The sequence below is a fragment of the Pyrus communis genome, chromosome 15 (genome assembly GCF_963583255.1).
Source record: "Pyrus communis chromosome 15, drPyrComm1.1, whole genome shotgun sequence".
Lineage (NCBI taxonomy): Eukaryota > Viridiplantae > Streptophyta > Magnoliopsida > Rosales > Rosaceae > Pyrus > Pyrus communis.
Genome location: NC_084817.1, coordinates 9138662 through 9206574, shown reverse-complemented (window position 1 = coordinate 9206574; position 67913 = coordinate 9138662). Strand labels below are relative to the sequence as shown.

The following is a 67913-nucleotide window of genomic DNA, read 5'->3' as shown; positions in this document are numbered from 1 at the left end:
ATGCTCTTCCATCTACAAGGGACTTTTTTCAATCACACACTCCTTTTTATCATTGAATTAATTTATGTAGTGGAGCAAAAATTGAGTTTATCATTTAACTTATTTAAATGACGAAAAAAAAAGTAATTCAAACAAAAGAGTGGACAAAATCATGGAGCATCCCAAATTTTCAAGAGACGAAAAAAGTAATTCAAGCGATACGTTTTATGGGCTCCATCACTTCCTAGTATTTCCTGCCAACTTTCCCTTCCTCAAGTGCATTCTCAATAACTAGTAACTAATTTTTCCACATGCACTCTCTCATCTGCAAGTGCACTCTCAATAGCTAATAACTAGTTTCTCCACACGCACTTCTTCATCTACAAGTGGCCTTTTCGATGACTTGCTTTTAACGTTGAAATTCGTAACATAATTTCAGTAGTGGAGCAATAATGGTGTCTATTATTTAACTTAGGGAAGTGTTATTGGCACTCCAAAAATCTCATTCTACACTCCTCACAAGTGTATTTTTCTTTCCTAATATAGAAAGTTTTGAGTGTAGAATGAGATTTTTGGAATGCTAATAACAATTCCCTTAACTTATTGTATCAGTGATTGCACCGTGGAAGTCATGTGATTGAGTTTACAAGCATTCTAGCCGGATCCAATCTAGTGATCGCATTGTGGAAGTTTCAAGTCGAAGAAAAGTTTTAAATTTTCAGGATTCTTTTTCTCTTTCTTTTGTCTAGTATAGAAATTAAATGAAGTTTCTTAAGAAATAAATCTGCAAATCGGAAAAGAACGAAAAATGAAATGAAGAGGAGATTGCTTCACTTGAAATTTATTGAGAACTCCTATCAATTCTATTAATGGTGTATCATTTAAATTTTGCCCGGGGCCTTAGGACCGGCCTTGTTCAGTAGTTCATGAGAATTAGACGGGCCGGTGGTGAGAAGGCAAGGATATTATGGAGAGGACGGAAGTGAATTAGGATGTACGAAGCTATCAAAGTCTAAAATGGCCTTGATTAAAATGATTGTATAATTCAGATAGATCAAGACAGCAAGATACAGATTTCCAATGGTAATCAGCAGGTAAAACTCAAACATACAAATTGCCGAAACTGAATCTATTCCTATTGTACTCTAGTCCTAAACAACTAGAGCTATCCCTGCACCACCTTTGGCAATGGCTTTGTGCAAACCCAGATGTTCCGAATGGTGTAGCATTACAAAGAGTTCCCCTCGCATATTTCCCCATGAGTTTGGGGAAATTCAACACTATTTCTGCATATGCTACACTAAATCAATGTAACAATCAATAGGATTACATGAACTGTTCACTGTTCAGTAAACTGTACGATCCATAAATCTTGTTCATAACTTTCCATATAACATTAGCATTAAAGTTGCAACTGGTTGGTTTTGTTATATCTCAAACATAATCCTAGACCAAAATGTTTTATCAGAATTCTCCAAGAATCATCAGTAAATAGTGTTGAGGGAAGTTCATCAAAATTTTAAGGGAATTGTTATTGGCACTACAAAAATCTCATTCTACACTCCAAACTTTCTATATTTGGAAAGAAAAATACACTTGTGAGGAGTGTAGAATGAGATTTTTGGAGTGCCAATAACACTTCCCAATTTTAAATATCATTTATATTGGCAGCAGTAAGCAAGTAAAAAGTCACCAATCAGAAAGAATACCTTCGGGTGAGCTCATAGTTCGCAAGGCATCCTCTGCATAGAATGTTGAAGTTGTTGAGTTTTCTAGCCGTTAACTGATAAGGTTTACTGCTAGGGTTCTTAGTTTTTAGGGTTGTTAATCACGTAGGAGTCCAATAATCCCTATACTTGAGGGACAAGCTGCATTTTCTTGTTTTGACGTAGTCTTTACCACGATTATAGGACCTGTAAAATCGTGGGCTGTTATTTCTTGTTTCTGTTCAAGTGTAAGGCTATTTAATAGCCATGATAATTGCTTTCATGAATAAGATAATTCTCCCTAGTTTCTGTAAGCTTTCGAACTTTGCATTATAGTAATTCTTTGCAAGTTTCTGGTTCTAACATTTGGTATCAGAGCCCCACTACGGGGCCTGATCGAAAGCTTGCAACCCAGGGGATTGAGTGAAGAAACAAAACCATGGCGTCTGAGAATAGTTTCGTGCAACCAGCTATTCCAAGGCTTGATGGACACGACGACCATTGGAGTACGCTAATGGAGAATTTCCTTCGTTCCAAAGAATATTGGAATTTGGTGGAGGTTGGAGGCACTGCTGCAGTAGGAGGATCGGATTCCGGTGAAGCATAGAAGAAGATTTTAGATGAACTGAAGCTGAAGGATTTGAAGGCCAAGAACTATCTGTTCTAATCCATAGATCGGTCAATACTGGAGACCATTCTGAAAAAGGACACGGCGAAGGACATATAGGACTCCTTGAAATAGAAATATCAAGGAATTGCATGTGTAAAACGTGCTCAATTGCAGGCTCTTCGCAAGGAGTTCGAGGTGCTGCACATGAAGAATGGAGAAACAGTTGATGACTATTTAGGAAGAACACTTGTCATAGCTAACAAGATAAGAACTCACGGAGAAAAGATGGATGATGTGGTGATCATCGAGAAAATTTTGAGGTCCATGACTTCGAAATACGACTATGTTGTCTGTTCGATTAAGGAGATATCATATCTATAGACGAACTCCAGAGTAGTCTTTTGGTGCACGAGCAAAGGATATGTGATATCCCATCCCCAAAATTATTATTTTATTTTATTCTTGACGTATTTCGAAGATTTGATTGGAACTAGTTCTTTATTTCTCCAAATTTAAGAAAAACAAAGTGAGAGGTACTTTAGTCATTTCTAATTTTCTCGACCTTTTTGATCAACTCTTGAATTGGTTAGGTAGAGTTCGATTCCATAAGCACGTAGGCGTAAACAGATCTTATTTCCGAGTCCAAACGGAGAAGTTAGAGTCGTTTGAAGTTGGTGGCATTTTGGTAATTTTACCAAAATGCTATAATTGGAGTGAGACCTCCAGAAAAGGGGGGAGGTTTCAGAAAATGGGAGAGGGGAGCTGCCTCACCCGTTTTAGGGAGAATTGGACCCATAAACCCACCAAACTTGACCCGCTTGTATCTTCTTCATCCGAGCTCCGTTTTGGGTGGTCTTGGTGTCCATGGAAAGCTCTTGACGAGCCCTACATCTCTGTGATATTGGATTTCCCCATTTCTTTTCCATCTTTGCAGGTCAAGGTCGCAAAGCCCACGACTTTTTCGGCGGTTTTATCATTTTTTCGACGATTCCGGCAACGATTTCCTTCAAGTGAGGTATGAAACTTCATCTAATCTTCATAATCTTCAAGTGGGTATGCTTAGTTTGCGCTTTCGTATTCATTTTAGAGTTGGGTGTTTAGAACCCTAGAAATCCGGTTTTCTCCGATGAAATTGGACCGTTTCCGGTTAGAATTTATCGTCGGCCTAGTTGTGAAAAGTGTTTCCCTTGTTGAGCTCTAGCTACCACGTAAATTTGAGCTCATCTAGTTAATGTTGAAAATTCGGGGTTTCTAAACCCTCCATCTTGACTTCCACCGCGTGTGGCGGTGCGTGGGATCATTCACGAGCGTTGTCTAGGTTTCAAATACCTTCTAGTGACCATGTGAACCTATGTCTAGCTCGGTTTCCAAAGATTCAATTGTTTGGTGTGGTGATCAATTTGGACCGCCATTTGTTTGTGTGATTGACGACAATCCGACCATTGGATCATAATGAAACTTTAGTATGTTATTCTCGAAGCATAATGTGGACTTTGGGAAGTTATGGATCATAAATCTGATTGCGGATCGTTGTGGACCCCATCGTTGACCGAGAGTTGAATTATGGTCAACATGTCTCGGAACGTTCTAAATAATAAAATTAGTACTATGGGAGACTTAAGTGAAGTCTAGTGGGCCTACATTGGTTAGAGAGTGACTTGAACATATGTGATATGGTTATTACCTTGATTTCTTATATTGGTATCATCTGTGAATTTGACTTGGTCTTATAATGTGATTCTATTGAAATGTGATTATATATATATATATATATATATATATATATATATATATATATTTAGCCATAGACCTATGTTTATTAAACATGATTTGGCTTGTGTACTGATGATGATCAGGATATGTGATTTGACATGCATATTGGAAATATGGTTTGTTTTGTATGAGTGGCTTGATTTGATGAAGGTGAGGGCTAGTGGTGGACCGTTAACCCATTGTCATGGGGTTTGTTGCTTTGAAACATGTGTCAATGCTCATTTCCTTATTTCATTTCTTGTTTCGTTGAGCCTTTATAACTTGAGTAACTTGATTCATGTGTTGTTTCATTGATTGGTGGTTATGCAATGTACTCCGCAATTCCGTTGAGTGATGGTCCGGAATCGTATGCTGGTTTGGATTCCGTTGAGTGATGGTTCGGAATCCTTCCTACTCCACTCCGCGATTCCGTTGAGTGATAGTCAGGAATCGTATCTTGGTTTGGGTTCCGTTGAGTGATGGTCCGGAATCCCTCTTACTACGCGATCCCGTTGAGTGATGGTCCGGGATTGTATCCACCTTAGTTCATTGAGTTTAGTTTGAGATGGTTGCAAAGGTGTAGGCTTTGGATGAACTGTGTCGCCCTAATTCTACTTTCATTGTGTGTATGTGAATATGGGTGTGAGATGTTATGGTTGTTTGAAATGAACTTTTGGATGTCTGGGTGACTCCCTCGGAGTTTTCAAAAGTTTGGTATTGATTTCTTATGAAAGATTTGTATTCAAGGTTTATAAATTATGATGGATGGTTGGTTTTATTATTGTATCACATGCTTATTTTATTGTCCCTCACCCGAGCCTTTCAGCTTATCTGAGTGCCTAATTTGCCAGTGCACCAATTCCATAATATTGGCATTGACTTTACATATGACAGGTCTGGGTAGATTATGAGAAACCGCTTGATATTTTGGTTCCATTGAGTGGTCCGGAACCCAATGTTGTTGGATTCCTTTGAGTGGTCCGGAATCCTTGCTTTCATTCCGTAAGGTGATCTTAGAATCCTAAATTCAAGTAGATGGGAATTACCCACAATATATATTGTGAAAATAAATCAGAATTACCATGTTATTATTCATAACCCAAGTTGGGAATTATGTAGAGTTCTTTAATTAAATTCGTGAAATGATATGTTATCTCACTGATTGATTAACGTAATTAAATATTAATATTGTGCTTCGTGATTCCTTGATATGTTACAAGCTATGTATTGAGATATAATGTTAGAAGTATAGTGATTGCTATGATGAAGTGACATGTGATTTGACTTGTGTATTGGAAATGGTTGTGACATGTGATTGAAATGCATAGTGAATTGCTTGGGAGATGTGAGGTCTAGTAATTGAACGATAACCCATTGTGATGTGGATTTGTGCTCGATATTGCTTCGTTTCGTTGAGTTTTCGTGAATTGGGTAACTTGAATCATGTCTTGTTCCTTCGAGCCGTTGTTATGCTTCTTGGACTTCCGTTCAATTCAGTTGGGTGGTCTGGAACTGAGTTCTGTTTGGATTCCATTGAGTGATGGTCCGGAATCCCCTTTGGTGCCTTGGTCCGTTGGGTGGTCCAAAATTCCCTTTTCCAAAGATGTAGTCTTCAACCGAATTGTGTTGCTCTAGCCTTGCATTTCGACATGTTGTATGTGTTATTGATGATGTGATGGTTGACATTATTGATTGATGTGATTATGGAATGACGTTGGATATGAGTGTGGTTATCATGAGTATTTTAGTTGATTAATATTTCTAGAGAATAATGTGTACTTTGTTAATTCTTAACTATGTTACACACTATGAAATGCGATTTTATGTGGGAAACGTGATGAATTATGTGATGGATGAAATGGAAATGTTAATCATCATGTGGGATTGTTATGTTGGATATCATGGTTATTGTTATGATTAGACTTGTTGATAAATGTGGCTAGAGAATGGTATTGTGCTTCGTTGGTTCTAGAAATGATATATGTGGTGAATTGCGGTATCATGTTGCGACATAATGATTTATATTTAGATGGAGGGGAAATCATGATTTTCAGGTGGGTTTGTTATGTAAACCTGAGTCGAGTAATTTCATGCTTGTCAAGTTCTATTGATTGATTGAGAAATGTTATGTCTTTCGACTTAATCGGACTGTGTTATATGTCAATTATTGTGCATGACGAACTACGAATGGCTTGATCCCTATCTAGAGTACATAGGCAGTCTAACAGGGAGGTTAGATGCAGCCATAATGCATACAAAAAAATAACTATGCGATTCGATTATTGAGTTGTGCTTGCTCATATCCTAGAGGTGGGGTATGATAGATACGGATTTTTGGTGACGTCACGTGTCAATTCTGGACCTCTGTCGGGATTGGGGTGTGACAGGATAAGCCGACATGTGGAGGCTGAACAAGCACTCCAAGTTAATCATGGAGTCCAGCAAGGAGGACGAGGTCGAGGAAGTTATCGAGGAAGAGGAAGAGGACAAGGAAGGCTAGGGTTCGATAAGTCAACCCTATAATGCTATAATTGTCATGAATTAGGGCATTTTCAGTGGGAGTGCCCTAAGAAATCTAGGAAGAGAAGGCGAATTATGCGGAGGCAAAGGAAGAGATGATGTTAATGTCACTTGTGGAATTTAAGAAGGCAACAATGGAACACACATGGTTTCTAGACTCTGGGTGCATCAATCATATGTGGGGCAAGAAGGAACTATTTAGTGAGTTTGATAGCAGTTTCAAAGAATCAGTGAAGCTTGGAAATAATTCCAGCTTGGTTGTGCAAGGCAAGGGAAACGTGCGAATGGAGGTGAATGGCATTATACATATGATCACATGTGTGTTCTACGTGCCAGATTTGAAGAATAATTTGTTGAGTATCGGTCAGTTGCAAGAGAATGGACTTACAATACTTATCTAACATGGAAGGTGCAAGATCTTTCACTCTGAGAGAGGTCTAATCATGGAGACCAAAATGAGTTATAATAGAATGTTTACAGTATTGGCTTGATGTCCACCAAAGGAACAAAAATGTCTTTCCTCTCAAACAACTGATCAAGCACGATTTTGGCATTGTCGCTATGGGCATCTTAGTTGGAATGGGCTTAAAGTACTTCAACAGAAGCAAATGGTGGAGGGATTGCCTCAGGTGTGAAGATTGTTTGGTAGGCAGACAACATCGAGATCCATTTCCCAAAGAAAGTCTATAGAGAGCCTCCAAGGTACTTCAATTAGTGCATATTGATATATGCGGACCAATTAACCTTATCTCGAACAACAATAAAGGTATCTTATCACCATTATAGACGATTTCAGCAGAAAAACATGGGTTTACTTCTTGGTGGAGAAGTCAGAAGCATTAGGTACGTTCAAATCCTACAAAGCGTGGGCAGAGAAAGAAACTGGGGTATTTATAAAAAGCCTGAGGATAGATCGAGGAGGAGAATTTACCTCGCATAAGTTTGCAAATTTCTATCAAGAGAATGAGATTCATAGGCAATTAACTGCAGCCTATTCCCCTCAACAGAACGGTGTGGCAAAAAGGAAGAATCGCACCATCATGAACATGGTGCGAAGTATGTTGTCAGCCAAGCAAATCTCCAAAACTTTTTGGCTTAAAGCAGTAAATTGGGCAGTACATGTGTTAAACCTATGCCCTACTCTTGCCGTGAAGAACAAGACACCTTAGGAGGCATGGAACAGACGCAAACCATATGTGGATCATTTCAGAATTTTTGGCTGCATTGCTCATGCTCATGTACCTAATAACAAAAGGGTGAAGCTCGATGCCAAAAGCTGTTAATGCATATTTCTTGGGGTAAGTGAGGAATCTAAGGCTTATCGATTGTTTGATCCTGTTTTACAGAAAATAATTATAAGCCAAGATGTTGTGTTTGAAGAAGATCAACAATGGAGTTGGGATGGCAGTCACAAGGAAGTTATAGTGGCAGATCTCGAGTGGGATACTGATGAAGAAAATAGCACTCTAAGGGTGGTAAGTGATCTCGAGTCTGAAAGTAATGAAGTCATGGAAGAAACTGAAACTGAGTCAGATCACGGTGACTCGATGGTTGAAGAGGACAGTCAAATTGATGAAATCTCATCTCGCATGGGACGAACTCGAAGACCACCAATTTGGATAAGGGATTATGAAATAGGTCAGGGTTTATCTGATGAAGAAAATGATGGCATGGCTCACTTGGCATTATTCATTGATCAAGATCCCACAACCTTCAAAGATGCGATGAAGTCTGAGAAATGGAGACAAGTTATGGATTAGGAGATTCAAGCCATTGAGAAGGACAATACGATGAAGCTGCCACCAGAAGGCTAAACTATTGGAGTAAAGTGGGTGTTCAAGACGAAGTTTAATAAGAATGGAGAAGTGGATAAGTATAAAGCTCGACTAGTTGCTAAAGGTTACTGTCAACAATATGGGATCAACTATGCAGAGGTATTTGCACCAGTTGCTCGTCTAGACACCATTCGAATGGTAATTTCTCTTGTTGCGCAAAAGAACTGGGTAATCTATCAGCTTGACGTCAAGTCCGTATTTTTGCATGGGGAGATAGATGAAGAAGTGTTTGTTGATTAGCCACCCGGATATGAACAAAAAGGGTAGGAGTCAAAGGTGTATCGACTCAAAAAGGCTTTATATGGACTTAAGCAGGCCCCCCGAGCCTGGTATAGTCGTATATAGTCATATTTCATCAAGGAAGGATTCAACAAATGCCCTTATGAGCATACTTTGTTCATCAAGACAGCGGAGGGAGGTAAGGTCTTGATAGTGTGCCTTCATGTCGATGAACTTATTTTCACTGATAATGATGAAATAATGTTTGAACAATTTAAGAAGTCTATGATGTTTGAGTTCGACATGATTGACCTTGGGAAAATGAGATATTTCCTTGGTATTGAAGTAATACAAGGTTCTGATGGGATCTTTATCGGTCAAAGAAAATATGCTCAAGAGGTCTTGGAGAGGTTCAACATGGATCAATGTAACCCAGTACTAAATCCTGCAGTTCCTGGTTTCAAACTCACAAATAATGAAGGAGGAATAGAAATTGATAGCACTGTTTACAAACAGATGGTGGGAAGCCTCATGTATCTAACTGCTACACATTCTGATTTAATGTTTATTGTGAGTTTGATCAGTCAATACATGGAGCGTCTAACTGAGGCTCACTTATAGGCAGCAAAAAGAGCTCTAAGGTATGTTAAAGGGACTGTTGATTTGGGGAAACTCTACAAGAATGGAGGAAATGAGGAACTTATTAGGTACACCGATAGTGACTACGCAGGTGATCAAGATGATAGGAAGAGCACCTCAGGTTATGTATTTATGATGAGTTCGGGTGTTGTTTATTGGTCCTCAAAGAAGCAGCCAGTAGTTACGTTATCCACAACTGAAGCGGAGTTCATAGCAGCAGCATCGAGTTCATGCCAAGTTGTTTGGTTAAGAAGGATCGTGAAGAGCATTAATCAGGAGCAATATAGTCCTACCTTGGTGTATTGCGATAATGTTTCGACTATCAAACTTTCAAGGAATCCTGTGATGCATGGTAGAAGCAAACATATTGATGTAAGGTTTCATTTCCTTCGAGACTTGGTCAAGAATGGAGTTTTAGAGCTGGTGCAATGTTCATCTCAGGAACAAGTTGCTGATGTCTTAACAAAACCACCGAAGGTCAATATGTCCCTGAAGATGTGAGATTTGCTGGGTGTTTGCAAGCTTCCAGGAGTAAACTGAATATCTGTGGTTCAATTTAGAGGAGGATGTTGAAGTTGTTGAGTTTTCTAGCCGTTAACTAATAAGGTTTACTGCTAGGGTTCCTAGTTTTTAGGGTTGTTAATCATGTAGGAGTCCAATAATCCCCATACTTGAGGGACAAGCTGCATTTTCTTGTTTTGACGTAGTCTTTACCACGATTATACGACCTGTAAAATCGTGGGCTGTTATTTCTTGTTTCTATTCAAGTGTAAGGCTATTTAATAGCCATGATAATTGCTTTCATGAATAAGATAATTCTCCCTGGTTTCTGTAGGCTTTCGAACTTTGCATTACAGTAATTCTTTGCAAGTTTCTGGTTCTAACATAGAAGAGGGTAGTTGGACCTTCCCGTTTTCCTTTTTGTTCATGGATGATATATTTGGACTGGTTTTTCTGGGTTGGCACACTGGTTATGCTATCACTGACATGAGTTGGAAGCACGGAAACAAGCTCTGCATGTTTAAGCTTCACAACAACCTTGATGCAAAAGGAAAATCACGTTCTTCAGGATGATGGAAATACATTTACTTTTGAGGATATAGAATCATGCATGCTACCAAGATAACACTCAACCACACGAACTCATACAAGAACTCTAAAAGGGACTGGCAGGGAATATACGCTGACATATAATTACAAATATGTTTAGCAACCCTCAAATAGTATTATCAAAATATTATTCCACTGATACATAAATACCCAAAAACACAGTATATGCAGGGGAACAAAAGCACCAACTGTTTGAAAGAGACGATTAAGCTGTAGGGAAGGATAAAACGAATTTCTTTGATCTGACTCCCATATAACTCCTTGGCAAGCCTAACCTACATGACAATCAGTGAAGTTGGTACCAATTAAATAAATAAGTGTAATGGAACAATGCTATAGTATCCACCCACCCCCATTCCCGTGTCTCTAATTTGCACATCTCATCGAGCATATGTTTAGCTCTTCAACATTTGGTAACAAGGCGGCTAACCCACCCTTCACCCATTTTCAATTTTTGTATGGGAATTGTTACTAACACTCCAAATTTTCTATAATTAGAAAGAAAAATACATTTGTGAGGAGTGCATAATGAGATTTTTAGAGTGCTAATAATAGTTCCCTTTATGTATTTCTAGTAAATACAACTTCAGTTTCGTTTACACGAGAAAATAAGCCCGCGCGTTGCGGTGGGAACCAACTGTTTTAGGCGTAGTTACATGAATAAAACACATTTAACCTAAATAAATTCAACACAATCATGAATGAACCTGAGACACTTGAGTTAATGAGGTCGATAAGATAAGCAGCTGACCTTTTATATACATTCAACTGAGCTAACATGTAAAGACATTGCACAATTAGTAGGAAGAAACTGAACATTCTTGATCACAAAGACATGGTTGCCAAAAAAGTTCAGTTTCTAGAAGAAACAGAAGCAACATGCAGTTCACACATATTTTTCCCTTGTAGTTAAGATGGCAAAATATGTGTCATGCAGGGTAGACACCTATTTCAGCAATTAATAAAAAACATAGAAAGTGCTCAGTACTTGTTCAAGTAGCTAATTTTCGAAGCACAAATATATCAAATTAGTGATTAATCAACCAGATAGTTAGTCTCAATGATCTCGCAATACTAGGGACATCATATAGAAATTCAAGTATACCCCGTTAACTCTTAACTCCTCAACTCCATCACTCTTCCCTCCATTGTTTCTAATTCACCTCTCCTTCGAACTCTTCGACTACTAATTTATATATAGCAAATTGAACAGTCCATTTCAAATCATATATACATAGGCAGAAAAGCAAAAACTAAACTCCTGCCACATAAATTAACCAATAACCAAAGAAGGAAAAATTCTTGGAGACCAGAACAAATCCAATTGAACTTTCATGCTGAGTGATTGCAATTGAAAAAGAAAACATATATTTAAGTGCCCAAAATTTAAGCTTTACATCATGTTCTGTTCTTCTAACACAAACAGTTTTTCGGCCATTAGGTATTTTATGTGGTTTTTGATCAATAGTTGTACTTATATACCAAAAAAGTAAAATAGTCGAACACAAATGAAAGAAATTAATAAGAAATTTAAGTTAGAGTTGTTAAAGTTCACTTTCATCTGTACAATTCAAACTTCCACACATATATTCATACACTTCACCAGTTGTCAGACACTGCTAATTGCCAGGATAGCAAGATAATGAATTTCGTGAACGAAAAAAAAAATGATATACAACTTCAACTTACCGTGCCAAAGAAGCTCCATAAGAGTAGTAGCATCCACTTCATTGCATGCATCAAAAGCATTGCAACCGTAGATCCTAGAAATTATAAAAATTCATCCAATCAAGAAACAATGTAATAGTTGTGGGAAGGTGACTATGCAACCAATAATCTAGGATATACTTCACAAATTTGCGATTTCATCATAATTTCACACAAAAAAAAGATAAAATTTTGATTCAAACATCTAACAAAACAATCCCATCTGTTACAGATCAGACCAACCAAATAATCTAAGATATACTTCACAAATTTGCGATTTCATCGTAATTTCACACAAAAAAAAGATCAAAATTTGATTCAAACATCAAACAAAACAATCCCATCTGTTACATATCAGACCAACCAAATAAAGAATCTATTAATATGATTTTCAACCTAACTAATAAAAAGGAGCTTTATAACGGCACAATCAATATCATTTCAGCCCAACTGAAAGGAAACAGATTGTATGTCATAAATTCCATGGGTTATTTGATTTTGCAGATTAAAAAGAATAAGAATACTGAAAATTACTAAACCCCATCACAACATACCATCAGTGAAGAATTAAGTCCAAATGTAAACTGCAGTTTCTTATGGTGCATATCCAACAGTAAATTGCAGTTTCCTATCTCTCCAAGCATCTAAACAGAAACTGTAATTCAATACTCTGATTTCAATAACCCAAAAAGTTCAAATTGCTTACCTTGAGTACAAAACTGTATTTCATAGTCTTAACTGTGGTTTTTTTCCTGCCAAATTTCAATCATTTAAGGAATTTCCTTTAGAAAATTACAGAACTTTCTAAGTGAACGAACAAAGAAAGAAGCAAAATTTCTATGAACGACTTGCATCCTAATCAAAATTAGCTAAATCATTTTAAACAAAAAATTAGCCAAAAGCGGTAGAGGATTACATCCTAATCAATAATTGTCAATGAATGCTAACCTGCAGTCTTGAGTATGAAAAACCCTCTTATGTTGAATTGAGTGACAACATACAAAATATTTTAAAATAATGACATGAAAAAAATATAATAAAAAAGACGAAAAATAGAAACAAAAATACCACTCAAGCATCCAATGACATTGGGATTCTTCTCTTGAAATGAAATGGGTTGAGAGCCAATTGCTAACATGCACGTCACATACCCCCTTCAAACGCAAACAATAGAAAACACCAGCTTCAAACCCAAACACTAAAAAAGTCAAATGACATATATAGTGTTTTTGACAAATTCCAATTAAACTTTTGGCACTCAAACTATAGTGTAGAAATTAAAATATGAATGAAACACACTACAAATTGTATCTTTTGTGTCTTTAAAATGCAATTCAAATCCGAAAGTAATAAATTGTATCAACCAGTGTTGGTGTATCTTCTCCTCTATTATCATTATCCAGATCATGTAGTTGAAACGACCTATTTATACTACAACAGAGTTAGTGAGAACATGCCATAATGGCTAGATTCAAATGACAAAGAATATATGAAAAACAGTACTGAATTTAAGTGAGAAGCATGTACTTTTCTTCTTTCGTCTCATTTTTCTTCGACTTTACTCTCGCAACTGTTTCCAATACCGCCTGATCAACATAGATAGATAGGTAAACAATGAAATTAGAAAGAATTACAACATATCGCATATGAGACCTAATCAAGTATGCATCGAAACGTTAGATTGCACTATATTTGAGCTAGCAACCCATGAATTACAATAAGAAATGGTTCAATGTAAAGGTTTCAAATTCCTTGAATAAAACCGAATCAGATCTTAAGAAATGGTTCAATGCTAGATAAATTTGCGTAAAATTCACCTGCTGGCGAGCTATGCTGTTATTGAAACTTCCAGGATCAGTAGCTGCAAGTATAAGCAAGCAAGAGAAACAATAAATTTAATTTAAGACTAAAAACATGAATTAGCTAACAACTGCATTTAACAATTTAAGCATGATCTGATGGATTTTAAAGAATGAAATTTCACCACAACCAACTTTTCTTAACAAATTTCTCATCTTTTCCTCTCATCCAAACGCAAAATCCGAAGATCCTTAAAATTTTATTCTCTCTTCATTTCGGGTTTCAACCTAAAACCCTAATTTGAACCAAAATGCATAGAAAGAGGAAGCACATCGGATCTAATACGAACCTTCATTCTGATCATTCTCTTTGTACTCGTTATATTAAACTACATATAGGGAGAGGGAAAATATAGCACTATCAGCTTATTGTAAGCCCATTAAGCCTATAAGTTCACCGGTTTCCACTATACATGCCATAACGATCATATACGGCAGTTAGCAATTCAGAAACTTTATGAAATATTATGCATAAAATCTTTAATTTAATGGTAATTGAAACTGAAAAAACATTACTCATATCTGTGCTAGATATATTTCCTAACAAACAATTGGTTTTATGTTTTTCCTAATATCTGCTGAAATTTGGAAAGACAAATCTACAACTTGTGCAAAGTTCAAAATCTGTATTTAGAAGGTAAACCAGAATCCAATATCAATGAGAGCGGAATGGTAGATAAGAGCTTACTTGTTTCGTCTGGATATGCAACACACGTTGATATGTCACCGTGGTTTCCAATTGAACCATAAATTCCAGAATGTAAATCATACCATGAGTATAAGAAACCCCAGAAAAAAGAAAATTAAATCCCTCACAAACAGTGCAAGAAAATATGCGAAACCTATATTAGTCCCATCTGTGAGAGTTTTCATCAAAGAAGTAGACAATCCACACGCTAAATCACCAATCGAATACGAAGATGATCACTAAGAAGAAATCCCTAAAACCCAATATTTTATTAGAGTTGAAAATCGAAATTAAGCCGAAACGGAACCTACACGACCTAAATTAAGCTAATAATTCACTAACCCAACAAAAACGCAAAGAAAAATCACCTCTAGATGACTGCCATTGATTCAATGCAAAGAGAGCTCGAGCTTATTCATGTTGTTCTGAAATTAGAGAGAGGGCCGGTGTGAGAGATCATGAGAGGACGGAGAGGCGAATGACGGAGTGAGATTCAGCGTCTCTTCTCTGCATATAAAAGATGCTGCACAATTCTGAAACTGATATAAATTGAATAGACAATACACAAAGCATAAACAAATTCAGCATATGAACACCAAAACTTACCAAACTCATGTGCTAGCTTGAAGCTGTTTTTAGTAATTTTTCTACAATCTACTGCATAAAAAGGACCAAACTAGGCAAACTATAAATATAATTTGCTATAATACCCAAAAAAATTAAATTAAATTAACATTTGAGTGGAAGCCATGACCAAAGCTGTAAAATTCAAGAAAACATCAAAACCCCAGAAAACAAAAAAAACAAAAAAAAAAAAAAAAACAAATTATTTCAAAAAAAATCAAAGAAATTCAATCAGGTAATCAATCAATTAAGTACCTAATTCCCCTGGATGTCTTGAATAAATATAACAGTCCAACATAAATTAATTAATTTTTCCTGTTTCTTTCTTCTTATTCTCAGAAAAGAAACAAACCCAAAAACAAATAATTGAAGAAAACATACAGAAAATGCACTACATAAACACCACCATTGAGCATTACAATTTTCTTTTCCTTTTCCCCCATTTTCCTCAGCCACCAACCAAGGGGTAAGCCTCAAAATGTCAATTTTCATTTCCTTTCCTACACCTGCCCTAAGCATCCCTAAAATGACATATATAAACTCAAGCTTTGATAGTTAAATGTTAAGGATCAGCAATGATAATATTGACCCTTTTTAAATAAGTTTATAATACCTCAACCATAAACTGGGACATCATTAAATAAATGCATTAAAACCTTTATCTATTATCTGCCAAACCACTCGTCGAGCACCAAAATAAATGGTGATATTAATATAGACGATAAGGATTAAAAAATTTTAGTGAGTAATGACATGCCAATTACATGTCCAGACACCTCCCCCCCATGCGAAAGCAAGTAAAAGTGAAACTATAATATAGGTTTCTTTGTGAAGAGAACTTGTATAAAGAAAGGTAATCACTTCAAAATCACCAATCAACATAGGCATCTTCAATTAATTTAAATAAGCAAGAGATGGGTGAACTGGGCTGGTAGGATCAGCAGCTTAGTTTTCATTTACATTCAATTCAGCTGACATTAAGACCCATTGTACAATTAACTGGATGAACTTAAACGTTTCTGATCACAAAAGTTGTGATCGCATAAAAATACTGTGTTTGTATAAGAGACAGAAGCAGCAATCGATATGCAGATCTTCAAAAGAATACTAAAAAGTAAAGGAATAACAAACAACATTTGAGTTTCCATATCCCATTTGACCAAAAATCTAAAGACGTGCTTAATGTAAAAGAGACTTTTCAAACCAACTTACAAATACTTGGATGAACTAATAAATCCCAGTTTTGGGAGTAAAAGATATGAATTCACATATAACAATTGTACATATATTGCATGTACCAGAAATCATTTTAATTAATTTCCAGAGAGGCTTTAGGGAATGTAGAAATGGAAACAGTTGTCAAAAAACACTGTAGCTTCAAAAGAATACCAAAAAAATAAGGGAATAACAAACAGCATTCGAGATACATCACAAATGAAACTGGCCTCTCACCGTGAGACTTCTTTTTCTCTCAACCGACTCTTCTCTTTTGGCCTCACTGAAAATACCAAAAACAAAAAAAAAAAACAAAAAGAAGAGTTATTAGAAATATTTCGAATCCAACACCCACTAAACTTTGATAACGATATACCTTATGTTGATTTTCAAGGAATGAATTGTATCTCATTCATTCATCATTTCTAGTTACAAGAACAACAAAACATATATAGAGGAACCTATAGAAAACTAAGAGGAAAGCTACGGAAACAATGGAGAGTTAAGACCCCTCCATGACACCTCCACCTAACTTAAACCACTAATTAATCCTTACAATGATGATGAGGTCTCCACTCTACCTAACTAAACATCATCAAGGCTTGCATTATGCCCAAAGTAGATATTAAACTAAGATGCACTAAAGCATCACTTAAGTTTTAGCCGAAAGTTTGAATCCATGCATTAGCTAGCTTTCCATTATTCTATTCTTCCATGATACTCCATGATGCTTCCAACTCTTAGGAACCCTACTTCCAACCCTACTTCAAATAAACAACCATCCAATACTCCCCCTCAAGCTGGATCCAGAAGGTTGATGGATCCAAGCTTGGAGAGGAGTCTTTGAAACTGATGAGAGGCCAGAGGTTTGGTGAATATATCGGCCAGCTAATCGGAGCTTTTTACATAATGTGTCTGAATCAACTGCGACTGTACTTGTTCATGAACATAGTGACAGTCGACTTCAATGTGCTTCGTCCTCTCATGAAAGACTGGATTTGATGCTATGTGCATAGCAGCCTGGTTGTCACAAAATAAGGTCATTGGTTGAGTCGTGAACACACCTAAGTCACATAGAAGTCCTTTTAGCCATATCAGCTCACACGTGGTTGAGGCCATTGCACGATATTCAGCTTCGGCACTTGATCTTGCGATGAGAGTTTGTTTTTTGCTCTTCCATGTGACCAAATTTCCACCGACAAATGTACAGTAACCAGTGGTGGACTTGCGATCGATGGCATTTCCTGCCCAATCTGCATCGCAGTACCCCATGATTTGAGTGTTGTCATTCTTCGTCATGAGGATGCCACGACCAACGGACCCTTTTAAGTAACGTAAGATCCTTTTTACAAGGTTCAAATGCTCGATGGTGGGGGAATGCATGAATTGACTGGCTATACTCACTGAATATGAGATGTCAGGTCTGGTGATCGTTAGGTAAATTAGCTTACCGATATGCCTCTGATAGGAGCTGATATCCGAGAGTGGTGTGCCTCCCAAGTCAAGTTTGAGCTTGCTATCGAAAGGAGTAAGTGCAGGCTTAGCATCGCTCATATTAGCATCCTTGAGTAGGTCTATGACGTATTTTCGTTGATTAAGAAATAGTCCCTTGTGAGAAGATGCCATTTCAATTCCAAGAAAATACTTCAGCACCCCAAGATCTTTAATCGCAAATCTTTGTTGAAGTGACTTTTTGAGTGTGGAGATCTCTGCAGCATTATCACCTGTAATTATTAAGTCATCCACATATATCAACACAACTAATTTGCTCGCAGCTCCCGTGCGAACAAATAATGATGAATCTGCATTACTCCTTTTGAAACCAACACTATGAAGAACTGAACTTAGTTTTGCATACCAAGCACGAGGCGATTGCTTCATTCCATAAATCGACTTATGCAACTTACACACCAAATCAGGCTCCTGGCTTTGAGGGTGTCCTGGTGGCAATCTCATATAGACCTCTTCTTCAAGATCACCATGTAGAAAGGCGTTCTTTACGTCCATTTGGTACATGGACCAACCCTTATTGACGGCAACAGACAATAGGACCCTAACTGAGTTCATTTTTGCAACAAGAGCAAATGTTTCTTTGTAATCTACCTCAAATGTTTGAGTGAATCCTCGAGCCACCAGCCTGGCTTTATGTTTTTCAATTGAACCATCAGAATTAAACTTGATCTTATAGATCCATTTGCAGCCCACTGCCCTTTTTCCTTTTGGAAGTTTGGTGATGCTCCAGGTGTTATGTTGGTCCAGTGCTTTGAGTTCATCTCGCATTGCTTCTTTCCACACAACTTGGTTATTAGCCTTATGAAAGTTTTGAGGCTCACTGTGACTTGAAATGGTATTAAGAAAAGCAGCATGAGATGGAGTCACCTTTTGATACAACACGCAATTGGAGATTGGATACCTCGGTTTATATGTGACAAAATCTTGAAGTCTTGTGGGAGGTTGTCTATCACGCCGAGGGTTGCGTCGAGGTACTGGGAGAGTTGTCTCATCCTCGTTCAAATTATCAGCCACACTTTGAAGATTTTCTTGGTTGCCGCTGTTATCATCATCCACAGAACCATCAGGATGAGTGCCTTCATTGTTGACTTCAGTGAGTGGTGTAGGAGATTCATCATTGTTGTCATGGTTAGAATCTCTTTCGTTTAAAACATCTGGAGTGCTGATTTCATCTGGAGTGCTGATTCTTGGTAGAAGAAGCAGATCAAAGATACACTCCCCCTGACCTGTGGCTTCAAGTGACTTGCTGAAAAAATGGTTAGCTTCATGGAATCGAACATCTTTGGATACAATGATTTTTCTCAGTTGGGGATCATAGCACTTATATCCTTTTTGTGTTGATGAATAACCAAGAAAAATGCATTTGAGAGCTCTAGGGTCCAATTTATCTCGATGGTGTGACTGAACATGAACAAAACAGACACAACCAAAGGTTCTAAGATGTGAGAGGTCGATTTTTCTTCCTTTCATGACTTCAAGGGGAGATTTAAACCCCAAGACTCGGCTAGGAAGTCTATTGATGATGTAAACAGCCGCCATGGCTCATTGGGACCAAAATCTCTTTGGTACATTCATGTGTAACATTAATGCTCTTGTTTTTTCCAGTATGTCACGATTTTTCCTTTCGGCTACACCATTTTGTTGAGGTGTGCCAACACAGCTTGTTTGATGCATGATACCATGATTGCTCAAATATTGTGACATGAGATGGAACGTGTATTCGGTGCCATTGTCAGATCTTAAAGTTTGAATTTGAGAAGAAAAATGGTTCTTAACAAGGTTGTGAAAATCCTTAAATACTTCCATCACTTCACTTTTAGACTTTAAAAGGTACAACCAAGTGGCTCTAGAGAAATCATCAACAAAGATCACATAATACTTATAACCATCAAAAGATTCAAACGTTGGTCCCCATACATCTGAGTGAACTAGTTCGAAAACTTTACTAGTCCTAGATAAGGATGGGTTAAAAGGCAATCTAGTGTCCTTAGACAAATGATAGGTTTCACACGAAATTAAATCATTCCCTAAATTTGGAAACAAAGATGACAAAACAGGTTGAGAAGGATGAGCTAGACGTTGATGCCACAATTGACTATCTTGGGATGGATTGGACTTGGCTTGAAATCCCCTGGGACTGCTCTTTGATATGTAATAGAGACCATCTAGATAAAACCCTTCACCAATCGTCTTCTTGGTGAGACAATCCTGAAAAATGACATTGTGAGGAGAGAAGATGGCTAAACAATTCAAGGTATTGGTGATTTTTCCCACAGATAGAAGTTGAAATGGAAAAGAAGGAACATATAAGGCTACCGACTCAATTTTGTCCGACATTAAGTGGATATTTCCCTTGCCTAAAACCTTGGAACTCTCACCATTGGCAGTTGAGACTTGAGAAGGTTGCGAAAATTTTTCAAACTTTTGAAACTTAGAAACATGATTGGTCATATGATCTGTGGCACCCGAATCAACAATCCAAAAATCATGCATCATATTTACATTAAGAGCAGTTTTGAAAGCAGTCATGATACCTTGCATGTCATCTCGGGACATGTGTTGTGTGTCTGTCAGAAAACCAGCGAACTTGCTTAGCAAAGCTGTTGAGTTTCCATCTTCAAAAACGACCGTTTGATCACTCTTAACCTCTTATTTCTTGCTTTGAAGATATGCTGCAAACTCATTTATGAGTGCAGTCGGATTTGCTGTGAAGCTCTTGAGTGCGTCAGACCCATGTGAGGTTGAGGTAGATGCATTGTTGGCTCTGTGTGGTGCACGGTTCAGTCTTTGTGAGCCCTTGTTATCCTTCATGAACTCTGGCTTTAATTCTGGATGTAAAATCCAGCATGTCTCCTTAACATGGCCAGTATAGTTGCAATGTTGGCACTTCAAGTGTGGATTCTTCACTTTGTATTTTCTTTCGTTGGTTAGGTAAGACCTTGCTTCAGTTACATTGGTCTTTGTGCCAATGTTCATGACTTTCCTTCGTACTTCTTCACGTTGGATTGTTTCACATACACTGGTGAAGGAAGGTAGTTCGGGGTTCATGAGTATGTGGCTTCGTAGGTCTTCGTATCCTGAATCGAGGCTTGACAAGAGTTGGAATATCTTGTCTTCTTCTGCCCTTTTCAGTAGCACGGACGCTTCAGTTGTATGAGGCCAATACATTTCCAACTCATTCCACATGCTCTTCATGCTGCCAAGAAGTTGAACAAATGGCTTTCCTTCTTGTTGCAGGTTGGAAATGTCCTTCTTTAGTTGAAACACACGTGCAGCATTGTTTTGACTACCATACATCTCCTTGACTGTCTCCCATAGCTCGAATGATGATTCAGAATAACTGAATATTTCAGCTAGTTTACGCTCCATGGAATTTAGGAGCCATGACATAACTAGCTGATCCTTGCAAAGCCAGTTTTCATATGTTGGTGAGGAAGCATCAGGAACTTCGATGCTTCCATTTATGAACCCTAGCTTGGACCTTCCACCTAGAGCAAGGCTCACTGCTCTCGACCAAGGTAAGTAATTAAACTCATTTAACAAGACTGAGCTTAACCTTTGATTTGGATTGACATCCACCTCAGACATATTTCCGGAAGAAAGAACCGGTGAACTTTCAGCATCTGACCTAAGAGGATTGTCTTCAGCCATCTTGAGGATTGATCACGTTCGGATGAAGCAGAAGCAGGTTATTTTTCCTGCTCTGATACCATGTTGATTTTCAAGGAATGAATTGTATCTCATTCATTCATCATTTCTAGTTACAAGAACAACAAAACATATATAGAGGAACCTATAGAAAACTAAGAGGAAAGCTACGGAAACAATGGAGAGTTAAGACCCCTCCATGACACCTCCACCTAACTTAAACCACTAATTAATCCTTACAATGATGATGAGGTCTCCACTCTACCTAACTAAACATCATCAAGGCTTGCATTATGCCTAAAGTAGATATTAAACTAAGATGCACTAAAGCATCACTTAAGTTTTAGCCGAAAGTTTGAATCCATGCATTAGCTAGCTTTCCATTATTCTATTCTTCCATGATACTCCATGATGCTTCCAACTCTTAGGAACCCTACTTCCAACCCTACTTCAAATAAACAACCATCCAATACCTTAGTATACCTACCACAACATACTATGACCAACTTCATTTGTCATTCCTTTCAAACTCAAAATAATAAAATTCGGGAAGACTTACCTTTCACTTCGTCAATGGTGGCCAAACAAAAATCCTAAACTTTCATCTCTTCACACTTCCTTGTCTCTCAACTGTGCACTGGAAGCTCAACACAGGAATTGTAGGACCCCAAATGTACGTACTCTCTATGCGAAAGCTGGATCAAACAGATAGAATACAAATAAGGATAATTCAGTAGGAAAACACAATATTACATTTTTTAACATCTAATGCATGATAACTCAGTAGGGAAGCACACTATTTTGGCTTAAACCGAAGTTGAGCAGACATAATACAAATAAGGAAATTATGGATTTTAGAACAACAAATAAATTTTGTTCAAAATTGACTTCTGTCAATTCCTTCCCACCAATCAGGACTCTTCAAGCAGGTAGTACATTTCAGCCTAGCCGACAATGATAAAAAGCAATTGTGCATCATTTTCCTTATACTTCCACTTTCGCATTCTGTAAGTAGTAATTGTTTGTAGTTTTCTCTTTTATACACCCTTAACATAATCAAAATTAGAATATTATTAGATCATTCAGGGGGCTTATCATATTTTCTTTCTATTTTATATTTCACACAACAGAAAAATGATAAAAGCTATATACTTTACGAAACCAGAAGGTTCATGAGGCCCTTCCTTCAATGATCAGCAAAGGACAACGGTGGAGAAATTTAAATTTGGCATTGCCTGGAAACTCTGATGATCCACATTTATGTTTCATTGAGTGGAGCTGTAGACGGTCCATAGATGTTTTGTTAATCTTCTCAGGCCGGGCATTCTAATTCTTTTGTTCTATTTGCAAATCTATGCTGTTTCAATTACCATACGTATAATGGCAAGTAAAGCGATGATCAATATTTAGATGTTAGGGTTTCCTATTTTTGGTTGTGTGTTTGTTCTCATGTTGCTAAGTTATGTGCAGTTTGGATTTATGCTAATTGCTTTGATATGGAAGTTTGACTTTGCACCCTTCATGGTATTGATCATCGCCATCCTAAATGATGGTAAGATTATCCGCCTATCTGTTTGTATGGGTTACCATTAGAACACCATAGTTTTAAATGAGTCTGACTTTGTTTTTACGATTCTGCTAGGAACTATCATGACAATATCAAAGGATCGAGTGAAGCCATCTCCACAGCCAGATAGCTGGAAACTGAGGGAGATATTTGCTACTGGTATTGTCCTTGGAGGTTACTTGGCACTAATAACAGTAGTCTTCTTCTGGTTTATGAATGATACTGGCGTCTTCTCAGTAGGATTATAGTTCTTTGTTTTCCGTTAATATATAAGCTATTTAGGTCAGTTATTTTAACAAGCATGTTCATTCTTTTAATTTTATTTATTTATTTTCATAATGCAGGACAAGTTTCTTGTGAGATCTTTGAGGAATAGACATGAGCAAATGATGGCGGCGTTGTACTTACAAGTGAGTATTATGAGCCAAGCCCTTATTTTCGTCACAAGGTCTCGTAGCTGGTCTTTCGTTGAACGCCCTGGACTTCTCTTACTTGGAGCTTTCATGATTGCTCAACCGGTAAGCAAACTAATTACCTTTATAATTTTACCTAGTTGCTCTACTGGATGCGTTATGGTTTTATAATGTGTAGTAATTTCCAATAATGTTAAGGCGATTAATCTAGAAATTTGTACATTTTGAAAGTAAGAATTTTACTCTGTTAGCAAGCTTGAAAACCTATGTGATATTTCACAAAAGAATTTTCCCTTTTTTAATAATAACTCATTCCGCAAAATTGCAGGTTGCAACTCTCATAGCAGTCTATGCAAACTGGGGTTTTGCACGGATAAAGGAAGCTGGATGGGGGTGGGCTGGTGTCATCTGGCTTTACAAGTATAGTGACATATGTCTGACTTTCTTAAATTCGCAAACCGATACATTCAAAGCGGAAAAACGTGGAATAATCTTTTGGAGAACAAGGTATGTTGCATTTCACTACATTGTAAGCGCTACTCGACAATATAAGTTAGATTCATGTTTCTTGCCACAATTTACCTTGTTGTGTCTTTCCCACCAAACTACCTTCACTACAAAGAAAGATTATGGAAAAAATGAGAGAGAAGCACAGTGGGCTGCAGCACAGAGGACCTTTCACGGTCTTCAGCCACTTGAAACAACCAACCTTTTCAATGAGAAGAATAGTTACAGGGAGCTTTCCGAGATTGCAGAACAAGCCAATCGGAGGGCTGAGGTTGCAAGGTAAGGATCATTTGCACTCATACATAGATAAAGAAACATGCTTGTCTCCGTAATGATGTCTGCCGGTTCACTTTCTTGTTTCTTGGAAAATGCTTCATCTTGCATTGTTTTCCTTTGCTGGTTGGACTTGTTCCATGTTAGAATTGAGTTCTAAAAGAGCTTTTCATTATGGTTGTAGGCTTCGTGAGTTGCATACGCTCAAGGCTCATGTTGAGTCAGTTGTGAAGCTCCTTGTACACTCGTCAATGAAAGTTACATAGTACTTAAAATCATCTAAAGAAACACAAGGTGCTAGTCCCCATATATCACTATGCAGTACATCAAAAGGTTTTGTAGCTTTATTAACACTTGACTGCAATGGCAGTTTACAAATCTTGCCTTCTAAGCAGCTTTGACACATCATAGGTAAATTGTCATGACTACAGGGAATATTAGCTTTTCTATGTATTAAAGAAACAATAGGATTTGATGGATGACCTAGTTAGCTATGCCAAATAGTAGAGTTAACTAGCTGACCAAGCAAAGATGAGGGTTGAAGTTGAAATGAGTTGACATTAGACAAGGATGAAATTGGGTATAGACCATTACTGCACACTCCTTTGTATAGCATCCTCCCTGTGGCCTTGTCCTGAATCCAGAAATTGAAAGCATCAAAGATCAGCCAACAATTGTTGTCTAAACAGATTCTATGTACAAATAATAGATTCTGAAATAACTTGGGAACATATAGAATTGAATTGAGTTTAAGTGGTTGCAATGGAGTTCTTATAACAGTGTTACCAATGTGAGAAATGTTCAGACCTTCACCATTTGCAGTCTGTACCATCTCATTCGAAGGATAAGGAGTGGCCAATGAGAGATTGCCAAACTTAGATGTCATATGTTTAGTGGCACCCAAGTCAGTTAACCACACTTGAGAATTAGAGTGATGAGAGGACATGCCAGGAACACTCTGTGAAGACTGAGAAAGAACAGTGTTCATTGTTTGCATAGGATGCTGAAATGATGATTGACCAACAAGCATTGGGAATTGCTGCTGAAACTGTGGTTGAAACTGAGGTACTTTGTCTCTCTGAAAGCAATATTGAGCAATGTGATTTGATTTGCCACAAATGAAACACTTGGGTTTATCTCGAGGGACATTGTTACAATATGGAGCAGTATGACCACCTTGATTGCATAACTGACATGAAAGATAAGGGCCATGATATCCACCATATGCAGGCATAGGAAACTGACCAAGAAGACCAGGAGTAAGAACCGGTAAAACATGAGTTTGAGTAGGCATATTTGGTCTAGAGTAGACATACTTATTACCTTGATAAAGCTTGCCCTTTCCTTTGTTTTTGTTATTGTTATAAGGCTTGAAAGCATAGCTGGATTGACCAGAATTGTTCCCTTGGTAATTCCCAAAATTAATCCGTTGATAGCTGCCAGAATTATTCCCTTGATAAGTGTTACCGTGATAATGATTGCCCTGATAATTGTTGCCTTGATAGTTGGTGCCCTAAGGTGAACTTGCCTGAAAAGATGAACCTTTAGCATTGGCATCAACCAACATAGCAGACATGAATGGTGTAGTAGAATTAGTTTCAAGATTAGCCTCTTCAGCAAGCAATTGTGCCCGAAACTCTTTGAGGGAAATAACATTTTCTCTTCCTTGAATTACGCATCTAGAAATGTTATACTCAGATGGTAAGCCATTGAGTGCTAAGATAACAATATCTTCAACCTCAAATTTCACTTATGCAGCAGATAAGTAGTCCCTTGATTCTTTAATTTTCTGAAGATACTGTGATACAGTGATGGTACCTTTCTTGATATTCTGTAAATCAGACTTCAACTGAAACACACTAGTCTTGGATACAGTTTGAAATGTTCGTTCAATCTTGTCCACAAATCTTTAGAACAAGAACTACCAATTGCACACGAAACAACAATAGGAGACAAGGTAGCAGTAATCAGTTGCATAATAGCCCTATCATGCATTTTCCACACTTTATATTCATCAGTTCCAAGATCATGCGGAGAATTATTAGATTCGACATTAGAATTCGTAGAAACTGAAGGTGAAAAGCGAGCAGGACATGGGTTTGAGCCATTAACAAAACCCATGATTCCATATCCTTCCAACAATAATTCCATTTGAAAATGCCAATTCACGTAATTTGCTTCATCCAATTTCACATTCACAGATGAAGAGATAGAAGAAATTAAAGCAGTAATCAGAGACTGTAAAATCTGAAGTTGCGATGCAGTTACCATTTTTGCAGAAGAAAAAGAATTCTTGACTGGAGCAATCAAACAAACACCTGGTGTGCAGCGAAGAAATTGATGAAGATGACAAAGGGTGGTCAGTTGTAGAACCACAGAAACCCTAATTCTTGAAGATCGGAGAAGAAATAAGAAGGTCTCTAGAGAAATAACAACTCAAAGGAGGGAATATGATCGAACAACTTCAGAGAGCAGACGAAGTTAATGAGCGAAAGCTTGTTGCAGATCGGTTGTTGTGCGAGCAAAGACGGCGATTGATACCATGTTAACCATGTTATACAGATAAGATCTCACCAAGAAGAAAACTTGTAGAAGAAGATACAAAGTGAAAAGAGAGGGAAAAACTGTATTGAATCTTTGTATATTACTTAATGAGAAAGTTATTACATGTAGAAGTATTTATAATTCCTCTCACAATCTTAACAAACTATGCAATAGAACATGTAGTCTTAGTACAAGTGTCAACATCTCAACCATTCATTCTATTCATTTCATATATTCTAACACTGGTGTCATCTGGGTTTACAAGTATAGTGACATACGTCCTTCTTGACTTTCTTAAATTCGCAATATGGTACATTCAAAGCAGAAAAGCATGGAATAATCTGTTGGAGAACAAGGTATGTTGCATTCTGCTACATTGTAAGCACTACTTGACAATATAAGTTAGATTCATGTTTCTTGCCACAATTTACCTTGTTGTGTCTTTCCCACCTGACTGCCTTCACTACAAAGAAGGATTATGGAAAATAGGAGAGAGAAGCACAGTGGGCTGCAGCACAGAGGACCCTTCACGGTCTTCAGCCACCTGAAACAACCAACCTTTTCAATGAGAAGAACAGTTACAGGGAGCTTTCCGAGATTGCAAAACAAGCCAAGCGGAGGGCTGAGGTTGCAAGGTAAGGATCATTTGCACTCATACATAGATAAAGAAACATGCTGTCTCCGTAATGATGTCTGCCGGTTCACTTTCTTGTTTCCTGGAAAATGCTTCATCTTGCATTGTTTTCCTTTGCTAGTTGGACTTGTTCCATGCTAGAATTGAGTTCTAAAAGAGCTTTTCATTCTGGTTGTAGGCTTCGTGAGTTGCATACGCTCAAGGGTCATGTTGAGTCAATTGTGAAGCTGAAGGGACTCGACATCGATACAATTCAACAACATTATACAGTTTAATGAGCTTTTCAAAAGGGAAACACAGAGAGAGGCTTAAGCTTGTACCTTGAAGAGCGAGTAGCAAAAGTTAATGACGATGATGATGAAGCGCTTAGTAATAACCTTGTGTCTTTAGAGTAGGTTGCAGCTACAGCTAGTTTACTTTTGATGTTAAATTTGGCCAGAGGATTATCCTCTTTTGTAGCCAAATAACATGAAGTTTACATTTTGGTTGTTTTTACTCAAATATCGGCTTTTCAATGTGAAAGCTGCTGCGTATGCTTTTGCATTATTACTGTATAGAGTAGGAGACTACAAAACAAGTAATAAGGGAGGATCCAATATGAAATTTGCAAAACTCATGTTGGAATTTTTACGTTAGGTTCTCAAGAAAGACGAGTTTCATACTAAATTATTGCAGCTATGTTATTGTGTATGCAATAATCTAATTCACAGCAATATAATCATGCTTAATCTCACCTAGCTTCCCAATCTTAACCCCAACTTGTCTAAGCTTAATCATTTCCATGACACTCTAGACACGAAAATATGTACTAAAAATATTTACCTCGATTTCTGGGCATGGGGGATATATTAATTTGTTTGAATATAGGGCAGCCCACATGGTTCAATTCTTATTATTGTTCAATCTTAAGCAAAAAAGCAACCTTTCTCATATTTCCTACCCTAGGAGGGATTTAAAATATTGTAACAACTTCAAAAGAGGAGTGGAGATGACAAAACAAATAGAGGCAACTGTTTAATATGCGTAGAAATATGATTCTTTGTATTAATTTAGATAAATCATTATAATATATAGAGTATTTTTCGATCACGGAGATGATTCCGGAGTAATTGACTCTAGTTAAACAATATGTACAACGAAGTAGTTTGTCTCTTATTTGGACTTTAATGTCTGATTTTTCGTGCCAATATCAATTTTGTCACATGGTCTATCTTTCCAGTTGATCAACACAAATTTCTCACTTAGGTTTTAGATTTCAATCACCAAACACTCTAAGAGTTCAATCATAAAACTTAAGCTTATAGAATCTCTTAATACTCCAAAAGAAGCGATCATGTCTAAGATTAGATTAAAAATTGAAAAAGAAAAAAATTATGAAAACAGGAGTCAACCAAAGCTAAAACACAACTTTCATCATAAAATGTAACAAATTGAATGACGACCTCGAACGACATTTACGTCCGGATAAGAAAATTTTATGTATAACAAGAATTATCAACATAGTTTAGGGGTGAGACCAATATAAGCTGAGTATATGTATCCGGGCCTATGCATCATAAGCTAATCCCCCAATTTAACTTTGAGACCCTTAAAACGACATGTCTTCTAATATCAGCCAAGACTTACGGCTAAAAGGACAACCAGTGAGTCAGTTTCCTTCGGTCAGAATTACATAGCCTAGAAAGCGAGGGAAATAAAAGCAGTGGAGTCGTTTAGGTGGCTACTGCAGCTGCACAAGGACGTGCCAAAAGCCTCCCGGTTCAATGCCGAAGGGTTGGACTTCACCGTTAATGTCTGCACTATTCGATGGGCGGAGCTACAGTTCGGCTCACTCAAGCTTTCCCACATGCAATCCCCTAAGTAAACTATGTCTTTCTCCTTTCTCTGAGATTGGGTGCTCGATGCACACCAGATGTTTGATGATTTGTGTAAACCTTTGCCACAAACTATACTGCTTGTTCTTGTTTTTCGTGAATTGAAAGAGTAAAACTTCGGAGTTCTTGGGTTTTTTCGATTCTATGATCCCTTCTAGTTTTTGGTAATGTGGTTTTATTTTAGTAGTTGGATTTAAGCTTTGTGTTTTGAATGAAATTGGGATCTGCTAATCATTAAAGTTTGACAGGGATCATGCAATGCAGAATGGAAACTCTTCACTTTTGTTCTTCACGGTGCCAGACATCAATCAAACAGTGACGATCGAGACGGCATGATACATACAATGACAATGAGCAAGGTTATATATGCGAATAGACAAATTGAAAAAGTCAAATTTGCTCTTGTTTATCCTAGTAATCATGTACATAGTTCTACTCCATCGCAAAACAACAAGGGCTATACCAGCTCCCCCTTTATTGTTGCATTAGGAATAGTTTGTGGCAAATTCAACATTGCACAACAAGAGCATGTGTTGCTGGATACATACACCTGAGAGAGAGAGAGAGAGAGAGAGAGAACTAATTTCAAGAACATCTGTGTTATACTCACACTAGGGATGTGATCAATCTTGGGCCAATCTTCCCGTCTCTCTCCGGAATCCTTCTTCTAGCAGCGGACACCTCCAGATTTCAATCGAGAAAGAGATGTGGGAAGCCATTCTTCTGGCAAGCACCTGATATTAGGGCACTTACTAATAGTCAAGCTTTTCAGAGATTTTGGCCTTCTTCAAGAAAGCACTGGAGCTCAGGGCATCCGTATATTGTGAGGTCTTCAAGAGAGGTGAGTTGTCTCAAGACCTTGCCTTGGATGGTTGTAAGATTCGGAAGATTGCGGATGGTGAGATGAGTGAGAGCGGTGGGCAGCAGCCCCTCATCCGGAAACGAACATCCCATTTCTTCTCCACCTTCTTCAGTGAAAAAGATTTTCAAATATCTAAAGAGAGTTGAGTCTTTTTAAACCCGACAATGAGCAGTTTGCAGCGAGTTTTCTACAACAGTCAAGACGAAGGTTTTGTAAATTTGACGGCAACCCTCCATGAGGAATAGATTCCACTTTTGGACCACTGAACACTTCCAATTTCTGAAGAGACGGTAGAAGGGTATGCATTTGTTCTGGCAACGACCTCAATTTCTTGCCTTGAGAGATATGCAGCTCCTCCAATTTGGGTGCATCCATCCCTCCATTTGGAAAACATACAAAATTGGGGCAGTTGTGTATTCCCAAGTGAACGAGGGAGAGGAATTTAGAGCATTCAAATTCCACATGTGCAAGTGAACCATTAAAGGATTCCAGGTCCCACAATTGTACACTTTCAAGCCTTGGCAGCTTCTCCAACGGTACTATCTCAGTTAGCTTGGGACATCTGCTCAGTACAAGCTCAAGAAGATTAAGAAACAGTATTGTGGTGTTGCCTTTGCTTCCATCGTAATAGGACCACTTTTTGCACTCCAACATATCTATGAAGAACAATTATTGTAGAGATCTAAATGGAGTAATCCCACAAGTATCATTACCGTAAAACTCGCTACCAATCTCAACCACATTATTCATCCATCGAACATGAAGCTGTTTGAGGGACGGTAGTTGCCCAAGTGGTGGCAATAAGCAGCAATGTTTGCAAACTGTAAGTTGAATAGAAAATAGTTTAGAGCAATATGGATTTCCTAACCAACCTGGAAATCTTAAACCCCCGTAAGACATAATCTCAAGTTGTTTGAGGTTTGTATGATGTTGGAGGTTGTTGAGCACTTCTCTGTCATTTTCTGGATCTTGATTACTAGCATCATAACCTCGTCCCCATGTCAAAACAAGTTGGTCCAGATACTCCTTGTTGCTCATGATATCTGCCTCCAAAGCATTCCCCTTAATGTTACCAACTCCTAAGATTAGAAGTGTTCCGCGCAAATGCTGAAGTTCTTTTAACTCTCCAATCCTTTGAGCAGTTCGTTTGTCCACCACAGAATCACTTAATGTTTGGAGATTTTTCAAATTACACATCCCTGCAGGCATCTTATGAATCTCTGTGTCATGGATATTGAGATGGCGCAAGTTGATTAGCCTTCCCAAATTGGATGGTAGTTGAATCAGACAACGACAACCAAACAATAACAAGGTCTGTAAATTGTACAAGGTGCACACCGTCTCAGGTAATTCTCAGGGACCATTTTGGCGATTTACCCTATATATATATATAGAGAGAGAGAGAGAGAGAGAGAGAGAGAGAGAGAGAGAGAGAGAGAGAGAGAGAGTTATATCAATCTCTCTTCCTATTTAGATAGGAAATCCTACACAAGTTACAATTGGAAATTACTTTTGTATAATACATACAATAATCACGGATGGTGCGGTGTCGTTTAGGTAGCTACTGTAGCTGCACAAGGACGTGCCAAAAGCCACCCGGTTCAACGCCGAAAGGTTGGACTTCGCCGTCAATGTCTGCACTATTCGACGGGCGGAGCTACAGTTGGGCACACCAGATGGGTGCTCGATGCAATCCCCCAAGTAACTTTCTCTCTCTCAGTCTCTCTCTCCATTCTATGAGACTGGGTGTTCGATGCATACCAGATGTTTGATGATTTGTCTAAACCATATTTTTACACATCCTTTACGACAAATTATACTGCTTGTTCTTGTTTTTCATAAATTGAAAGCGTAAAACTTTGAATTTCTTTGGTTTTTTCGATTTTATGATTCTTTCTAGTTTTTGGTAATATGGTTTTATTTGAGCAGTAATTGGATTTAAGCTTTGTGTTTAGAATGAAATTGGGATCTGCTAATGATTAAAATTTGACAGGGATCATGCGATGCAGAATGGAAAGTCTTCACTTTTGTTCTTGACAGCGGCAAACTTTAATCAAACAGTGACGAATTTAATGGCATTAGGAGGAGCTAAACTTGATGGCCCTATCAAATTTGAAGTCAACATGATACATACAATGATAATGAGCAAGATTATACGTATACATTCGAATAGACAAATTTACGAAATCAAATTTGCTCTTGTTTTAGCCTAGTAATCATGTACCTACTCTATCGCAAAACAATAGTTATACCAACTCCCCCTTTGTTGTTTCATTATGAAGTTTGTGGCAAATTCAACACTGCCCAACAAGAGCAAGTGCTGCTGGATAGACACACACCTGAGAGAGAGAGAGAGAGAGAGAGAGAGAAAGAGAGAGAAAGAGCTAATTTCAAGAACATCTATATTATACTCACGCTGGGGATGTTAACAATCTTGGGCCAATCTTCCCCTGTCTCTCTCTGGAATCGTTGTTCTAGCAGCGGACACCACCGGATTTCCAGTCGAGAAAGAGATGTGGGAAGCCATTTTCCTGGCAAGCACCTGATATTAGGGCACACCCTAATAGTCAAGTTTTTCAGAGATTTTGGCGCTTCTTCAAGAAAGCACTGGAGCTCATAGCATCTGTTTATTATTAAGCATTCAAGAGAGGTGATTTGTCTCAACACCTTGCCTTGGATGGTTGTAAGATTCGAATGATTGAGGATGGAGAGACTAGTGAGAGTGGTGGGCAGCTGCCCCTCATCCGGAAACAAACATCCCACTTCTTCTCCACCTTCTTCAGTGAAGTTGATTTTCAATTTTCTAAGAGAGTTGAGTCTTGTTAAACCCCACAGTGAGCGGTTTGCGGCGAGTTTTCTACAACACTCAAAAGAAAGGTCTTGTATATTTGACGCCAACCCTCCTTGAGGAAATGATTCCACTTCTGGACAGCCGAATACGTCCAATTTCTGAAGAGACGGTAGGAGGGTATGCATTTGTTCTGGCAACGACCTCAATTTCTTGCATTGAGAGATACGCAGCTCCTCCAACTTGGGTGCATCCATCCCTCCATCTGGAAAACATACAAAATTTGGGCAGTTGTGTATTCCCAAGTGAACGAGGGAGAGGAATTTAGGGCATTCAGATTCCACATGTGCAAGTGAACCATTGAAGGATTCTAGGTCCCACAATTGTACGCTTTCAAGCCTTGGCAGCTTCTCTAACGGTATTATCTCAGTTAGCTTGGGACATCTACTCAGTACAAGCTCACGAAGATTAGGAAACAGTATTGTGGTGTTGCCTCTGCTTCCATCGTAATATGACCACTTTTTGCACTCCAACATATCTATGAAGAACAATTGTTGTAGAGATCTAAATGGAGTAATCCCACAAGTATCATTACCGTAAAACTCGCTACCAATCTCAACCACGTTATTCATCCATCGAACATGAAGCTGTTTGAGGGACGGTAGTTGCCCAAGTGGTGGCAATAAGCAGCAATGTTTGCAAACTGTAAGTTGAATAGAAAATAGTTTAGAGAAATATGGATCTCCTAACCAACCTGGAAATCTTAAACCCCCGTAAGACATAATCTCAAGTTGTTTGAGGTTTGTATGAGGTTGGAGCTTGTTGAGTATTTCTCTGTCATTTTCTGGATCATGATTACTAGCATCATAACCTCGTCCCCATGTCAAAACAAGTTGGTCCAGATACTCCTTGTTGCTCATGATATCTGCCTCCAAAGCATTCCCCTTAACGTTACCAACTCCTAAGATTAAAAGTGTTCCGCGCAAATGCTGAAGTTCTTTTAACTCTCCAATCCTTTGAGCAGTTTGTTTGTCCACCACAAAATCGCTTAATGTTCGGAGATTTTTCAAATTACACATCCTTGCAGGCATCTTATGAATCTCTGTGTCATGGATGTTGAGATGGCGCAAGTTGATTAGCCTTCCCAAATTGGATGGTAGTTGAATCAGACAACGACAACCAAACAATAACAAGGTCTGTAAATTGTATAAGGTGCACACCGTCTCAGGTAATTCTATTATGGAAGTACCAGACACGTCCAAATGCCTTAATTGTTTTAAGTTGCCAATTGAGCTAGGCAACTCAACGATAGCAGATAACTTGAGCACTCTTAAACATGGTAGATTTGGTAATGAATCAACAAGTGTGTAGTCCAATACCAACGTATTACATCCATAGTCTGGTCTGTATTGAAGTTGTAGAAGGGTGTGCAAGTGCTTAGCCTCATCCAAAGCCTCAAATTTCTGAATGCCACGACCTCCAAATTTCATGAATGAAAAGTGACGAGTTCTGCATAAATTTTTGTTGGGCGACTGATTTTCCTCCAATCTCAAACAAAACTCTCCAGATACAAACTTTGCTAAATCATTGATAAGGTCATGCATGGTGAAATATGACTCACCCCATAATTCACCTGAATGTTGAAAGAAAGACCGTGATAATAGAATATCAAAGTAATCACTTCCAACTTCTTCCGGTTCCAATACGCCCTCCTCGTTGGATTGTATGAGGTCCTCGGCCATCCACAATAAGGTCAACCCTGATTTTGTAAATTTGTCACCTTTTGGAAATATTGAACAATAAGCAAAACAACGCTTGAGATGTGGTGGAAGATAATGGTAGCTTAACCATAAAGCCGGTAAAATCTTATCGTTCGACAACTTCCATAAGTCACTCTTCAATATCTTTTCCCATTCCTTTGGGTTCGAATTAGAGTGTAATAGACCTCCTAATGATTTTATAGCTAAAGGAAGGCCTTGACACTTCTTAACAATTTGTCTTCCAATGACTTCAAGCTCCGGATGTGCGCCATCAACACTGGCATTTGTGAACGCATGCTTTGCAAATAACAACCAAGAATCGTCCTCAGATATTATCCGTAGATAATGTGTCGAAAGAGTCCCCGTGATAGATGCAACGCGTCCGAGTCGTGTTGTGACAATGATCTTACTTCCATGTCCTCCGCAACTATTGAAGTGAGTCATCAAGTTATTCCAATCATCATAATCTTCATTCCAAACATCATCAAGAACGAAGAGGAACTTTTTTCCTGTCAAAACCTTCTCCAATTTTTCAGAAAGCAGATCCAGATCTGTGATCTTGGAAGTTTGAGCTGTGATTCTCCCATATATTGTTTGTGCTATTTGAAGAATACCAAATTCTTCTCCGACACAAACCCATGCTTGGACATCAAAGTCATCCTTGATATCTTTGTACACAAGTTGAGCAAGGGTGGACTTCCCGATCCCTCCCATGCCCACGATGGGAAGAACTCCTATCTTAGCGCCAGTCGTATCATCCGAACGCAATGCTTTAAGAATCGTTTCTCTGTCCTTTTCCCTTCCGAAGACGCCAGACTCATCGACCCGTGAAGTAGTTTGACGATTTCTTTCTTGTGGTCTATGTTGAACTCCTTCTTTCAGACCAAGAGCGTCTCTTTCATTGAGAATGAGGTCTAACACGCGCAGAACCTTTGATATCTTCGGTTCAAGAGAGTCGTGAAATTCATCGGACGCAAAAGAAGGCTTGAATACTGATCTTGAGATCCAACTTGTGCTGCTGCTAGCTGCAATAGAATGGTCATCGTCACCTTCCAGTTGGCGTCGAAGAGCTTCAGTGTTGATCTCATCCAGCAACTCTCCTACACAGTAGATAGCATCTTTGAGATCGTCGAGCCACTTCCTCACAGTCGGGCTTGTCATCTGCTTCTCCTCCGCATCGTCAACCAGCTTGTTAGCAGTGAGCAACTTGATCTTCAACTTCCTCATAAGCAGCTCGTTGTCGTTTTTCTTCCCAGAGATGAAATCGAGGAAGGGACGGGAAGCCATTCGATCGAACAAAACATTGAGGAAAGAAGAGAGAAAAGCTCCGCCCACCAACTCAACCATGGTCACAACTGAGTCGTCGTCGGATAGGAATCTGAAAGATGAAGAAAGAGTTTGGATTGTGGGGATGAGCTGGTTTTGCTTGAACGACGCTTTGCAACTAGTTCAGAGCTTTCAGATCGTTCCGATATCCGTCGACTTTTTCCACATGGGATTTTTCAACGAGTTTTGTTTTGATGCTAAAATATTAAAGTTGGAAAATGCAACGCGGTTTATGGGGTCGGCCAGTTGGAGATTTTTAACTTTTTTTTGGGACGACACTTTTACGGTTTTACCTGCTGGGATAGGGACAATACTATACCTACTATTCGTGATCGAAAAAATGAGTTTGCCACTTCAATAATTGACCATCCAGAATTTTAACTAATATTTCTTTTTATTATTTTTATTTTTATTTTTAATTAAGGAATGTGATTAATTTTTAAAATCCAACCCTGAGTGAGGGAAAATGCGATCTATCACTGTAGTGTGCTTAGGACTTTATGATTTAGCAATTAAGCACAACACAAGCCTTTGAGGGGTGGATTAAACAAAAGGAAGAGAAAAGTTGGAATTGTCGGGAAATTTTGTTTTTCTTTTTACTCGTATTGCTTTTGGGACTAGTATAGAAATTAAATGATGTTTCTTAAGAAATAAGTTTGCAAATCTGAAAAGAAAGAAAATTTTCATTTTACACTTCAAAATTTCTATAATTAAAAAGAAATATATACTTGTGTTTGGATTCAAATTTATACCATCGGCCCGTGTAATCAAGGCCGTTGAGGGAGCATAGTTCTCAACCGTCGGATAGAAAAGTGGAGATAAGTTTTGTTTTTGTTAAAGAATAATATTATGGTTTTTATCATAATAATTATCTTAACATCTTTTTCAACCGGATAAATAAGATGCGAATTTTCAAATTGATTTAGGATGTATTACGACACTTGAAGCTAGAAATGAATTTGAAATTCATTTAGATAGGGTCAGGATGATTTGGGATGTATTACGACACTTGAAGCTAGAAATGAATTTGAAATTCATTTAGGTAGGGTCAGGATGCATGCGACAATAAAGATGATAACTTTGGGTGATGGTGAGACAGGAGACCTAAGTAGGCTAGGTTGTTTATGCATGTTGTCAGATGAATTGAATTGATGATGGAGTGGGCCTGCATGCTGTGTGAAAAGCTACCAGCTATATATATATATATATATATATATATATATATATATATATATATATATATATATATATATATATATATATATATATAATTGATGGCTGTTTAGATGAACGTTATTTGTTCAAATCCAAGCATGTAGGTTATCTTGGGATTTGATGTGATAGGACTAAACACAAGGATCGAATTTGGTACATTTTTTACTAAGTTCAGAGTATTGGGGGTAGTAAGGCTTATTCGAGACTCAAGTCAATTGAAGATTTTTAATAGCTTAGGAGTCTTTATCAACTTACCAACCAGCGCATACTCGTCCTTATAAATACAAGACACCGTGCAACATTTCAAGCCTCTCCAACTCAACACATAAACTGCCATGCGCAAACTCGCTCTATGCGAAACCTCTCAACAACCTTGAGAAATTTCTTCTTTTCCCCTTTCTTGCCAACACATCTTCAATTTGGAAGACAGCACTATGAAGGCAACCGATAACATCTTCAGTTTGGAAAACAGCACTGTTGCTGTAAAATCAGCCGACCGCGGAGCACCTTCAGTTTGGAAAACAGCACTGCGTCAAGGCCGACTGGTTATCTATCCAAGTTTCGGTCGAGAAGGATTTTCAAATCCTTATTGGCAGAGGTCATCTCATCAGCTTTCTCGGCGAAGTGAGGTGTTACAAGGTTACTGCATTCGGCACATTGAAAACCGAATTTGATATTGAAATTCGCAAAACTGGCAGCCTTGTCTTCATGCTCTAGAACCCGAAGGCCGAGACGTGTTCCTTCCTTGGCCTCAGTCCCAAGATCAAGAAGTCAGCAGCACCCCCAACGCCACATCAACAAATTTTACTCCTCGGTCGAGCTCGGCCGACAAGTTGGCACGCCCCGCATCAACCGAATGACGTAGTTAGCTCATTAGTTATTCGGTCTGCGCACCACATATGCTTGGTAGTTTTTAGGGTCAACAACTTGTGAGAAGTGTAGATTGAAATTTTGGAGTATTAATAATAATTCCCTTTACTTATATCACATTATAACCAAATAACGCTATGCCAAAAAAAAAAAAACTTACTCATAATATTAGAGAAGTTTTATTTGAATAATTTCATTTTACACCTAACTTACTCTCACACCTATATTATTTTTTATTCAACTATCAATATCTCTTTAAACACAAATTTACTACTTACAATACTCTCACAAATTCAATTCAATACGTAAATTTATCTTTATATCCATTTAAAAAATAAAAACCAAACTCAAAGCATATATTCTCCCCCTTGTTCTAATTTATTTGGTAGCTGCTGACTGAACAGTTTTGCATGCATTACAAAAAAAAAGATGCACAACTGCATCCGCGGAATTAAGCATACACAATCCATGGAAAATATCATGGCTGCAACCCTAATTTCAACATGATTCCACCAATCAAAGGCCCTTTTTCCTTTACAACTCCTCTCTTTTTTTTTCACATTAAAAGCTAGGGTCTAAATCTTTTTTTTTCTTTTGTTTTGCACTTAACAGACTTGGGATAACAAAGTCTTTTTATACAGGCCATACACTCCTAAACCTTTAAAAAAAATTAAATCAAATTTTTTGTTTTTGCATAAATCGATTCATACCTTATTTAGAGGGTCCAAATTTTAAAATCACCATTTATCGAACGAAAAAGTTTGTTTTTCTCTGAGACTATCTTAGAGCTTTAGCCAGAATAGAACATCGGTTAAAGATTGTGTGATGGCAATGGTTTGTTTAATGGGTTTTGTATTTATTGATTAATTTTAATTTTATTATGAGTTTATCTTATACTGATTGTAATCTGTAAATAAAAAAATAATTTACATTTAAGATTTAAATTAAGTATACATTAATATTATATGAGTTCAAATAAAATTTCTCATAATATTATATTAAAATTCTTTTCACACCCCATAATTTGTTAAAACACCCCCACCATCAAAATATTTCCCAACAATTTCAACTTTACCCTTCTTTCTCAAGGACGTACCACTCCTTGCCCACTCCTTGCAAAAACAAAATATCCCACATCGGTCAACCGCACCATTGAAATCGAGCCACGAGGGAGGGAAAATGTGATCCATGACTGTAGAGTGGTTTGGTCTTTATGATTTAGCTAAGTAATTAAGTCTTTGAGGGAAACATAATTCAACCGTCAGACTTCTTTTTGGACTCTAATAAATTTAGTTCAGATATGATTATTATTTTTCAAAAGGATGGCACTATTGACACATATTATTTATTTTTTTATACACTATTTTGTTAATTTATATAATCTTATTATATTAAATTCATTTGATCAAATAGTAAAAATTAAGAGCAATTTGTGAAAAATAAAAAAAGTGAGTGATGGCAAAACCCTTAAGAAATAAGTCCGCAAATCAGAAAAGAAATAAAAAGGAAGAAATAGTTTGGATTGAGGGGATGAGCTAGTTTTGCTTTGCTACTACAGTACTAGTTTAGAGTGTTCAGATATCTCTCGTCAACTTTTTTCACATGGGATGTCAGTGACTTTTGCTTTTTATGCCAAAAACTTAAAGTTGGAAAATGCAACGCGTTATATGTGTCCGGATGCGTCCGGCAACTTTGACCTAATCAATAACTTCCCTGTGTTCCCACTACTTCTGCTCCTCCAACCGAAATCTGCACTTCTATTAGCATTGGATTTTTTTTTAATCGAAGAAAAACATTGAGTTTAAATTGAGAATGGATTTGGATTCTCTCCGGATCCCCTTTCTGGGAATTCCAGAGATCAAGACACAATGACCGTTCATCAAAAATCGTGCGACCATAATTAAATGCTTTTTACGCAAAACGAGATTGGAGTCCCAAATCCATTGAGAATAAAGTTAGGAAGATTAAATTTATATATTAAAATTATAAATTAAATAATGTATCATCTGTCACATCCCGGTTTGGAGTCCCATTACATCTTAGGCTCGATTCCGCCGTAGCACGATATTATCAGTTTTGGGCCCCAACCATGCCCTCACGGTTTTGTTTCTAGGAACTCACACGAGAAATTCCCAGTGGGTCACCAATCATGGAATTGCTTCTCGCGCGAACTCGCTTAACTTCGGAGTTCCTACGGAACTCAAAGCCAATGAGCTCCCAAAAGGCCTCATGCTAGGTAGAGATGAGAATATACATATAAAGATCACTCCCAACGAACATGAAAAGAAAGCTTGACCAGCTGCTGGAATCCGAAGGCAATTGATGCCTTCAAAGTGATCACCAGAGGTTCATTGCTAGATTCTGAAGGCAATTGATACCTTCCCCTTCTTGTGTTTTGCCAAGTAATGAGGTGTCACATGATCAATCTCCAGTGTCTCCCCCTTATGGGGTACTGCTGAGTACTGAGACTTTACATGAGCAACCTTTGTGAAGGCTCCATCCTGTTTATTTGTTTTAACTCATGTATATGCACATATTTGTAATTTCTCAGAGATATTAATGGATAAGTTTTATTTCATTCAATGTATTGTGCCAAATACAATAAAGCATATACTTCACTAAGATGTGGTACTTCTAGACCAAATATCAATTTATCTTTACCCTCATGAAGATAAATGGTCATTCTTAGTGTCAACATCATTTGAGTATTTAACTCATAATCTTCAAGCCATATGGTTCTTTAATATCATAAACATTATGGATAAGATTCGTGTTGGTAGATTGTTCGATTTGCAGTTCAAGACAATATTTCTCTCAACACTTTATAATTTTTCTAGACTCTTCAGGAGTTTCAATTTAATGTCATCAATTCTTGTAAGAGATTTTAGTATGTTGCAACAATATCATAATGATAGTACTCACTAAGGCATTTTATACCATCCATTGGTATTGAGTACATAATTTATGTTTTACCCTTCAAGGGCTTACTTCAAGCAATTTGAATCCTTTAGGGATTTTCTACATTTCATGACACATTCTCCTTTGGAATTTATACAGAGCAATTTGCTCCCATGTATACTTGAGGGATTTACTTATGGAGATATGATGTGGGCGACTCACAACCTTTCATATATAATTCTCCATTCATATGAACTCGTTTACAACCTTGTGTCATATCATGTGAGTGTATTTCATTGTATTACAAATGCCCATATGTAACCTTCTTGGTTCAAATGGAATTGCCTTTCTCCATTTTTTAGCCAATAATTTTTGTTGAGGGAAAAAATAAAAAATAGGACTCAATATCAACACAGCTCATTGATGAATTTAGTAGCTACTTATAAAAACCAAAATTACCATTGGTTATTATCAATCTGAGATCCCATATTCTTATGTGCATGCATATGCATAAAGAGCTTTTTATTTCTTTTGGATATCCATTGCCTCTTCAAGGGCATTACACTATCTCTTTCAGGATAGTCGTAATTTAGAGAATGCGGCTCATAACCTCCTCTTGAGCATTATAGAGCTTGAATTTTAATCTCCACTTCTGGGAGTTGAGTCATTGGATTCTATACGTCTATCATGCTTCATTCATGAGACATCAACATTCCCATGTCCACGGATTGTCCTTTTCTGGGACGTATATCCATGTGACAACTGTTATGCTTCTGGCATGCAACAGTTATGCTTCGAGAATGCAATAGTTCAGTAGTGCCATATTCTTCTTCTTTTAAATGACTAAACCTTTTGAGTTTGAAGGTCTGCCACGCTTCAGGCGTGCAACAGATAACTCATTTACTGCCTCATTATTTTGTCTAACAGGGACATCAATTCTTGTAAGCACATTTCGAGTAAGTATATGTGATTTCATCACTTTCGTTGCATCATTAAATGCATCTGGCATTTGATTGGCACATCGTTGCATCATTCAGTTATTCTTACTTCATTTTCATATTGATTGCTTCATGAATCAAAATAAGATAAATTCTCTTCGTTCTTCTAGAACGGTCTTTTCTCATCATTCTTCTGGAACGATGTTATTTTCTCCCTTAACAGCGGGGAAACTGTCTTATCAAAATCATAGTCTACAAACCGTGCGGTAAACATATCCCCAGTCAAGGGTTCAAAATGTTTAATTATAGATGGTGAATCAAATTCAACATAAATTCCCAGTTTGCTTTCAGGCCTTATTTTAGTACATTGTGGTAGTGCAATAGGCACATAGATGACAAAACCAAAAACTCGTACATGTGTAATGTTTGGTTAGTGCCCAAACACGAGTTGTACTGAGAAATATTGATGGTTGGTAACTGATCTCAACCAAACTTAATAATGAATTATGTAAAATGATATGTACCCAACTTACAATTTCTTTTTCATGAGCAGGGCGCGAGTAATCAATTTCATCTGCTTAATAAATGCTTCTGCTAAACCATTTTTGGGTATGGACATGAGGAACATGACATTCAACATCAATGCCCTTGACATGTAATAATCATTAAAACTTTGAGAGTAAACTCTGCGGCAAATATGTATTATATCATCATTTACATACATCAAGGAACTTCTAGTCCTTATTTAATAGCCTATGGATTGGGACTCTCATGGCCTTTATTACAATTAAGTTATGGCATTTCGGCTCTTCAAACTTAAGGTACTTATCAAGGAACTTCACGTCCGATCTTGAGGATCTAAGGACTTCATTCCTGATCTTTTTGCATGATGGAACTTCGGGTCTAATCATTTTATGTGATGAGGATCAAGAAACTTCAGGTGCTTATCTGATCAAGGAACTTCAGGTTCGGTATGTACTCATCGTAACAAAAAGAAGTACAATAAATGAATTAAAGCAGTAGGCGGTAATTCTAGCCATGGTAAATAAATTTCTTTCAAGTAAAAAAAGCTTGTGACAAGGGCTTTGATTCAGCACCATTCACATAAATATCAAAGCCTTAAAGCAAAAGGTAATAATTCTACCCATTGTAAATAAATGAAACTTGTGATAGGGCTTTAAACCAGCACCATTCACATAAATATGCCAGAACAGAAAAATGCAATGATTAAGTCCCCATCTTTTGCTTTTTCCTTTTTTTTTTTCTATCTTGGTCTACCACTTTCTTTTGTATCATCACTTTTATTTTTGTTATTATTTCACAGTTCTTAAGTCATTTTAGTTACTCAGAAAGTAATAGTAACAATAAGTTCCAATTGGTGTTCCTCCTCCAATGAATTTCGAAAAAGTCGAAACGGTTCCCATAAGTTTTGAAGTCAAGAGTGTCTGCAACTTATGAGAAGATCAAACCATTAGATTCAGCTCAAAGTTTAGTATGATATGGATAAGAGGATACCAAACAACTTTTGTGAAGAAACAATTTCGATCTGAGCTACCGAAATGGAGTTTTGGTACTCATAAGGTGCCTGTCTAATTTTCTGCGGAAATTGGAAACTGGTTTGGTATTTCAGTCATCTGGGATGATTGCACTGTAAATTTGATATGTGGTAGGTATTGGGCGGACGAACAACTTTGAAGAAGAAAGTATTTCAATCAGAGGTCTGCAAGTTGAAGTTCTGAGGCTGTTTACATGGCTGTCAGATTCTCTACGAATTTTGAGTCTGTACTCTTTGGCTTCTGCAAAGGATGATATACAGTCATACAACATATATATATTTGCTTCAGGAAAATCGGTAGTACGAAGATTTTAAGATGAAATGAAAATATTTTCTTATTTGTGAGATTCCAGGCTACAGAGATGAACAGGATTTGTGGTGTTATGCTTTCCACTGACATGAGAGCTTCTCGTGCTGATAATGTGTTGTAAAATTGATGGTGTGTGCAGTGGAATAAATGAAATAAGACACAAAATTTACAAGGTTCCTCTACAGTCAGTGTGACTGGAGTACGTCCTTGGAGCAGCAGTGATGCTTTCATTTATAATCTGGAATAATAGGAGTACAAAAATAATTCTCTCTATTCTCTCCTCTCTTCTTCATCTCTCTTTCTCTTCCTCTTTCTTCCTATCTCTGCCATGAGTCTCTCTGTGCATATATGCTCTCCTTCTTCTCATCCATTTTATAGACAAAGTTGTGGTGGGATGAACAATGAATTAGTAGTGGGATAGGTGGCCATCCACAATGAATGACCTGTGAATTACAAGAAGTTATTCATTTTCATTGTTTTGTATATATTTATTTTTATTCAATACTCAAAGGCTTACGCTTAAATGCGTCAAGAGTTGGGCCTCACCTTACAAGACATTAAACGCATTGCTTTTCACCCGCATTTTAAAACATTGATTAAAACTAAGTTGTTGTCAAGTTTAATTTATTGTTAGGAGTTGCTCTATAGATTTAATTTTTTGGTTTAAATGCTGCTGGAAATAAAAAAATAATTCTTTTGAGTTGTAGCCCTACCCGAAATTAAATCCTGGCATCGTCCCTAACATAACTCCTTAATGAAAACTTGGAATAAAAACATTCCTGTAGGAACGATACGAAGAAATTAGGGTTTGCGAAGAGTAGCAGCAACTGAGAATGGCCTCCTGTCTGCCTTACAATCCCTTCACCATCGATGCCAATCAATCTTGACAATTAAGATGACAAAAGTACCCTCTAAATGCTTAATCCGGGCTGTCCGATCTTAACCCTAGATGGGTATTCCTGTCATTTGAATACCCAAAGGACTGGCCTCATCAACAACTTAGGTAAGCCTAGCAAACACAGCCCAACCATAGTGGCAAGCTTGTAAATAAACTGAAATGTGGTTCAAAACACTGTTCATTTGTACAGTGCAATTTTCCCACCTTCTTTAGGCTAAAGTTATGAAGAAACAATGATACGCACATTTTTTTAGATAATCAAAACATTGAGCCAACTTGAGCATCTTCATCCAAAAATAAAAGGAATTTGAATGAAACTTAACATGTTTGTATGATTATTTGGTGGTGGATAGCAAATCCCCTAACTCGTTTTTCTTAATCTGCGAACTACTTAAAATTTGTTTTTGTTCGATTTAATTTAAAAAGAAAATCAACTCCAAAAGTCCCAGAAATTTGTGTGAGTGTAGCTCTGTGTGTCTAGTGTTTGCATATAAAATTTCGAACACTCTAGATAAGTGTAAGTCGGTCTAATAATTATTTTTTGGTGGTTGGCTAGTAGGGACAACATCCCAGTTTTTGTGACATTTTAAGTAGTTAGATAAAACAATCTTCTGCAGGAAAGACCCTTATTTTCATATGCTACAATTGACAAATCTTAATGTTAATAAGGAAAATCAATAGGACATTTGTGTGCTACTTTGTGGTGTGCTTTTAATCCTATCAAATTTTTGGAGCCGTTGCCGGGGATTGTTATTTCTAATTACTTATTTTTCTATTGTGTTCTTTTCTTGTCTAATTAGTGTTTTTGTTTTTGTTTTTATTTCAGGTACTCTTTGTAGTATATGCATACTCAAAGGTCCAAGAGGGTTGACCTAGCTTCCTACGATCCTGAGCTTGAACAAACACTTCAAAAGCTTCGAGAACCAACTCCCCTTGGATGATTACTCTTGGTACTGTCTGGCTGCGGACGTTAAAGCAAACACTTGTTGGGAGGCAACCCAATATTTCTATTCATTGTCTTTTTATGTCATTTTCAATTTTTCATTTGCTTTTTCTAAGTTTTCTTGCGTGCTAAACTAAATTATTTATTTTCTTTGTAGGAATATTTGGTTATGTCCACCCTTGGAGTTTATTGCAGAATTGAAGTTTGGGGGTCATCGTTGGATTTTACTGCACATTGGGGAAGTTTTCAGTCCAAATGCTTTATTTTGTTTCTTACTATTTTATTTTATTTTTATTTTATTCATTATTGTGTTTTTCTGACATTGGAGACAATGTCCAGTTTAAGTTTGGGGGTAATGATTGAAAAAACGACCAAATTGAAAACTTTCATCCCTTTGACTAAGAACTGGTTTCATTTGTTTCCTTGTTGTTGCTTTTTGTTTTCTTAATTAGTTTTGTTAACTCTAAAAAAAAAACCCAAAAAAAGAGAAAATTCTGAAAATTTGAAAATCCAAAAATATAGTCTTATTTTCTTTATTGTTTTGAATTAGATTTTTGTTAATTTCCCGACCCAATGATATAATTGGATTGAATTTGAACCACGGTGATCAAGAACTTAGAAAGCCTGTATAGTGTGAAATTCCTTATTCTCTTTTTAGCCTTGTACATGTTTAATCATCTTTGAAAAACCAAAAGCACATAGCCTTATTGATGTGAAACTAAAGCATGACTTAAAGCTTCGTATGTGAACATAGTGACCATATACAACCTATGTGAGTTTTTGAGCCTATTGAAAGTGTGCATTTTTCATACACTCCTATTCTTTCATGTGTGATGAACTTATGTGACTTACATCTCTAGAACTTGCATAATGATCTTTCGAAATGTTTGTCATTGATTGCATGAACTTGAAAAGGATAGAGGCATTAGGTTTATCACCATGGCCCAAATAAGCATGTTTCCTAAAGAAAAATGATATCATTAGATTGCCAATTTGAGCCGTATATGTTGAGCCTTTTATTTCTTATCACCGGATATGTCTACCCTTATACCTTAAACATTTTTCCTTACCCTTTCCAAGCTAGCTAGTGAGCAATGTGAGATTGTCTTATGAGAAATGTTTGTGAAGTACTTTGAAGGAGTTTGGCAAAAGAATAAGTGTGGGGGTATTTCATGTTTGTATTTAGTTATGTGCGAAAATTGGTTCAAAAAAAAAATAATAAAATAATAAAATTAAAAAAAATAAAAAAAGAAGAAGAAAAGAAAAATTGCATACAAAGCAAATAAAAAGTTTAGGGGTGTGATTGGAGGTATTAGTAGAGTGGTTGGAGAGCTTGAGTTCTTATAATTCTCAACAAGAGAATTGCTTGCAATGTAGCTTGGAACTTGTGTTTACCTATCCTTTCATTTCTATAACCCTCTCCCTAAGCCTCATTATATCCAATAAAAGTCCTCTTGATTTTAGTTTTGCAATTATGATTGTGGAGATGAGATCTTTATGCAAGCTTATGGTAAATCTTTCACATTTGATTCTTTGAGCGAAACACGTTAGACTAAACATATGTGTGATTGAGTGTATGTCCTATGAGAAGGTCACTAGTTTGCATGTGGTGTTTTAAAACAAAACTTGAAATTGCATTAGCATGGCTATTACACACACTACACTTCAAGGATGATTAAAAGGTCGATGTTAACATTTGAATAAGGAAGATGAGCTTGGATTAGCTTGTTTGGTGCTAGTTAAGGTTCTTGATGATTTGTTTTCTTGAATGAAATTCTATGAGGGTTGCATAGGGGGAAGCTAATGTTTTTCATGTTTTCTTTGTTTTGCTTGAGGACTAGCAAAAGCTAAGTGTGGGGATATTTGATAAGCTCATATTTATATAAATTTTACATAAAATTCACTTGTCTTTTCTTAGTTAGTTCCTTATATTTTTGAGCAATTTACTTTGTTCTTGTGTTTTGTAGGATTTGTCAAGCAAAGAAAAGAAAAATAGCACAAGTGGGATTTTAAGTAACAAATTCGTCAAAACTGCCTGTGCAGGTCAGCTGACTTTGGAAGCAAATTGCAGACAGCTCAGAATGAATTAGAGAATGTGCCTTTTATTTTTGGAAAGCTACGAATGTCTATTTTCTGGAGCATTTCACGGATTGTTAATATCATTTTTCTAGAAGAAGTTATGGCCGTTTTAACACTGAAAGGTTTCCAAGAGGCTGAGCAGTTTGTAACTGACAAGAAAGCATTGAAAGCAATAAATCCAACAAAACTAGCAGCCAAAACTGATGCAGCCACGAACAAGCCAGCTGACACCTATTCAAATATTAGAGGAAATGGAATTAAAGATGAGGATTAAGATGGAGTTATTGGCATAAAGGTTACCCAAGGAGTTACAATTGTTTCACCATTTCCTCTCACTTATTGTCATAACTAAATGGCTATTTGTGGGTGGATTAAGGAGAAGAAAATGACGTAGCAAGAATTGGTTTAAAAGTAGCGTTGGGGAAGGAAGGAAAGAGGAAGCCTCAGTCGATTTCTTTCGGTTTTATTTTCTCAAACCCATGTCTATCTTTTGTTTTAATTTAAGGATTGTGTAACTAAATTTTTAGTAGTTAGGGGCTGTTTGAAGCCCCGAATATGATTGCAAGTTTGTTATGACATTTTGTTTGAATTTCTTTTATGAATGGATGAAAATTGGTTCACTACTTGTCTCATTGATGAATTCTTTATGTGTTTTCTACGGATGCATACTTAGTAAGCATATCTAGGATTCTAATGCTATGAATATGTGTGTGCCTGCCCTTGTCGAATGATGACCTACATATGTTCTAGAGTAGTACTTGTTAATTGCGATTACCATGTAAACCAATTTCTAGGATAAGTAAGACAACGCCAGTAGTTACGATGCCTTGTGATGACACAAACTCTGTTTGTTCTTAATGATTTCTACTTGTTAAATCTGTGAACACACCATTCTAGATTGCATGTTAGGGACTAAGTTAAGTTGAAAACGCCATTCTCTTAACATACTACATAAGAAAGAGTAATAGGTTGAGTTCTAACATTGAGCCAACTTGAGCATCTTCATCCAAAAAATAAAAGGAATTTGAATGAAACTTAACACGTTTGTATGATTATTTGGTGGTGGATAGCAATTCCCCTAACTCGTTTTTCTTAATCTGTGAACTACTTAAAATCTGTTTTTGTCCTGTTTTTGTTCAATTTAATTTAAATAGAAAATCAACTCCAAAAGTCCCAAAAATTTGTGTAAGTGTAGCTCTGTGTGTCTAGTGTTTGCATATAAAATTTCGTAGACTTTAGATAAGTGTAAGTCGATCTAATAATTATTTTTCGGTGCCTGGCTAGTAGGGACAGCAGCCCAGTTTTTGTAACATTTTAAGTAGTTGGATAAAACAATCTTCTACGGGAAAGACCCTTATTTTCATATGCTACAATTGACAAATCTTAGTGTTAATAAAGAAAATCAATAGGACATTTGTGTGCTACTTTGTGGTGTGCTTTTAATCCTATCATTCACCACCCTAATTATCCCATAATGTCTGGAAGACTAGATAATGTCAGAGAGTTTATATCAAAAGTTTTCGATAAGTTTGCGCATCTTTTGGGTTTATAATTGAACATTGAATTCCCATGTTCAACCCAAAACAGCCTCGCTGAGTGATCATAAAGCTCAATATAAATGATCAATCGAACCTTAGTGAATGCACCAAGGTTTCGGTTTCTACCTAGGGCTATACAATCTTGTACGCAGCTATGTTGGTCCGCCTTGAGGCCCATTGCCACCCAACCTATTCAACGTTACAGTTAGTCACTGGTTACGAACTTGACGTTTCATACTCACACATTTGGGTGTGTATTCCATGTGCCAAGTTGCACTGCCGCAACGTATATGGGTCCTCATATAAGGATGTAAATCTTTGTCGATTACAATTCTCCTTCACATTAACTCCCTTAGAGCCCTTGCAAGCAATCTCTTTACCACTTATTTGCAGATTGTCACTTCAATGAGACAGTCTTCCCACTGTTAAGGGGAGATAAGAACGTAAAGGTTCCTGTAGAACGGTGTGTATTTGCGTGCACGTTGGCCACTATGTCTCATTTTGATGCCTCTACCGCACAAATGTGATAAGCAAGTGCGATCTACTCTACCTTTCAGAATGTTGCTGTAGACGCATTCCTTTGATCTAGCTAAAGCGACGAGATCATATAATAGTTGCAAACATGCCTGCAAGGATATATGTACTTAATGAACGTCGAGTTAAGATCCTCGAAGGATGTGCCACCCCTAAATGACGGTTTTGCTGCCCCTATTATACGGTATAGTACACTGGTGGAAAACCAATCAATCTATCTCGGCCTAAAGCACGATAGATGACTCGGTTCATAGGATTCACTTCCCTAGAAGAGGAAGGTCACGAAATAAAATGAATCCATACTTGATCGCTGTCTCAAATCATTTCCATCTCATGAGATTAATTCGATTTACTCTCGAGACTTGAAGTTCTTGGTCTAGTATACTAGTTTGGATTAGATAATGGAATTGGAATGAGATTATCATCGATGATGTTTTCACTTATATGGTAGCTACCAACTTAAATGAAAAGCGCCAATATCGAACCGTTTTCCGTTGATTAGTGACAACGTATAACTGATTAGACAACCAAAATTACAATTTTGGTTAATTCTTTACCAAAATGTGTTTGTACCCGTAGTTCCTACACTGCCAAGGTAACTTTGTTGTGTCACAAGTGGGAAAGGAAGCATATGAAATGAATGAAATAGTGCGATATAGTGCACACCTTATGGCGCAAAGTTTCTCTCAAACTCTCTATGATTGATTGCAGCATTATGAAATGTGGCTAGTGTTTCTCCATATGGGATATTGATACAGAGATCCATATGTAAGTTCCTGAAGAATTACATAGACTGGTTCAAATAGTTCCAAACCACAGAACACCCTCTCAACTCGTTTAAGGAGTTCACTTACGGTTGAAGCAATCTGGCTGATGTGGTATACCCGTCTAAGTGATTATTTGATCAGTAGGGATATAAATTATGCCCTTGCCTATTAAATTATGAAGTCTTATTCTGAATTGCTAGAGTTAGAGTTTATGTCAAATGGTATGAATCTCACTAAGACTCTGGAAGAGCTTGAAAAGTTTCCTCGTACCTGAAGATGAAATTTGAGATGGAGGATATTGTGAAAACTTGTTTATGCCTTGACTTGAAGTTCAAGTGTTGTTCTGGCGGTACTTTGGTCTACCAGTTGAACTACAACCCAAAGGTGTTACCTTTTGAGTATACCTATGATCTTTCATACACTATATGCAAATGAGACCCTTGAAAAGGTTATGGAATCCAAAGCTCCATATCTGAGTTCAACTTTGTACTTTGTTGTACTTAGCTCATTGCATTGGATATGACATCTCCTTCGATGTTGATCTATTAGTAAAGATGCAGCATCGCGCCTACACGTATCCAATGAATTGGTATTAAAGACGTTTTTAGTTACCTCGAAGGTACTATGGATTTCGGCTAATCCCAATACATCCCGAGCGAATCCAACCCCCTTGATCCTCGGAATGATGCTTGCTTTGTTTGTTACGTTGACGATGATTACTTATCAAACCTGCACAAGGAAGATCCCTGAATGGTTATGTCTTTACCATTAAGGATATCGCAATATCTTGGAGGTCCATATGACCTTAGTTGCAAAATCTTCGAATTGTTCCAAGACTTACCTCACTTCACTTTGCAAGACGTGAGACATGGTTGAGAGCTCTTGTTGAGCATATTCGAAGTACTTGCTGTTTTCATCCATTGTTGAGTCCTGACGACGATTCATGAAGATTATGCCGCATGTATTCACTCGACTAAGACATGATATATCAACGAAGTCAACGCCAAAACATATTACGTCTACATTACATCAACAAAGCATCAAGAGATTTCGCGTCTTTGTTGCGATTCTTCAAAAATAAAATTAAAATAAATAAAAACTAATAAATCATCCTTTTTTCGTGGTTAATCGGCGGCAGGACTTTTCAGTTTTTTTGAGTCCGTCATTTCGGCAATGATCATAGGGAGACGACACACAAAAACCGTTTTAAGGCCATCCGAATCGTTGGGGCTGCTTGTCCTCACCTTCTGGTGGGCTCAAATCCCATAACAAACGGCCCAGATGCTTCCCTACCATCGCTTATGCTTCAAGCACTTTTATTTTTTGAAAAGAAATGCAGTTTCGTTTTTGTTTTCGGAAATTGTTTTTAAAAAATTTGTATGGTCTGCGCTTTTCCGAAATCATATGAAATCAGCGGCTTGACTAACGCAACGCTGCTTTACCAGAGAACATGGCTGACAACCGAATATTAGTTTACCCTCATGCGCCCCATTGGACGCGTGTTCGTCACGCACCCCTTTATTGGGTGATTCTTAAGTGGCTTTGTATAAAAGAAAAGAATATATATGTTTGATTTGGAAATTAATTTATTGATTGAATTATTCTATCTGACGACCTGTGTTGATGATTTTATTTATTTTATTGTATACGGTTGTATTTTATGGATTTGGATCCTCTCATGAGTAGAAGGTCCAAATCCTGCTAACCAAGCAACACAGACACGATTACAAACATGGGATCCTTTAAAAATTATAATAATTGTAGCCGTTGGATTTTGATCCAACGGTCCATGTTTCTTGGTTAGTAGGATTCGGACCCTCTGCTCAGGAGAGAATCCAAATCCTTATTAGCTTTCTTGTTTTGGGATTTGGGTGTTTTGAGTCCCCTCCTTGTACTACATATATGCTTGAATCTTTCATTTATATATTTCTTTATTTTTTTTTTTATTCGGTTAAACATTAAATTTCAATTGAATTCCTAAATTGTTTAGTAAATGATAGGGGTGTGCTATAGACATACCCCATTTTATTTCTCACACACCCTTAATAATTTTTGTTCGTTGATCTTCTTCAATTCATCTGATCCGATGGTCGAAAATTAAAAAGGTGTGTGAGAAGTAAAATGAGATCATTGAGATGTGTTGATATCACATCCTTAAATGATAATCTTGCACCATTTTTCTCTTGATAGGAAAAAAAAAAAAAAAAGCCAAGCGACACGATTAAGTATGGGGATAATATTTAAGTGCCCACTCTATGTATTCACTTTCTGATTTGATCCAATAAAAAAATATTATTGTATTCCTTATCTTTTAAATCCAAAAAAAATTAAATAACATGTATTATCCTTAAATATAGGCGCGTAGAGACTAAACAAAGTGTGTTGTTGATATGCATGATTGTCACTTATCCCATGGTCTTGTTTGGTTTAAGCTAGATAAGGTCAAAAGTGTGTTCGTAAGCAGTTGAAATATCATTTTGTAAGTATTTAATTATTTTAATTCAGACTGTCTTGAAGTCAATAAGGGAGACAGAAATGTTTGACTTTTTGTCCATGAAATCAATTGTCTTTTGTTTTCGTGGAACCTGAAATCAATTGTTAGACTTTGTTCTTTTTAAGGTACATGAGCAGTGAGTTAAAGCAGATCCCATCCGTTAACACATGTATTTCGTGATTCTATTGACTGTTAATCTGTGAATCCTAGTTGTTGAGGGTTTTGTTTACCGAAGAAAAATCTTAAAATATCATGAACTGTTTGTTTACTAATTACAATTAAACAATGGTGCAGTGGTGAATTCTTATATTAAGTTTTTAGTTTGAAATAATTGTATGCGTGGATCACCGAACTTAATCATGACAAATGCGATTAAGTCTGGTTGGCTTCACAAGATGTGAAATTGCATATTTCGGTGCTGCATACAAACGATTCGGAAAAATATTGAAACGGAAATGTTTCTATTATAGGAATCACGAGAAAATATGCCCGCGCGTTGCTGCGAGACTTTAATGTATTAGTCGCAATAGGCATGAATAGTTTTCACACAAAACAACTAAAAAGACATAGCACCTAAGAATCAATGAACAATTGGAACATCTTACTCATATGTGAGTCTCAATCCCTATTTCAAATCCCTATTGAACAAAAGTCCTATTTCTTCTTCAAATTGAATCGACATCATTGATCACGCAATTAAACATTCCTACTGGCAAATAATTGACCCAAGAGTCGAGCAGATATATAGGGATTGGAAAAATACCAAGCGAGCACCAATGATACCGCACCAGTACAAAGAGCATATCACTCACCGGCTAATCTAGCTTGAAATGATAGGAAAGGAACCTTGATTGAGATCTTCAATCATTGAGACAGCCCAAATGAATAGAGAAAAACACAATTAATAAACACGGGGACAAAGAACCTGAGAAGCAGAGACAAACTTCTATGCACAAAAACAATAACTTATGTCAGTGCATTCCACCATAAATCAATTCCTAAAATCAACTGCATATCACAAAGTTACCCAAAAGACACAAAATACCTCAAAATTACTATATTAGCACTCCCTCCACCCCAACATCAGAAAATTAGAAAATAGAACTTGATAACAATGTACATAGAAAGCAAGGAATCGATAATTTAGGTGGTTTCCCAGGACAATAATGAACTTGCAGAGATCATATTCATACATGAATGCACAAACACAAAGACACTACAGAGACCATTTGATGAAAAAAAAAAATAGATACTCAACACAAACTATTCATAGATCCATGACTTAGAAATTCTCAGATCCAGTTGAAATTAATAAAATAAAATAAAAATTTAAGGATATGAAAATATATCTCTGATAGTCTGAGCTCCATTACCCTGATTCCTTCGCCGGCTTGAGGCAAACCTGAGGAGATCGGCGATTAAAGGATAAGAAAACTAGCAGCCGTGCTTTAGTTTTTAAATAGAGGGAGCTCAAGAGAAAAGGAAGAAGGGGATACCTCTTCCCTTCTAAGATCGTCGACAACATTTGAATTACTTAACACCCATAAACTATATTTACACACCTACACTAATGAACACTCATAACATATCAATGGTCCAGTAATTATGGAACTCGAAATTTCTATAAGGGCCAATCAAATCATAAATTAAAATGAAAACATGTAAGTAATTAAGAATTATTACTTGCTTAGTCGGCTCCTTCTTGTCACTTCAAGGATTATTCAATTCAACCTGATTCGTTCAAACTGCATCACCCAACAAAACAAACAAAAAATAAATTAATAAAGAAAATCAGGGGAACTAAATAAATATACAGTGACCTACTTTTTGGCTAGAAAACCCAAAAAGAGCAATTAAACAGCAGTGCATAATGACGGAATTTCTATGAAAAAAATATGAATTGAGTTTTCAATTAATAATTGAGGCCGAAATAAAGAAGGCCCTTCTCACCTTGACACAGGGCGGACAACAAAAATATTATGTATGGATTAATGTATAATATCTGAGATCCTATCTGTTTTTTATTGATTGATGCTTCAACATCAGTCACCTAATTCATATCACACATCCATACATACATGAAAATGCTTATTCCCACCACCATAACGTTGTTGCTTTAGTATGTTTTTTCACAGAGAAGAAAATGAAAGAGCATCATGAAAAATTGAGTTGCAATATACCTGAGAACAATTCACATGTTATTACCTTAAACTGGAGTTAAAATTACTCACCCATTTTTTTTATCACACCAAGACAAAAATAAAGGAAGACTTCTAATCCTATAAATTAGCAAATACTCTACTATCCTAAATTCCTAATCCCACTTGACTTCGCTGCCCCACACCTTTGTCCCCTGTCTCCCATTAACTAAAAACACTCCCAAATCACATCAGCTAGCCATACAACAAAGCCACTGGCTACATCAAATATTAGGCACGATTTAGGTAACCAAATTCAAAGAATAGAGTTCGGATAACGAAATGCAAAGAACACGATACATATTGTAAAATTCAAGAACATGATTCAGAGGATTTGAACTATATTGTGTTGAAAACTTACCGAAGAGCGATGATTCCAGGGCGGTAGCAGTCAGGCTTCTTGACTCCTCCAGTTGTGGGTGTTGATTTTATTGAAGCCTCAAAATTAAAACAATTGGCAACTTAGATCCAATAATCTGATTGTTTCTAGGAAAAAATACCTTGCAATTATTGACCCAACACAGATTTTGCAGCATTAATTAAGAGAGAATTATAGTTTTATTTACTTGTGACTAAATCTTTCTTGTTTTGTGGTAATTTGTATAGCAGACAACCAAACAATATATATAATTATTCAAACAGATTAAGATTCCTAATCAAATCAAATCGATTCTGGTGCAGCTGCTGAACAATCGAGAGCCGAAGCGACTCCTACTTTTGAGTGCCAGAAAACTCTGCAGAGACTCGAACAGAGAAATTGAACTAACAATAACAAAGAGTTGGGATCACGATACTCACCAAGACCAGATCAAAGAGAACATTCTGATCATCTTTGATCTCGTTAATGAAGTCCGACAAACTTCTTGATAGTCTAATCGCCGCTCTTGCCGACGTCGGTGCTATCGCCGTCTCGACGCTCGACATGCTTCTGGCTGTACTTGATGACTTTGGTGACGATGTGGGTGGTGACATTGGGGAGAGGGATCACATTATTGGCGTAGTCGTCTTCCACCATCTGCTTGATGGTCTGTGACTCAATAGCAATCGTCTCATCGACCTCGAACACCTCGCGGCTGGTGAGATTGAGAATGGCGAGAGAGAATCGGTGAGGGATTTTAGGGAAATTACAGAGTGAGAAAAGGGAGGGATGAGGGGATTTGATGGATGGTTACAGAGAGATGGGAGAGAAAAAGAGGAAAAGAAAAGGGGAATAAAATTTACTAAAATTAATAGAAATAAATTACTGAAATTAAAACCCAAATTCCAGAAATGAAGAAAAATGGAACCCCAATATGGAAATTAATCACCTTCGTGTGATGGAGGGACTTGTGGATGTCCATGGCGTAGTCGACCGTGTTGGTCATGTTAAGGAGCTCGATCTTGGACTTGAGGATCTGCTCATCTGGAAAAAATGAAGAAATTTGCGTTTAGGGATTTGGGTTTGTCGTTGAATACTGAAACGATACGAAGAAATTAGGGTTTGCGAAGAGTCGCAGAAACTGAGAATGGCCTCCTTTCTGCCCTACAATCCCCTCACCATCGATCCCAATCAGTCCCGACAATTAAGATGACAAAAGTACCCTCCAAACTTTTAATCCGGGCCGTCCGATCTTAACCCTAGATGGGCATTCCCATCATTTGAACACCCAAAGGGCCGGCCTCATCAACAATTGAGGTAAGCCCAGCAAACACAGCCCAAAACGAACTAACCCAGCCGCCTTCACCTAGTGGCAAGCTTGTAAATAAACTGAAATGTGGTCCAAAACACTGTTCATTCTACAGTGCAATTTTGCCTCCTTTAGACTAAAGTAATCTGAAAGTTTATTGTAAAGAAAATAGGCATTGCTTGAATTTCGTATTGCAGAAAACAGTTGGTTGCACGCAGTTACACCTAAGAAGTGAAACTGTTCATTCATGTGTATTTGTTCATTTTGTTTCACAGGAACGGATTCCGGTAGAGGAAGTCTTTGAGCAGCTGAAATGTACAAGAGACGGTCTGACCGGAGAAGAAGGAGCCAACAGGCTTCGAGTCTTTGGACCAAACAAACTAGAAGAGAAAAAGGTTTGTTATAATTTCTGACATATTGAAATCTGTTGTTCCTCGTCAGGTTTATTTATTTTTTGGTGTGACATGGTGATGGTTTCGTCTTCTGCAAACAGGAGAGCAAACTGCTCAAGTTCTTGGGATTTATGCGGAATCCTTTGTCATGGGTCATGGAAGTTGCAGCTCTGATGGCATCAGGAAGGCGTCCTGATTGGCAGGACTTTGTTGGCATTGTTGTTCTTCTGGTCATTAACTCTACTATCAGTTTCATTGAAGAAGACAATACTGGTAATGCTGCTGCAGCCCTTATGGCCGGTCTAGTTCCCAAGACTAAGGTGATGAAATAAAATTGTTGAACAATGCTTCTATTGTTACTGCAAATATTCTTTTGAAGATTTGCTTATTTTTTTATCGTTACCTGATGTAGGTTCTTAGAGATGGTCGATGGACTGAGCAAGATGCTTCAATTTTGGTGCCCTGAGACATAATCAGTATCAAATTGGGAGATATTGTTCCTGCTGATGCCCGCCTTCTTGAGGGTGATCCTCTGAAAATTGATCAATCTGCCGTTACTGGGGAGTCCCTTCCTGTTACTAAGAATCCTTCGGATGAAGTGTTTTCTGGCTTAACATGTAAACAGGGTGAAATTGAAGCAGTTGTTATCGCTACCAGCAAGGCTGCACATCTGGTGGACAACACCAATCAAGTTGGGCACTTCCAGAAAGTTCTCACTGCCATCGGGAACTTCTGCATTTGTTCAATTGCTGTGGGGATACTAATTGAGATAATAGTAATGTACCCAATACAGAAGCGCAAGTACAGGCAAGGGATTGATAATTTGCTGGTTCTCTTGATTGGAGGAATCCCAATTGCCATGCCAACTGTTTTATCAGTCACCATGGCTATTGGCTCCCACAGGCTTGCACAGAAAGGAGCTATGACCAAGAGAATGACAGCCATTGAGGAAATGGCTGGCATGGACGTTCTCTGCAGTGATAAGACTGGGACCTTGACCCTGAACTAGCTCTCAATTCATAGAAATCTGATTGAAGTGTTTGCCAAGGGTGTGGAGAAAGAGCATTGCCAAGGGTGTGGAGAAAGAGCATGTTATCCTTCTTGCAGCAAGGGCTTCTAGGACTGAAAATCAGGATGCTATTGATGCTGCAATTGTAGGAATGCTTTCTGATCCTAAGGAGGTAATTGGTCTCTTGCTTTTCTTTTCTTTATCATTGCTTTGTGGTCCAAGCTTTTATAAACCCCACATTTCTTGGTAGTAGTTTGCATTTCCAAATCCATTGCTATTGGTTTAAATTCAGCCTAGACTCATGATTGCTCATAGCATGAAAGTTATTGGGCATGTCGCTCTGCCTTCAGTACTTGTTTGGCGACACTATCACAATTGTCCACTTTTTATTTTGATTTTTTTGTTTCATTATTAATTAAATATGCACGGTTTATGAATGCTGTTAACTTGATATTGAGTCATTGACCATTGTTCTCATTCTTTTGTTAATCTTCTCAGGTCATTCTAATTCGTTTGTTCTATTTGCAGATCTATGCTGTTTCAATTACAATACGTATAGTGGTAAGTGAAGCAATGATCGGTATTTAGATGTTAGAGTTTTCCTATTTTTGGTTGTGGTTTGTTCTCATGTTGCTAAGTTATATGCAGTTTGGATTTATGTTAATTGCTTTGATATGGAAGTTTGACTTTGCACCCTTCATGGTATTGATCATCGCCATCCTAAATGACGGTAAGATTATCCACCTATCTGTTTGTATCAGTTACCATTGGAACACCATAGTTTTAAACGAGTCTGACTTTGTTTTTACGAATCTGCTAGGAACTATCATGACAATCTCAAAGGATCGAGTGAAGCCATCTCCACAGCCAGACAGCTGGAAACTGAGGGAGATCTTTGCTACTGGCATTGTCCTTGGAGGTTACTTGGCACTAATGACAGTAGTGTTCTTCTGGCTTATGAATGATACCGACTTCTTCTCGGTACGAATATATAGTTCTTTGTTTTCCATTAATACATAAGCTATATAGGTCACAGTTATTTTGGCAAATATGTTCTTTCTTCTGATTTTATTTAATTATTTTCATAATGCAGGAAAAGTTTCATGTGAGATCTTTGAGGGATAGGCCTGAGCAAATGATGGCGGCGTTGTACTTACAAGTGAGTATTGTGAGCCAAGCTCTTATTTTCGTCACAAGGTCTTGTAGCTGGTCTTTTGTTGAACGCCCTGGACTTCTCTTACTTGGAGCTTTCATGGTTGCTCAACTGGTAAGCATTTTTGCCAACCGAGTACCTTTACAATTTTACCTAATTGCTCTACTGGATGTGTTGAAGTTTTATAATTTGTAGTAATTTTCACTAATGTTAAGGCAATTAATCTAGAAATTTGTACATTTCAAAGCAAGAATTTTACTCTGTTAGCAAGCTTAAAAACCTGTTTGATGCTTCAATTGGTTGCACTGGTACGCGTATGACAAAATAATTTCCCTTTTATTTTTATTTTATAATAACTCATTCCGCAAAATGGCAGGTTGCAACTCTCATAGCAGTCTATGCAAACTGGGGTTTTGCACGGATAAAGGGAGCTGGCTGGGGGTGGGCTGGTGTCATCTGGCTTTACAGTATAGTGACATATTTCCCTCTTGACTTTCTTAAATTCGCAATCCGATACATTCAAAGCGGAAAAGCGTGGAATAATCTTTTGGAGAACAAGGTATGTTGCTTTCTGCTACATTATAAGCGCTACTCGGCATTATAAGTTAGATTCATGTTTCTTGCCACAATTTACCTTATTGTGTCTTCCCACCAGACTGCCTTCACTACAAAGAAAGATTATGGAAAAGAGGAGAGAGAAGCACAGTGGGCTGCAGCGCAGAGGACCCTTCACGGTCTTCAGCCACCTGAAACGAACAACCTTTTCAATGAGAAGAACAGTTACAGGGAGCTTTCCGAGATTGCAGAACAAGCCAAGAGGAGGGCTGAGGTTGCAAGGTAAGGACCAATTGCACTCGTACATAGATAAAGAAACATGCTTGTCTCAGTAGTGATGTCAGCCGGTTCTGTTTCTCGTTTTCGGGAAAATGCTTCGTCTTGCATTGTTTAAGAGCTTTTCATTTTGGTTGCAGGCTTCGTGAGTTGCATACTCTGAAGGGTCATGTTGAGTCAGTTGTGAAGCTGAAAGGACTTGACATCGATACAATTCAACAGCATTATACAGTTTGATGAGCTTTTCAGAAGGGAAACACAGAGAGAGAGGCTTGAGCTTGTACCTTGAAGAGCGATTAGCGAAAATTAATGACGATGATGATGAAGCGCGTAGCAATAACCTTGTGTCTTTAGATTAGGTTACAACTAGTTTACTTTTGATGTTAAATTTGGCCAGAGGATCCTCTTTTGTAGCCAAATAACTTGAAGTTTACAGTTTGGTTGTTTTTACTCAAATATCGGCTTTTCAATGTGAAAGCTGCTGCGTATGCCTTTGCATTATTATTGTACAGAGTAGGAGAATACAAAACAAGTAATAAGGAAGCATTCGATATGAAATTTGCAAAATTCGTGTTGGAATTTTTACGTTAGGTTTTAATGAAAGATGAGTTTGATTCTAAATTATTGCAGCAGTCTTACCGTGTACGCAAAAATCTAATTCACAACAATACAATCATGCCTAATCTCATCTGACTTTCCAGTCTTAACTCCAATTCGTCCAAGCTTAGTCATTTCCGTGACGCTCTGGAACAAAAATATGTACTAAAAGTATTTACCTCGAGTTCTGGGCGTGAGGTATATATTATTTTGTTTGAATATAGGGCAGCCCAAGAAAGGATTTAAAAAATAGTAACAACTAGTTATTTATACTCACGCGTTGCTGCGGGTTTTAAAACAGAATGAAATGCTATATTAAAGACTTGAAAAATGAATTTGCAAAGCAATGACAACATTAATAACAAAGAAAATGGAAATGTTGGAGAAAAGCTTGAATTGTGAGAAGGTAGGGATAAACATGAAAGTTTATGATTGGATCACAGCACTTATAAGTGTTTTTGGATTAGGATGATCATACTTACAAACAAAATATTAGCAGATACTTTCATACAGGGATACAAAAAATATTAGAGCTATATATATTCTACTTTAGTTGTTCTTTGTGCTCTAAAAACTAAACCAGCTTCTGTACACAAAAAATTAACAAATGCTGGTATACGGAGGTGCAAAAAACATTGTCCAGTTTTGTGCAGAAAGTGGTATTTACAAACCACCAAAGATATTAGACAATGTTTAATACAGAGTAGCAAAAGATGCAAAATATATTGTAGCAGAGGAGGAAACGTCTTATAGCAGGACCATTATCAATGTTGACATTGGGAAACCAACCTGTACAGAGAAAAATAATGCAAGGCATTTAGATAGTGATTAAGTTCACAGCTGAGCAGTTTTGAAGCAAAGAATTTAGCAAAATGAAACCATACTGACCTAGTTAATTTTTGGAGGGACTATCTGTTTTTGCAGAAGCTAGAGGTGATTTTTTTTTTTCCAGCAATTTGATAGGTATTTCATCAAATTCTTTCGGGTCAACTTCTGAAATTTCTTATGCTTCACTGTTTTAAATGACGATGCCTGATGAGCACATTTTATTGGATAAAACATAAAAAATGTTGTCCAACTATAATTCGTGTCTCTTTACTCAAATTGTGTCTTTAAAAAAAAGAAAAGATTCTTGACAGGTATATATTAAGCAAAGTAAGATAGCCAGAACATATGAATATTTGAACACAGGGAAGTAAAATAAAAGTATCAAATTTTATGATACTATGGAGTTTGAATCTATACCTCTGCTCACTCCTAGGAAAAAGAGCTTTCCTCACAGACTCCCTCTTTCGTTTATGTGATTTTCCGCTTGTTTCAGGTGGTAAGGTCAAAGATAATACAGTAGTGGAAGATACTGTGACAGCTCTTGGTAAGATTTGTGGAGCTATTGGTTCTATAGCTGTATCATCAGACACATTGTAAACCAACACGTCACTTGAGTTGAAACTATTTTTTCTATTTCCAAATCGCAAGTGGAAAATCTTCTTTTGTCCAATCAGTCGCAAAAACTCATTTGGCAGTTGTTGTTGGCCAATCAATCTCTAATTCATGACCAAATCTTTGCAGGGCATACCAAAGAGTTTTTCTCCAGCTTTGCCAATTATCAAAGCACTAATTTCATTAGTGCTGTCTTCAAGAATCAAATTAACTTTGTACCTATATTTAAAAACTGAATTCCATGAGTTTTTTTTATGGCTTATAACTCATTGTTAACAATCAGAGCAAAGAAGTTTAAAGAACAGAGGTTACAGATTTGAAGTCATTTTTTAGTTGGAAAGAAACAGCATGGCATTGAAAATCGTAGAAAAAGTAAAAAAAGACAGAATAACAAACTTGCATATTGAATGTTACCATGGTGTTGGAATTTGGTTGGGGCGTTTCTGACAGATGAGTTGTCCGGTCGACGGGTCCTAATGCATTTGTTTGACACAGCTAGGGCAAGCATTGTACCACCAATAATAACGTGTGTCAAAACGTTTGATAGATGCTTTACATAGGAATGTATCATTTTGTCACATGTTTTATGACACGTGTATCATAAAAGAGTAACAACAAAATTAGTTTCTGTTCAATATGTAAAAATGAAGGTAAATGTTTTAAAAAAAAAAAAAAAAAAGATAGAAAAGCATAAATCGTTTGTATACCTTATACAAATCAGGATCCAAAAAGGCCAGCTCATCTATTGTTACTCTGCTTGCTGTACGCAGAATTTCAGCCTCATTTGCCTGCCTTGAAGAAGGAGGTAGTATTTTTACAGGGACTTTACAGGTGAAGAACCTGCAAGTTTAAAAAGAAAATAAGAAATTTTGAAAAATTAGCATGTTTAGAGGTTTGAACAGGAAGGACGATTTTAGAAGTGCACTGACATTGATTTATATGAGTTAACCTCCGGGATGTCTGGGTCAATGAAAAAAAGGGAGGAGCTAGTACTATTCAAGACGATGTTCTCTGTTGATGGCAAAAAATAATAACAGAATTGTAAAACAAATATTAGCAAATATGATAGATGAGTAAATGTTTTTAATTGGATGATAGATGTTTAAATGTGAGGAAAATATTGTAAGGGATGCACACAAAAATGTGGTAAAATAATTTGAACATGTAATGCTAGAAACGAAATACAAACTGTAACAAACAGGTTCTAACAGTTTATAAATAAGAAAGAAAAAAGAAAAAAAATAAGACATCAAAATTCTATCATAAAGAGTAACAATCAAATACACTAAAATTCCATAATGATAAAATAGTGGAACAGTTTACAGCAAGAAATGTAAGAACATATCCAAATAAAGATAGAAAAAAGGGGTATTAGTTAGATGAGCTTACCTAGGTAAATCTTGACTTTTAAACTTGTAAATACAACAATAATCGGCAAAGACAACTTCTGAATCGATAAAGAACAAAAAGCTTCTGCAATATCTGCCCACAATGTAACAGACAATTCTTCTTTTCTGTGCACAAAACAAATGAGAAACAAACACTAAATTTTCTTCCCAGCCTAACAGAGAAAATGATATTAACAAATTGGAATTGCAACAGTTAAAGAAAAGAACAACCTGATATACTCAATGTGTATATCACACTTCTGCACTATTCTTTGATTAATCTGTTTTGATTCCAATTGCTGGACCGCAGTTATATGGCCAATCACATCTTACAATTTAAAAAGTTAATACAAAAATAATGTCAAAACTCATTTCAGTGAAAAAACAAACAACAGAAATGTTTTTAATTGATGGACATGTAGACACACACACACACACACATATATATATATAGACAAATACACACGTATTGATGTTACCTGTAAGAACATCATCTCTGTTCAGACGCGGATAAAGCATGTTGAAATCTAGTAGGAAAAACCTATGTCGAGGGATGGGTGGAAAAACGGTAGACAGTTTTTTAAATAATGTTGTACCAGTGAATATAACCTGGGTTTTATGCGGCACCACTTTATACTGTTCTCTGATTTTGATCGTGCGAAAATTCATGATTTCGTAACAACTACTAGCATCAATCTTTGAGGCTACCAGTTCACAATCGATGCCTGACGCAGATGCTTCAACCGCATTGTTCTTCGTAATTGATCACATGCCATATTAAGAAAAAAAACCAAAAAAAAAAAAAGAATAATAACAGAATTAAAAGACTTATGAGCAAGTAAATAACGAAAAACATTATATTTTGGTACAGAGAGATTGAATGAGCACAGTGGGTAAATAATGTGACATCCCGTCCCGAGAATATTAGAACGTACGTATGAATTGACCTTTTTACCCCTAGTTCGTTACATTTACGTATAGTGGTGTTTTGTGTGATGTTGGCATGTGTTGGGCCACACACACACACACACACACACACAGTCTCACACTCCCTCTTTCTCTGTCTTTCCCTGTCTCTCTCTCTCTCTCCCGTGCCCCCATTTCTTCTTCTTCCTTCTGTAAACGTACGGACAACACACCACTCACCCAAACCTTAGTGGATCGAGGAAACCAAGGACACCTTTGAACTCGTGGGGCCGAGAGGAGTACAACCATACCATTTTCAGGTGAGAACTCTAACGTTTTCACGTCGATTCGAGGTGGTCCGAATTGTGTACTATTCATGCAAACTTAATCTAGCATGTTTTTGGCATTTTTTAAGCTTGTAGATGTCTTAGTGAGGTCCCAAGGAGCCTCGGAGTGCTTCGTTGGACAAATTTGGACGTCGGAATAGCTTGGTTCAAAGTTGGCCGGTTTTTGAGTTTGAAGACAGGTATGATCGCGTGGTTTTTAGCCCTTGAAACTTGTATATCGTGATTCTACTAGTCCTAAGCTTCATTTTGGTCCAAGAATCATGAAAAATGGTTGAGAAACGAGTGAGAAAACACGATTTGAAGTTTTCCCAGTTTTCCAGCGCCGGCGACGGCGCCGGAGGCTCGCGCGGAGAAGGTGACGGAATATTCCGTCAAATCTGACGGAATATTCCTGACGTCGTTAACGGAATCTGTCAAAACTGACGGAATATTCCTAACGGCGTCAGTTGACGCCGTCCGTGTGCGCCGCACGTGCCTGCGCGTGGCCAGCGCGTGTTGATAGGAGCATATTCATGCGACTTAAATGGCTTGTTCTCGTACATTTACGTTATGTTTCTTTAGTTATTTTAGTCCTTTATGCTTCTTTCGTGTGTTTTTAGGTTTATATGGCTAAGGAGGCAAAAAGATGCATTTTGGAGCATTTTGGAGCAAAATCGGACTTGGAATGGATAGCTTATGTTTGGAGCAAAAGGAATGGACGAAATTGAAGACCAAACTTATCACTTAACATATCATTCACTTATCACTTAACATATCATTCACTTATCACTTATCATATCATTCACTTATCACTTATCATAACCATACACTTATCACTTATCATACTCATAATCATCTACACATTTCAACCATTTAAACACATGCATTTCAACTCACATGCACACCCACCTCTTTCCACCTAATCCGCATGCTTTCACAACCTAAAACACATGCACATTCACCCTAAACCAATCACATACACAACCTGCCATCATTACTACACCTTGCCGTGCATCCCATTCCACATTCCATCTTTCCTTCTCTTTGCAACCACACTTCCACATGCATTCCCTCTTTTCCTAGCTGTTTTTCCATCATTATTTCAACCTAACATTCACCCACATGCACCCTTTAAACAAACCCAAACATGCAGCCACAAAAACTACACACTTTGCCGTGGCTTTCCCATCCCATTTCCAACAACTCCACATGTATTTCCAACCTAGCAATCCCTTTAATCATTCACTAACATTGCAGCCACATTTCCATCCACTTCCTAGCTGTCATGTTCCCTCTTATTTACCTATAAATAAGCATGCATTGCAGCCACAATTCATTCATTCCATTCACAACACAACACACAACACCAACACCAACCCTTGCCGTGCATCTCCTTCCATTTCTGTGCAGTTTTTATCCTCCATTGCAGCCACTCCAACCATTCCCCACTCCATTCCACATACACCTAAAGCCCTAAACATCTCCTTAGACCTTGTGCTACAACAACGAGGAAGAGAAGAGTGCCTAAACGTTCATACAATTCAAGTTTGAGTTGTTGGAATGTTTAGGTGTTTCTTTGATTTCAATGTTTAAATTCAATTCTCTTTGTTTTGTACGTATGAGGAATGGAAGAGAAGAGTGCATAAACGTTCATACAATTCAAGTTTGAGTTGTTGGAATGTTTATGTAACAACCCGTCCCGGGATTTACGTAAGAAAATTGGTATTTTTGTATTTTCACTAAGTTTGGGGGATACTTTCCATTTTAAAATTGTTTTTGAGCCTTAATTGGTGAGCCCAAGGGGCCCACCCCCTGTTTTTGTTCCCCGGTTCTTTCCCTTTTCTTTTTTTTCTGAAAAGTCTCTCTCTCTCTCTCTCTCTCTCTCTTTCTTTCTCTTTGTCTTCCACTCCTTCCTCCGACAAGAACTCACACACACACACACCCATGCCCACACCTATAACTCTTTTCTAACCCCGTGGTTGTGTTTTGGACGTCAAACCATGAAGAAAACCACCTCGGAGACATTTCCCAGTTTTCCGGCGAGCACCGCCCCTTTCGAGGTAATTTCCGGCCAAACCACGGCGAGTTGGCCGGCGTGCGAGGCATCAATCTCTTCGTCTCGTTGAGTACTACAATTTTCTTTTTTGTTTCACCTAATTTTATTGAGTATTGAAGAAGTTACACTCATTTGAATCTTACCCAGTTTCCGGCGGACACCCGTGGCTTCCAGGCTGTTTTCCGGCCAACTCCGACCACGATGACGGGAACCAAGGGTATATTTCGATTCCTTACCTTCGGGGCTTCAATTTGGTATATTAAATGACATGTTTTGGTTGAGTTTTGAGCTCCAACGGAGCTTAGGAATTCTCCGGCCGAAAACCGGCCTTCCCCCTCCTTGGAATCCGGCGACCACCAAACCCAAAGGCCTTAGGGCCTGGTTGCAAGCCCAAACCCATTACCCTTTTAATTGGGCCATTGGGCCGTGAGGTTAAAGCCCAAACCCAACTCACCTAAAACCTAAACCCAATTATCCTAACCCAAACCCTTTAGGCCCAAACCCGGATCCAACCCAAGTCCAAACCCTTTAACCCAACCTGGATCCAAGCCCATACCCGTTTGACCCGTTGACCCGGTCAACGGTCATCGTTGACTTTGACTTTGACCGGTCAACGGTCAACGTTGACTTCGAACGTTGACTTTTTGGGTTTTCGTGCGGGACCCCTCCTAGGCTAATTTCGACGTTCTGAACCCGTTTCCGATGTCCGTTTTCCCAAATTCAATCGTTTGAGTAGAGTT

At 37.5% G+C, this 67913-nt stretch overlaps 2 protein-coding genes, 2 long non-coding RNA genes and 3 pseudogenes across 7 annotated transcripts; 3 read left to right on the top strand and 4 right to left on the bottom strand.

Moving 5' to 3' along the window:
* Positions 1-10437: 10437 nt before the first annotated feature.
* On the bottom strand, positions 10438-14455 carry LOC137716719 (uncharacterized). The gene is made up of 6 exons (XR_011065734.1): positions 13895-14455; positions 13605-13663; positions 13146-13231; positions 12784-12829; positions 12060-12133; positions 10438-10645 (listed from the first exon to the last, which is right to left on the bottom strand). It is a non-coding gene; the product is annotated as an uncharacterized lncRNA (long non-coding RNA).
* A 7193-nt stretch (positions 14456-21648) lies between these two features.
* On the top strand, positions 21649-27836 carry LOC137717021 (plasma membrane ATPase 4-like; annotated as a pseudogene).
* A 1317-nt stretch (positions 27837-29153) lies between these two features.
* Positions 29154-31632, bottom strand: LOC137718393 (putative disease resistance protein At3g14460; annotated as a pseudogene).
* Positions 31633-32197: 565 nt separating this feature from the next.
* On the bottom strand, positions 32198-36374 carry LOC137718392 (putative disease resistance RPP13-like protein 1). The gene has a single exon (XM_068457932.1). The coding sequence runs from the start codon at positions 36190-36192 to the stop codon at positions 32698-32700; it is 3495 nt and encodes a 1164-aa protein (XP_068314033.1). The 5' UTR covers positions 36193-36374; the 3' UTR covers positions 32198-32697.
* Positions 36375-53683: 17309 nt separating this feature from the next.
* Positions 53684-56931, bottom strand: LOC137718159 (uncharacterized). Of its 4 annotated transcripts, none has more exons than XR_011065849.1 (6): positions 56716-56931; positions 56207-56481; positions 55770-55846; positions 54894-54955; positions 54707-54777; positions 53684-54612 (listed from the first exon to the last, which is right to left on the bottom strand). It is a non-coding gene; the product is annotated as an uncharacterized lncRNA (long non-coding RNA). The 4 variants fall into 4 exon arrangements; XR_011065850.1 differs by having other exon boundaries at positions 54707-54772; XR_011065847.1 differs by having other exon boundaries at positions 54707-54955.
* A 98-nt stretch (positions 56932-57029) lies between these two features.
* LOC137717020 (ATPase 3, plasma membrane-type-like) lies at positions 57030-58016 on the top strand. Its single transcript, XM_068456340.1, has 4 exons — positions 57030-57033; positions 57229-57470; positions 57569-57740; positions 57880-58016. The coding sequence occupies exons 1-4, from the start codon at positions 57030-57032 to the stop codon at positions 57885-57887; spliced, it is 426 nt and encodes a 141-aa protein (XP_068312441.1). The 3' UTR covers positions 57888-58016.
* Positions 57889-61034, top strand: LOC137717019 (plasma membrane ATPase 4-like; annotated as a pseudogene).
* Positions 61035-67913: the final 6879 nt, after the last annotated feature.

Bases quoted from the DNA above. Each gene is read 5' to 3' on its own strand.
- LOC137717020 (XM_068456340.1), top strand. The intron at 57,471-57,568 runs GTTTGTTATAAT...TTCTGCAAACAG, and splicing joins ACAAACTAGAAGAGAAAAAG to GAGAGCAAACTGCTCAAGTT.
- LOC137718392 (XM_068457932.1), bottom strand. From the start codon at position 36,192: ATGGTTGAGTTGGTGGGCGGAGCTTTTCTCTCTTCTTTCCTCAATGTT.